At 44.9% G+C, this 72,089-nt stretch overlaps 1 protein-coding gene across 1 annotated transcript; it reads left to right on the top strand.

Moving 5' to 3' along the window:
• The first annotated feature begins 30,009 nt into the window (after positions 1-30,009).
• LOC125516858 (prolyl endopeptidase-like) lies at positions 30,010-69,916 on the top strand. Its single transcript, XM_048682148.1, has 5 exons — positions 30,010-30,289; positions 30,364-30,744; positions 30,840-30,915; positions 31,000-31,067; positions 69,890-69,916. The coding sequence occupies exons 1-5, from the start codon at positions 30,059-30,061 to the stop codon at positions 69,914-69,916; spliced, it is 783 nt and encodes a 260-aa protein (XP_048538105.1). The 5' UTR covers positions 30,010-30,058.
• Positions 69,917-72,089: the final 2,173 nt, after the last annotated feature.

Here is a 72,089-nt window from a genome sequence, read left to right as displayed (position 1 = left end):
GCTCAATATTGATCTCACTACTTTTGGTATATTATGTCCATGCTCTTAGTACTTGACTTAATATAATCTGGTTGGATTTTGGTATCTTATGACACTACTCATAATGGTGAACTTATGCCATGTTGCTTTTTTTGAGCCGGACATTACCCCTTTCCATTACTGCAACATAACGGAAATACAGCAGTCCAAAGATAGGAGAAAAGGGGAAGTGAGTCCAGAGCATCGCCGGGAAACCCACCGTGAGCACTCGTCGTCGAGATTACTCACCGTGGGGCAAAAACCCAACGACACCAAATCTCAGTAGCTAGAATCCAGGGCCTACAGCCCCAAAAGAACACAAGACATAAGGCTCGCAACAATTGAGCAACAAAAGTTCATGCCCGCACAGGGGGAAAGCACCTCAAACATCTAGCTAAACCATGGGGTAGCACCTTAAGCAAATCAACAGGCCGATTCTTCGTGATTCACTGCATAGATTCTCATCATCGTCGATGTGTTCTCCTTCAGCATCTTTGCCCCGTCCCTCATGGTAGCCGCGTCATCTTACATTAGTAGTCCTGCCCAGTAGCACGTTAGAGCACAGGCAGAAAAGATACATTCAAAAGGATTTGTAATAGGTTTGAACTCGAAGGTATCTCTATTGCGACAAGACGAGATCGCCCAACACACAGTAGCAATTCCCGTTGTATAAAACTTTTCCCCACCAGGAAAGAGCGTAAAGCACCACACATAGGCTTGCCAAATATTATCGGGGCACAGAGCAGTGCCAAACATGCATGCCACTGTCCTCCAGATCACCCTAGCGACATGGCAAGTGAAGAACAAGTGTTGTGCAGTCTCTCGCCCACCACAAAAGGAACATTTGGGATTTCCTTTCCAACCTCGATGTTTCATCACATCTCTAGTCAGGACAGCATCCTGAAATAATTGCCACAAGAAGATTTGAATTTTAAGAGGTATCCTGGCACTCCAGATCCATCTGTAGTCGCACCCAGCAATATTCCTTTCTAGGAAAGAGTATACAAATTTAGTGGTAAATGAGGATTTCCCTCCCAGACCCCATTTAATCACATCAGTGGCCTCTAAGACACATGCTTCCCTAGCCATGTTACCCACAGTTATCCACTGTTCATTGAGCTCATTATTCAGTCTCCTTCTAAAGAAAGAAGAAGGATCAGCATTTAAGCACTTATCAACTGTGCACTCAGGATAATAGCATATAGAAAATAAACGAGGGAATTGTTCAGCCATAGGGATATTGTCCCCAATGGGGTCAATCCATAGCCTAGCAATGTCTCCAGATTGTATAATCACTCTCCTTACTGCCATATAAAGATATTTCACCTTCATAATGGCCTTCCAACAGGGCGAGTCATTGCTCTTCATTTTAGTGCCAGCCACAGTGGCCCTACTAAAGTATTTAGCTTTCACAATATCCTGCCACAAGCCAGATTTAGTTTCTAATTTCCACCACCATTTAGTAAGCAAACTGAGGTTCTGCTTATGTAAATCTTTCACACCCAGCCCTCCTTTATTCTTAGATCTGCAAATTCTAGTCCACTTAACAAGATAATGGCGTTTCTTATTATGAGTCACATGCCAAAAGAATCTCCTTCTACACTTGTCAATCCTAGCAAGTATAGTTTTGGATAGAAGAAACATGGGCATATAATAAAAGGCAATGCTAGAAATATTAGCATTAAGCAACGTCAGGCGTCCTACGGAGGAGGCATTGCCCCCCAGCCCAGAATCACACTTTTTAATGTATCTGGACTCCAAAAAGTCCCAGACAGCTACTCGCAAGGAGGAAAAGGTTACTGGCACCCCTAGATACTTCATGGGAAAGTGCCCTATTTGGCAATCAAAAATATCAACATATGCTTTAAGGATATCATCATCCCCCCTACACACAGGATTTCACTTTTTTGAAAATTTAGTTTGAGCCCAGACATGAGCTCGAAGATGTACAATAACAGTTTCATGTTCACAGCCTTATCTAGATCATGGTCTATGCACAAGACTGTATCATCTGCATATTGCAGAATGGCCACTCCATTTTCAATAAGGTCCGGTGCAAGCCCAACAATTAAGTTACTTTTCTGAGCCTGTAGCACCATTTTACACAGACACTCGACTGCTATGTTAAAAAGGAACGGCGACACAAGATCCCCCTGTCTGACCCCTTTAAAGCTTTTGAAATACGAGCCCATGGTATTGTTCAACTTAACACTAACTGTGCCATCAACCAAGATACTTTTAACCCACTTACACCAAGTGGTACCAAACCCTCTCATCTCGAGACATTCCAACAGAAAATCCCAGTTCACCTTGTCATATGCTTTCTCGAAGTCGAGCTTAATAACAATACGCCCTTTTTTGATGGAAGTATGATGCAAAATCTCATGCAAAGGCAATACTCCATCCATGATATTTCTATGCTTAATAAATGCATTCTGGTGCCTACTAAACAATTTGTCAGCAAGGGGGGCCACTCAGTTATCAAGCACCTTAGTGATCAGTTTGTAGGGACATCTAAGCAAGCAAATTGGCCTAAATTGCTGGATCTTATTGGCCCCATTGATTTTAGGCAGTAAAGTTATAATGCCATAATTCAATCTACTAACATCAAGATCTCCTGCATGAAAAGCAGTAAACAATCTCATAATATCCTCTTTCACTATATCCTAGCAATGCTGGTAAAACTCAGCAGGAATATTATCCAGGCCCGGGGCCCTGTTGCTTTTCATGGAAATAAAGCTTTCTTCACTTCTTCCTCCGTGAAAGGTCTATTAAGGATTTCATTATCTAGCTCATCGAGCTTCTCTTCTTCCCCCAGACACCAGGGTCAAGATGAAACATGTTTCCCTGGGCTGGCCCAAAAAGGTTTTTATAAAAGTCAGTAGCATGCTCCAAGAGCTTCTCGGTCCCCTCAATCACCGTACTCCCAACATTAAGAGAGTGTATTGTATTCTTCCGCTTATTACCATTGGCTATTTTTTGGTAATAAGCGGTGTTTCGATCCCCCCAAGCAACCATCTCTCATTAGATTGTTGCAGCAGAAAAAGTTCCTCATTGACAAGTATTTCATTCATCTCCACAAGGAGATCAGTTTTTCTACAAAACAATTCATTGCCTATATTTCCTTCCTCTTCTAACTTTTCAATAAAAGCAAGCTCTTCTCTAATCTCTTGCTTTCTTTTCTTCTCATGACCAAATTTATTTGATCCCCAGCCTTTAAAAAACTTCTTAAATCTTTTTAGTTTGATATTTAGAATATCAATAGGATCGGTAGCATTCACATTTTGATTCCAAATCTTGCTAACTAGAGGAACAAAATCGTCAGATTTTAACCAGCTCAGCTCAAATCTAAACTCACTTTTTTGTGAAGCTCTAATAACATGATTATCATAGTACAATAGGAGAGCATTGTGGTCAGAGACCTCCCTAACGAGCTTTTTCATATTAACAAGAGGAAACATATCCTCCCAATCATTGCTCATAATCACACGGTCCAATTTCTCCAAGGTCGGATGAGCTTGGTTATTAGACCAAGTATAAGCCCCCCACTCATATGAATCTCATTCAAACACATAGTATTAATGATCGAATTAAACAGGTCAGAGTGTGCTGAGCGAGGCCATTTCTTATTTTTCTCCCCACTATGTCTGAGTATTTTGAAATCACCTCCGATCAATAATGGTGTTTGAATATGGCAGCAAAAATCAGCCAATTCACTAAGGAATTCAGTTTTATCACACTCATGGGCCGCTCCATAAATAGTACAAAGTGTCCAAATTTTCTTCATTTTGATATCATAGAGATACCTGAAGAATGAATCTGCCTTTCCTCCAAGCAATTACTTCAAATTTCTCCTTTCTAACCCCACATAAAATGCCTCTGGCCTTACCAATTTAGGGGATCCATTCCCACTCAAAAAAATTGTGTGGGTCAAGCTTCCTAAAGTAACTATCCAGAAAATTCTTTTTTAAAGTTTCTTGCAAACAGAGAAAGTCAAGGGAGTGGTCAAATTATATGGGATAGGCAGGTTTTCATCCCTTTTTTTCCTGCCCCCTACAATTCCAAAATAGACCTATCATTTATATCTTTTCCCTTTTCTCCCCCTTCTGGTGGCCCTGATATTATGGACAGGGTTGCCAGCTTGTTTTTTTCAACAAGATTTTTTTGACTTCTAGTAGTGGGTCTGGAGATAGCCACTTGCACTTTAGGGCTTTTTCTTTTCCTAGACCGAACCATGGTAAATTGTTCTTCCATATCCTCATCCCCATCTCCCCATTCAGTGCTAACAGGGGTTTGGTCTCCCTTTCCATTAGTGATATACATCACCTCTTCCTCAATCCTCACATTTTGTTCCCCCTCTTTTTTGAAATTCCCCCCTGACTATTTCAAGTTCTCTAATAATGTCCACATTAGAGAAGTTATTGTCAGGGAATGCTACCCCCATTTTTATAGCTCGAATCATAAGTTCAGGATTAGACAGGGCATCAAAGGAGTTATGATTTGCTGAGTTACCTTCTAGATTTCTCTTCCGGGAAATGACAATAGCTTTCTCTTGCATTCTTCCTTCCATATTCTACAAGTTCCTCAAGCTAAATCTCTGAACCTCTTCAGCCAAAAGGGGAGGGGTAGGAATCACCTCTCCCACATCCTCATAAGAAGAGGTAGGATATTGTACCAGATATTCTGATTTCCCCAACTTGGAAAGGTCCTCTCCCTCAATTTCCACCACCTGCTCATAATCCATAGCCACATTTAAATGAGCTATATTATCATGAGGTATAGCAGTAACAAATGAACACGCATCATCATTTTAATCTACCTGAATCTCATCAGCATTATGCTTGGTATCATCAATACCCAGCATTGCCCTAGAGCCCTATGTTTTTTCTTTGTTATAAGCCTCCACAACCATAGTTTCAATCAGCAATGTATTATGTTCTGACTCATCAGATTCCACACTTTCTTCCTCCTTTGCATCGACAGGGTCATCATCCCCATCACCCCCATTCTTGCTGCATCCCTCATTTTTTCCTTTGTATCCAGACTTAGGGTCATGTTTACCCCAGGTAGATGTTCTCACATAGGGGGATTTTTTAGCATCCGCCTCCATCTGCACGACCTTTTTTTCTCTCTCTAGATCACGCACCAGCACCTTCTCGATTTCATAGAAAAAATCAAAGAAGTGCGTGCCTAGCACTGCCTCAACAACCCCAGGGAGCTCGTCCACATTGCGACAGCACAGCCGAACCCTGACAAATTCAGGTTTGTGCAGGGTGGCCATGTCGATCTCGAGCGGGACGCCCACTAGGGAAGAGACATAAGCAACATTCCTCTCATTCCTTCTTTCCATGGGAATATTAGCAACTTTTACCCATGCCATCTCCATGGCTCCCTTAGCCCCAATGTTGGCCGACCAGGGAACAATCTTAACTACCACACCACAATATTTAAGGATCATTCTATCATTATAGCATGCTTTTTTCACATCTCTTTGATTGGGAAACCTCATGACATACGTATTTGGACCAATAGTCCGAGCAGTGCAGTGCCACTTGGTCCCAATATAATCAGAAAATGCCTCTTCTAATTCCTTAACACTAGCTTCCCCCTCTATGACAGTAATCACTACGCTGGTAGATCTTTCCTTAAGCTGCTTAGCAGTGCATGAATCAGGGATGTAAAAGAATCCCTGCCCCTTGGCCTGGAAGGCACACATGGGAGCAACGCACTCCCAAGGCAGGAAGGTAACACACACCGATGCCAGATGACCCATTTTACTGCATCTTTCACAAAAGGCTTGCAGACAACTAGCAGGAGAATGGCTAGTAGCTTTGCAAATAAGATATGGATCATAAGCCTTGGAAGGGGGCACCTGATTGGGGGGGGGGATCACACGAGATGTAGCATCAGACATCGGCTTCTTCTTGAACGTGAGCGCTGCTTTAGATCCAGAGATGTTAGGGTTCTTCTCCACCCAAACCCCCCAGATCTCGCCCGCTTGGCACGCTCCGCTGCCTCGTCCCAGTGCTCGGTGTCGTCGGAGGCCGACGCCGTCTTCTTGTTGGTGGAGATGTCGTCGCCGTCTGCTTCCCTGTACCAGGAGAAGCGCTCGCGTCCCCGGCCGCGATCGAAGCGACCGGCCCCGCGCCCCATCCGGCCAGATCCGAACCCCTCGCGCCTCCCTCCATGAAAACTCCGGTCGTCGAACCCCTCCATCACCTTGGGCTAGCTCGGAGAGGAGGACACCACCTCCGCAAACAATATAGGATCACCATCGATCTTCCCCTCCCACCACCGGAATGAGGACGAGATTTTCGATCTAGGCTTTTGCGGCGCCGCCCAGAAGTGGGAGAGGGCAGTGTCTAGGTCAAGAATGGGACGAGCCGCTCGGGCTTGAGATTTTGTACCCCTCGCGCGGCCAGCATCCACGCCATGGATCCCCCAATCTCCGTCCACGTGGCCAGCATCCGCGGCGGGCGGCGCCACCACGCCCGGGCGCGGGCCCAGGATGGCTGGGGCCCAAGAACTCCTACCCGCATCGTGCCGACCCGACGCATGCACTCCGCCCCCACCGGGATGTGCCGCGCTCCCGTGTACCACCGCGTTCATCGGGATCCGATCCCGAACCCTAGCGAATGGCACGGGAAGGACATGATCTGCCCGATGTCAACGCATTCCCCCTCGCGGAGATAACACGCGTCCACCGTGACTCCCCTATGGTCGATCAGCATGAGCCGGATAGCCCCTCGTCAGAGAAGGATCTCCCCGTCGGTGAAGGTGACGGTGCGTGCCGTGGTGAGGTCCGGTGCGAAGGAGATGTGACAACGAATGTCGCTATCCATCTCCCCCAAGTTACATATCATCGATTAAGAGATATGTAAGAGTAACTTGAGAGTACAAACAGAGGATTAGCTGGTGGTATGGAGATGCAACTTCAGCATGTTGCTTTTGAACAGACTAAATATTTTTACTTTATCATGAGAATATACATCAAGTTATTGTGCTGGATAAACATGCTAAGATTACCCCACAATTGTAGTATATCTGACACACACACTTAGTCGTAAACATTAGGACCCGGCAACGGGCGCCAAGGCGCGCTGCCGGTCTAGTTACTAGTTAGCCTGGGTGGAAATGAAGGCAGTCGTGGGACAGCTTGTGGACTTACGAGTTGCTGACCTTACCTTCATGCAAGGCAATTAAGCACATCGATCAGGGTGAGCGAGGATGGAAAGGAGACAGAAGGCAGGAATGGAGAGACCAGATGAAAATCGACCTTGCAACACTAAAAAGCTCCCTGAGGGCATCTCTAACGGCAACCTGCAAAAATCCTCCTGCATCCGTCCGTGGATGGGGGGGGGGCAGTCTGCGGAAACGGATGTGAGAGGCAATCATCCAACTGTAACCGCATACATTTTCACAACAACTCGAACCAACCAGACGAAATTCGTGCAAACACGTCCAAATTTCATATAAACATGACGGATTTCATATAAAAATACCGGATTTTCATATAAATACCATGGATTTCATTACATTTACATCAAATAAGCGGTGCTAGTCCGGCTCTGGAGGTATAATAATACCTAATCTAAATCACCGCCCGCGGATCTCTTTGTCTTCCTTATGTCCGGTAGCCCGATCACTGGACTGCTGGCAGCCCCGGAGGTATATGCTTCAGCGCGAAGGACAGCTCGATTCCCCACCACTCATCGGAGTGGAACCACTCGCTGATGCTTCAACGGGAGGGGAAGGCGGCGCCTCCGCTTTCATGGAGCCCATGTGGGATCGACGGAGGTCCTCGTAAGAGAAGATCTGGGCAAGACACCGGCTATGTACGCCGGCGTCGCCTAGGCGGTGGCCTTCATGGGACCCAAGCGGAGTGGACTCATGTGTTCTACTTCTCCTCGATGATGGCGGAGGACGCGGAGGCGTCGGCCACCGACTCGTCGTTCTCCGTGCACCCGGCTTCTGTCTCTTCCTGCATGGCACGGTCGCAGGCATGGGAGGCGCAGTCACAGACACGGGCGGCACGGTCCAGACACCTATGGTGGGGTATGACATGTCATTATCGACGACAACGATGACGCCCGTGCTGGCGTGGAGCAACTCACCACTCCTCATCGGGTGGGCTTGGAGCGGCGAGTTGCTGAACCATGCGCCGACTTGGGAAGGCAACTTGGTTTGTCGGGTTAGGCGCGGGAGGTGGAGCAGCGAGTTGCCTCACTCGTATAAGGTCGACTCGGCGGTCCACCCGGCCGGCTTGTATGCCGGAGAACTGCTCTTTCGAAAGCCATCGGAAGAGTGGTGAAGGAAGAGATGGGGGGAGCGGCGGAGGGGTGCGATTCCTGCCTGGCGTCTGGCCTCGTTTAAATAGATGGCGGACGGGAGGAGCTGAACCGGCGTTGCGTTTAATGCCAGCCCGCTCATGAACGAACGTGTGGCCAAAGTAGATTTCTCGGCTTGCACACGGGTTTAATGGAGGCATATGAATGCGGCGAGGAGGTGTATTTAGCCGGGCATGCAGCAGGCGGTGCCCTTGGCCGATGAGCCGCTTCAATGGCAGAGGCAGTGAGAGGTTGCCTCCGCCCTGAGCCGCCTTCTCTACAGCGGCATGAATGCGGGGAGCTGGCGCTGGGCGGGATGCGCGCACAGGAGGGAGGAGGGGTTTTGGGTGGGCCAGGACGGTCAGAAGCGAGCTTGGGATAGGTCCGGACTACCGCAAACCTCCCCCACTTTTGTCTCCAGTTTGCGGGAGAAATAGCGTCTGGACCGCCCAGTAGACCGATATAGGTCGACGTTTGATGGCTTCCGCCCTCCGGACAGGGTTGTGGGGACGGTTGCGGGAGTTTTGCAGATCGGCGTTGGAGATGCCCTTAGTATCCTTTCTCGCTACTTCTTGACGCACATGCACTTATCTTCACAGAAATTGATACAGGGCTAACCCAGTGTAGGCCGACCTTTCACGATTGGAGTGGATTCCCTCGAAGAACACGATGAATACAGGGAAGAACAGAGAGAAATCACAAGGGGAAACACTCAAGAACAAGTCCAATCACACATCCACTAGACAATCAAACGCACAAGATCCACAAGGTACATGAACAACAAAAGGAAAGATACAAGGTAAGTTCATCTCCATGAGGAGGTCTTGATGATATCCTAGACGGATCTTCCCATTAGGGGTCTTGAATCCAAGATGGATCTTCTCCGTAGAGGCCGCGGTCTCTCTCGGTGGAGTAGATCTAGATGGATGAGAAAAGCTCTATCTCACAAATGAGCTATCACATTTCTAACCCTAGAAAGGAGAAGGGGGAGGTATATTTATAGTCTAAGCCACCAAGGGGTAAGTGGGAGAGGGATACAAGGCCAAAGGCCCGCGACTGCACACAGGCAAGTACCAGACGTCCGGTTGGTGTCGGATGTCCGACGGCTCGTGGGGTACCGGTTGTCTGGCGCGCGTCGGAAGTCCGTTGTTTATTCTCTGGACAGGTGGCATCGGATGTCCAGTGTACGTCGGACGCACGGAGGCTGGGACTTGTCGGTCGTCCGGAGGTCGTCGGTCATCCGACCACTGTAGATCTCCTGGCTGCTCCAGACGTGGTCGTGCCGGACGTCCGGTGGACGTAGGTCGTCCGGGTGTTGTAGAGTGTCGGACGTCCGGTGGTACATCGGACGTTCGGCCGCTGTAGACTCTGCAGCTCCGACTTCTTTCGTCTTCGCTTCCATGCTTCCCTCGTGGATGGTGTAGGTGTTCCTTGGCGCTTGCACTCCTCCTTGTCATCCGTGAAGCTCCGGAAATACCTATGCATGCACACGAGAGGAATGTCAAGTAGTATACCATCCTCGAAGGGGTCAAGTGAGCATGTGTAAAGGAGATGATTCACCTTTATGTATGCGAAGTAGAGGTCGCACGTGTCACTTGCCAAACTGACTCTTGACATGGTGATGTCCGTAGGATGCTCCGCATCATCTCCCCCCCCTTGGGAAAGATCCGACCTCAGATCGGAAACCAAATCACCATGGGAAAGAGATGGCTTCGCCGTGTAGAAGTGGACGCTCACCAAGTACTCATCATCTAGTAGCTCGAAATGGGCACTCTCCAATGTCGCACCATCTAGTGATTCCTTCAAAATGAGCAAGGACAACAAACATTTGGAAAAACAAATGTGGTTAGCGTTAGTGCAAAACCAAGCATTCAAGTAGTGATTCACCCAACAAGTGTCGTCATCAGGCATAGCATAAGGTGTGACAAAGGATTGTGACATGGCATGTAAGCACTTAAATTGAGCATAGTGAAGTTCATCATGGGAACATGCATGTAAATGTGAGGTAGTGATACAAATATGTGTGACAAGATAAGAAGCATCTACCTCTAGGTCATAGCAATCATGCATCAAGCACTCAATGAAAGGTCTCCGGTAGGCATAGGAATCATTCACAACACCAAATAAAGGAAGTCTCTAAACACGTGGGTCAAGTGCAAGACAATCCAAGCATAACATGTGTAGCAATCAATGTGTGAGGCAATCAAGTCAAGCATGCGTAGCAATAGAAAGAGAAATTGTTCATCATGTGTGAGGAAATCAAGTCAAGCACGTGTAGCAATCAATGGGACATGACATATGTGTAGTGATGACATTGAAACCAAACATATGATAGAAGCAAGTAGTCCAAGAATGGGATGCAACACACAAGGCATAAATATCATGATGCATGGAAACGTGAAAATCATGAATGGAAGCGATATCACTAACATGTGCGCAATCAAGGGGTCCAAGATGACAAATAAATCTCATGGTGCAAGCAACACAAGTAGTATGATCCACAATATGCATGCTCATGGTTTTGGGATTCTCAAAAGAGAAGGATATCACCTCGAAAGCGTGTCCTTGTGCGTCCTTCACAATGCTGAAGTGGTAGGAAATGTGGTGTAGAAGTGAGTCGTGGTAGAATGTATGAGGCTCGCTCTCAAGAGCTCGAATGGTCAACTCACGTGAAGTGGAAGTCGGCACAAAGTCCAAGTATCCTACACATGCACACAACAAAACAAAGAACATATGTGTTGGGGAACATAGTATTTCAAAAAAATAGCCTACGATCACGCAAGATCTATCTAGGAGAAGCATAGTAACGAGCAGGGAGAGTGTGTCCACGTACCCTCGTAGACCGAAAGCGGAAGCGTTTAGTAACGCGGTTGATGTAGTCGAACGTCTTCGTGATCCAACCGATCAAGTACCGAAAGCACGGCACCTCCGCGATCTGCACACATACAGCTCGGTGACGTCCCTCGAACTCTTGATCCAGCTAAGGTCGAGGGAGATTTTCGTCAGAACGATGGCGTGGTGACGGTGATGATGAAGTTACCGGTGCAGGGCTTCGCCTAAGCACTACGACGATATGACCGAGGTGTGTTTCTGTGGAGGGGGGCGCCGCACATGGCTAAGAGAAACTTTGGTGTGCCTTTGGGGTGCCCCCTCCCACGTATATAAAGGGGGAAGGGAGGAGGAGGCCGGCCAGTGGAGGAGGTGCGCCATGGGGGTGCAATCCTACTCCAAGTAGGATTCGCCCCCCCCCCATTCATATTCCAACAAGGAGAAGGGGGAAGGAGAGGGAGGAGGGAAGGAAAGGGGGGCCGGCCCCCTAGTCCAATTCCGTTTGGGCTAGGGGGGCGCCACACCTTGGCCTGCCTCCTCTCTTCCACCAATAGGCCCATGAGGCCCAATAACCCCCCGGGGGTTCCGGGAACCCCCCCGGTACTCCGGAAAATACCCGATACACCTCGAAACTATTCCGGTGTCCGAATATAGTCTTCCAATATATCAACCTTCATGTCTCGACCATTTAGAGACTCCTCGTCATGTTCGTGATCTCATCCGAGACTCTGAACTACCTTCGATACATCAAAACACATAAACTCATAATACTGATCGTCATCGAACCTTAAGCGTGCGGACCCTACGGGTTCGAGAACTATGTAGACATGACCGAGACTCATCTCTGGTCAATAACCAATAGCGGAACCTAGATGCTCATATTGGCTCCCACATATTCTACGAAGATCTTTATCGGTCTAACCGCATAACAACATACATTGTTCCCTTTGTCATTGGTATGTTACTTGCCCGAGATTCGATCGTCGGTATCACTATACCTAATTCAATCTCGTTACCGGCAAGTCTGTTTACTCGTTCCGTAATGCATCATCTGCAACTAACTCATTAGTCACATTGCTTGCAAGGCTTATAGTGATGTGCATTACCAAGAGGGCCCAGAGATACCTCTCCGACAATTGGAGTGACAAATCCTAATCTCGATCTATGCCAACTCAACAAACACCATCGGAGACACCTGTAGAGCATCTTTATTATCACCCAGTTACATTGTGACGTCTGATAGCACACTAAGTGTTCCCCCGGTATTCGGGAGTTGCATAATCTCATAGTCATAGGAACATGTATACGTCATGAAGAAAGCAATAGCAATAAACTAAACGATCATAGTGCTAAGATAATGGACGGGTCATGTCAATCACATCATTCCCTAATGATGTGATCCTGTTCATCAAATGACAACTCATGTCTATGGCTAGGAAACTTAACCATCTTTGATTAACGAGCTAGTCAAGTAGAGGCATACTAGTGACACTCTGTTTGTCTATGTATTCACACATGTACCAAGTTTCCGATTAATATAATTCGAGCATGAATAATAAACATTTATCATGATATAAGGAAATATAAATAACAACTTTATTATTTCCTCTAGGGCATATTTCCTTCAGTATCCCACTTGCACTAGAGTCAATAATCAAGATTACATAGTAATGATTCTAACACCCATGGAGTCTTGGTGCTGATCATGTTTTGCTCGTGAGAGAGGCTTAGTCAACGGGTGTGCAACATTCAGATCCATATGTATTTTGCAAATCTCTATGTCTCCCTCCTTGACTTGATCGCATATGGAATTGGAGCGTCTCTTGATGTGTTGGGTTCTCTTGTGAAATCTGGATTCCTTCGCCAAGGCTATTGCTCCAGTATTGTCACAAAAGATTTTCATTGGACCCGATGCACTAGGTATGACACCTAGATTGGATATGAACTCCTTCATCCAGACTCCTTCATTTGCTGCTTCCGAAGCAGCTATGTACTCCGCTTCACACGTAGATCCCGCCATGGCGCTTTGCTTGGAACTGCACCAACTGATAGCTCCACCGTTCAATATAAATATGTATCCGGTTTGTGAATTAGAGTCATCCGGATGAGTATCAAAGCTTGCATCGACGTAACCATTTACGACGAGCTCTTTGTCACCTCCATAAATGAGAAACATATCCTTAGTCCTCTTCAGGCATTTTAGGATGTTCTTGACCACTGTCTAGTGATCCACTCCTAGATTACTTTGGTACCACCCTGCTAAACTAATAGCAAGGCACACATAAGGTCTGGTACACAGCATTGCATACATGATAGAACCTATGGCTGAAGCATAGGGAATGACTTTCATTTTCTCTCTATCTTCTGTAGTGGTCGGGCATTGAGTCTGACTCAACTTCACACCTTGTAATACTGGCAAGAACCCTTTCTTTGCTTGATCCATTTTGAACTTCTTCAAAACTTTATCAAGGTATGTGCTTTGTGAAAGTCCAATTAAGAGTCTTGATCTATCTCTATAGATCTTGATGCCCAATATATAAGCAGCTTCACCGAGGTCTTTCATTGAAAAATTCTTATTCAAGTACCCGTTTATGCTATCCAGAAATTCTATATCATTTCCAATCAACAATATGCCATCCACATATAATATCAGAAATGCTACAGAGCTCCCACTCACTTTCTTGTAAATACATGCTTCTCGAAAAGTCTGTATAAAATCATATGCTTTTATCACACTATCAAAACGTTTATTCCAACTCCGAGATGCTTGCACTAGTCCATAAATAGATCGCTGGAGCTTGCACACTTTGTTAGCATCATTTGGATTGATAAAACCTTCGGGTTGCATCATATACAACTCTTCTTAAGAAATCCATTGAGGAATGCAATTTTGACATCCATTTGCCAAATTTCATAATCATAAAATGCGGCAATTGCTAACATGATTCGGACGGACTTAAGCTTCACTACAGGTGAGAAGGTCTCATCATAGTCAACTCCTTGAACTTGTCAAAAACATTTTGCAACAAGTCGAGCTTGGTAGACAGTAACATTACCGTCAGCGTCAGTCTTCTTCTTGAAGATCCATTTATTCTCTATGGCTTGCCGATCATCGGGCAAGTAAACTAAAGTCCACACTTTGTTCTCATACATGGATCCCATCTCAGATTTCATGGCCTCAAGCCATTTCGCGGAATCTGGGCTCATCATTGCTTCCTCATAGTTCATAGGTTCGTCATGGTCAGGTAACATGACCTCCAGAACAGGATTACCATACCACTCTGGTGGGGATCTTACTCTGGTTGACCTACGAGGTTCAGTAGTAACTTGATTTGAAATTTCTTGATCATTATCATTAGCTTCCTCACTAATTGGTGTTGAATCACTGGAACTGATTTCTGTGATGAACTACTTTCCAATAAGGGAGCAGGTACAGTTACCTCATCAAGTTCTACTTTCCTCCCACTCACTTCTTTCGAGAGAAACTCCTTTTCTAGAAAGGATCCATTCTTAGCAATGAATATCTTGCCTTCGGATTTGTGATGAAGGTGTACCCAACAGTCTCCTTTGGGTATCCTATGAAGACACATTTCTCCAATTTGGGTTCAAGCTTATCAGGTTGAAGCTTTTCACATAAGCATCGTAGCCCCAAACTTTAAGAAACGTCAACTTGGATTTCTTACCAAACTACAGTTCATATGGTGTCGTATCAACGGATTTAGATGGTGCCCTATTTAACCTGAATGCAGCCGCCTCTAAAGCATAACCCCAAAACGATAGCGGTAAATCAGTAAGAGACATCATAGATCGCACCATATCTAATAAAGTGCGGTTGCGACGTTCGGACACACCGTTACGCTGTGGTGTTCCAGGTGGCGTCAGTTGCGAAACTATTCTGCATTGTTTCAAATGAATACCAAACTTGTAAGTCAAATATTCTCCTCCACGATCATATCGTAGAAACTTTATTTTCTTGTTACGATGATTTTCCACTTCACTCTGAAATTCTTTGAACTTCTCAAATGTTTCAGACTTATGTTTCATTAAGTAGATATACCCATATCTGCTCAAATCATCTGTGAAGGTCAGAAAATAACGATTCCCGCTGCGAGCCTCAACACTCATCGGACCGCATACATCAGTATGTATTATTTCCAACAAGTCTGTTGCTCGCTCTGTTGTTCCGGAGAATAGAGTCTTAGTCATCTTGCCCATGAGGCATGGTTCGCAAGCATCAAGTGATTCATAATCAAGTGATTCCAAAAGCCCATAAGCATGGAGTTTCTTCATGTGCTTTACACCAATATGACCTAAACGGCAGTGCCAAAAATAAGTTGCACTGTCATTATTAAACTTATATCTTTTGGCTTGAATACTATGAATATGTGTATCACTACTATTGATATTCAATAAAAATAGACCACTCATCAAGGGTGCATGACCATAAAAGATATTACTCATACAAATAGAACAACCATTATTCTTTGATTTAAATGAATAACCGTCTCGCATCAAACAAGATCCAGATATAATGTTCATGCTTAACGCTGGCACCAAATAACAATTATTCAGGTCTAAAACTAATCCCGAAGGTAGATGTAGAGGCAGCGTGCCGACGACGATCACATCGACTTTGGAACCATTTCCCACGCGCATCATCACCTCGTCCTTAGCCAATCTTTGCTTAATCCGTAGTCCCTGTTTCAAGTTGCAAATATGAGCAACAGAACCAGTATCAAATACCCAGGCACTACTGCGAGCATTAGTAAGGTACACATCAATAACATGTATATCAAATATACCTTTCACTTTGCCATCCTTCTTATCCGCCAAATACTTGGGGCATTACCGCTTCCAGTGGCCAGTCGCTTTGCAGTAGAAGCACTCAGTCTCAGGCTTAGGTCCAGACTTGGGCTTCTTCACTTGAGCAACAACTTGCTTGTCGTTCTTCTTGAAGTTCCCCTTATTCCCTTTACCCTTTTTCTTGAAACTAGTGGTCTTGTTGACCATCAACACTTGATGCTCCTTCTTGATTTCTACCTCCGCAGCCTTTAGCATCGCGAAGAGCTCAGTAATTGTCTTATCCATCCCTTGCATATTATAGTTCATCACAAAGCTTTTGTAGCTTGGTGGCAGTGATTGAAGAACTGTGTCAATGACACTATCAACCGGAAGATTAACTCCCAACTAAGTCAAGTGATTACGATACCCAGACATTTTGAGTATATGTTCACTGACAAAACTATTCTCCTCCATTTTGCAACTATAGAACTTATTGGAGACTTCATATCTCTCAATCTGGGCATTTGCTTGAAATATTAACTTCAACTCCTGGAACATCTCATATGCTCCATGACGTTCAAAACATCGTTGAAGTCCCGGCTCTAAGCCGTAAAGCATGGCACACTAAACTATCGAATAGTCATCAGCTTTGCTCTGCCAGACGTTCACAATGTCCGACGTTGCTCCTGCAACGGGTCTTGCACCTAGCAGTTCTTCCAGGACGCAATTCTTCTGTGCAGCAATGAGGATAATCTCAAGTTACAGACCTAGTCTGTGTAGTTTCTACCATCATCTTTCAACTTAGCTTTCTCTAGGAACGCATTAAAATTCAATGGAACAGTAGCACATGTCGTTGATCTACAACAACATAGACATGCAAAATACTATAGGTACTAAGTTCATGATATATTAAAGTTTAATTAATCATATTACTTAAGAACTCCGACTTAGATAGACATCCCTCTAGTCATCTAAGTGATCACGTGATCCAAATCAACTAAACCATGTCCGATCATCACGTGAGATGGAGTAGTTTTCAATGGTGAACATCACTATGTTGATCATATCTACTATATGATTCACGTTCGAACTTTCGGTCTCAGTGTTCCGAGGCCATATCTGCATATGCTAGGCTCGTCAAGTTTAACCCGAGTATTCCGCGTGTGCAAAAATGGCTTGCACCCGTTGTATGTGAACGTAGAGCCTATCGATCATCACGTGGTGTCTCGGCACGACGAACCGTTGCAACGGTGCATACTCAAGTAGAACACTTATACCTTGAAATTTAGTGAGAGATCATCTTATAACGCTACCGCCGTACTAAGCAAAATAAGATGCATAAAGGATAAACATCACATGCAATCAATATAAGTGATATGATATGGCCATCATCATCTTGTGCCTGTGATCTCCATCTCCAAAGCACCATCAAGATCACCATCGTCACCGGCTTGATACCTTGAGCTCCATCGAAGCATCGTTGTCATCTCGCCAATTATTGCTTCTACGACTATCACTAACGCTTAGTGATAAAGTAAAGCAATTACATGGCGATTGCATTTCATACAATAAAGCGACAACCATAAGGCTCCTGCCAGTTGCCGATAACTTTTACAAAACATGATCATCTCATACAACAATTTATATATCATCACGTCTTGACCATATCACATCGCAGCAAGCCCTGCAAAAACAAGTTAGACATCTTGTACTTGTTGTTGCAAGTTTTACGTGGCTGCTACGGGCTTAGCAAGAACCGTTCTTACCTACGCATCAAAAACCACAACAATTTTTCATCAAGTGTGCTGTTTTAACCTTCAATAAGGACTGGGCGTAGTCACACTCGATTCAACTAAAGTTGGAGAAACAGACACCCACCAGCCACCTGTATGCAAAGCGCGGCAGTAGAACTAGTCTCATGAATGCGGTCATGTAATATCGGTCTGGGCCGCTTCATCCAACAATACCGCCGAATCAAAGTATGACATGCTGGTAAGCAGTATGACTATTATCGCCCACAACTCTTTGTGTTCTACTCATGCATATAACATCTACGCATAGAGCTGGCTCTGATGCCACTGTTGGGGAACGTAGTATTTCAAAAAAATTGCCTACGATCACGCAAGATCTATCTAGGAGAAGCATAGCAATGAGCGGGGAGAGTGTATCCACGTACCCTCACAGACCGAAAGTGGAAGTGTTTAGTAATGCGGTTGATGTAGTCGAACGTCTTCGCGATCCAACCGATCAAGTACCGAACGCATGGCACCTCTGCGATCTGCACACGTACAACTCGGTGACGTCCCTCGAACTCTTTATCTAGCTGAGGCCGAGGGAGAGTTTCGTCAGCACGACGGCGTGGTGACGGTGATGATGAAGTTACCGGTGCAGGGCTTCGCCTAAGCACTACGACGATATGACCGAGGTGTGTTTCTGTGGACGGGGGCACCACATACGGCTAAGGGAAACTTTGGTGTGCCTTTGGGGCGCCCCCTCCCACATATATAAAGGGGGAAGGGAGGAGGAGGCCGGCCAGGGAGGAGGCGCGCCGTGGGGGGGCAATCCTACCCCAAGTAGGATTCGGCGCCCCCTTTCCTTTTCCAACAAGGAGAAGCGAGAAGGAGAGGGAGGAGAAAAGGAAAGGGGGGCTGCCCCCTAGTCCAATTCGGTTTGGGCTAGGGGGCGCGCGCCACACCTTGGCCTACCTTCTCTCTTCCACCACTATGCCCATGAGGCCCAATAACCCCCCGGTACTCCAGAAAATACTCGATACACCTCGGAACTATTCCGGTGTCCGAATATAGTCTTCCAATATATCAATCTTCATGTATCGACCATTTCGAGACTCCTCGTCATGTCCGTGATCTCATCAGGGACTCCGAACTTCCTTCGGTACATAAAAACACATAAACTCATAATACCGATCGTCATCGAATGTTAAGTGTGCGGACCCTACGGGTTCGAGAATGCTACCTTTGAGCATGCGTTGGTTTTCCCTTGAAGAGGAAAGTGTTGGGGAATGTAGCAGAATTTTAAAATTTTCTACGCATCACCAAGATCAATCTATGGAGTCATCTAGCAACGAGGGAGAGAGGAGTGCATCTACATACCCTTGTAGATCACGAGCGGAAGCGTTCAAGAGAACGGGGTTGATGGAGTCGTACTCGACGTGATTCAAATCACCGATGACCTAGTGCCGAACGGACGACACCTCTGCGTTCAACACACGTACGGTTGGAAGACATCTCCTCCAACTTGATCCAGCAAGGGGGAAGGAGAGGTTTATGAAAATCCAGCAGCACGACGGCGTGGTGGTGGAAGCAACGGTGATCTCGGCAGGGCTTCGCCAAGCGCTGGGAGATGGAGGAGTGTCACAGGAGGGAGAGGGAGAGGCCAGGGGCTTGGGTGCGCAGCCCTCCCCCCCCACTATATATAGGGTGCCTAGGGGGGCGGCCCTAGGAGATCCAATCTCCTAGGGGGGCGGCGGCCAAAGGGGGTGCCTTGCCCCCCAAGGCAAGGGTGGCGCCCCCCACCCCTAGGGTTTCCAACCCTAGGCGCAGGGGGAGGCCCAAGGGGGGCGCACCAGCCCACTAGGGGCTGGTTCCCCTCCCACTTCAGCCCATGGGGCCCTCCGGGATAGGTGGCCCCACCAGGTGGACCCCCGGGACCCTTCCGGTGGTCCCGGTACAATACCGGTGACCCCCGAAACCTTCCCGATGGCCGAAACTGGACTTCCTATATATGAATCTTTACCTCCGGACCATTCCGGAACTCCTCGTGACGTTCGGGATCTCATCCGGGACTCTGAACAACTTTTGGGTGTAGCGACCCGACCTCAGACGGTCAAGTCTCTGTGCTTAAGTGTCATCCCTGGATCGGTATGCTCACACACATAGTACTCGAGGATTTATAACAGAGGTAAATCACATGTAAAAAGTAACGTAAATACTATTACCTCAATCCAAAATAGCGGAAGTAACAAGGTTGTGGATTCCCATCAACACCAACGGCAAAGTTGAGTGTAGAAATCGTAACCCTAACGTATCACTTACTCGTCGTGAGAAAATCCTGCAACATGAGACGTTGCAGCCACAAAGGGTCAGTACATTGAATGTACTGGTAAATTCACACCGTAGAGAATGATGAACAATGGCTATCACTACATGCATATATGGCTGGTGGAAAAGCTCTATGGTATATGTTTTTGCGAAAAGCCAATTTTTCCCTACTGCAAAGGAATAAATTTTTATTTAACTATCATGGTGGTTGTTAAACATTGAGAATGGTTGACAGCATTCTCAATCCCAATTAAGTAACATCATTAAAACCCAACAATATTCATTTAAAGTAATGTGATGAGATCAACAGGATAATCCAAGAACTATATACTCAAGATGTCCATAACCGGGGACACGGCTAACCATGATTAGTTTATACACTCTACAGAGGTTTGCGCACTTTTCCCCACAAGACTCGATCTCCTCCGTTGGATTTCTCGCACTACAAGGTGTTTGAGAAAGAGATGACCGAGACATAGTCTTTCAGAAGCGTTTGCACCTTACGATGGGTAGACTGTACCACCTACAACCCCTACATCTGCTAGTCTACCACTGTAAGAGTTCACACGACTTAATCAACTATTCTAGAGCCCATAATAGCTTGTGGCTGCACACGGAAGTTTCTAGTATGAATAATCTCATGATCCCTTTGAGCCTGGGTGGCGGTCCATAAAAAAATAGGCAATCCTGGTCTACCCAGGTGCCTAGACAGGCAATCCTGGAATAACCAGGTACCTCAATCCACCCAGATGTGTGTTTAAGTTGCCACCTTAAGTAAACCATTAATTAACAATCTCACATCGGTCATGGATACTCTCAAAATCCAATCCACGTCTCCGAGCATAGCATGGCACTATAAGCATAACGTAATAGTAACTCCCAAGGGTTTGATAACAAACAGGTAATAGGTACTACGTCAACTACTTCCCATCCCACAATTTAATTAGATCCTAATCATGCAATGTTTGAGGATTGATCTAATGCAATAAAACTGGGTATGAAAGGGGGTATGATCAAAGTGTGAACTTGCCTGCAATGTTGATGAAGATGATTCACACTCAAAAATCTTGATAGCTCTACTCGTCACACTCCGGTCAATCTATCGGGAGCAAGCAATAGTAACCTCACATAAGCAATCACTCAGAAGACGAGAAAGAACGAAGAAGACGATTCGGAAAACTTGAAAACCAATAAAATAACTCTTGCAACATAAAACAATTTCTAACAGTACCAAAATTATGTGAATTAGGCCTTATTAGAATGTTTAGGTCAAGAGCTTCGATTTGCAAAAAGAATCAACTGAAACGGAGCTACGAAACTCAAGTTATGATCAAACGAAGTTTGAATTCAGATCTGATCTAATTCAAATTTTAAACTTTTCAAAAACATGTTTGAGTTGGATTACTGGATAGAGGAGATCATAAAGAAGACGTGGGCGTTGGTTTCGTTGGATTTGGATAAACGAGCAAAGAGTTGTGGTCGTTTGAAAACTAGGGGCCAATCTGTAAATAATTATATTCACGGATAGGTCCCTGATGTAAAATAAGCAGAAAAAGAAAAAAAACCTACTAAGCGAACGCTCACTTTCTAACTCTAACCAGCGAACGTTCTCTAAAATAATACAAAAACAAAACGAAACAAAAAACAGAAAGATCTGGATCGTTGGATCCAGATCCAACGGACGGGAGGCGGCGGTTACCGCGACGATCGCCGGAGTCGGGGAGGATGACGGCGGCGGCTTCGGTCTCGGCCGGAGCGGCGGCTCCGGGCGTTGCGGGAGGCAGCGAAGAGCATGGGGAGGGGCGGCGTGGAGCGGCGGTTGCAGTGGTGGCGTCGGCGGCGGTCGATGGCGATGAGGGCGGCGGCTACGGCTTCCGGCGGTGGTGAGATCCGGCGGCGGCGGCGCGGCTTCTGGCGGCTCGGGCTCCGAGGGAAACGGGACCGGGCGTGCCTTTTAAGAGGGGACGCGAGGCGATTCCTTGCACGAGGGGCCGGGGCGGAGCTGCGGATTCCCGCCCGGTCACGGCGGCGCTGGCGAGGCGTGCGGGCGGCGAACTCCCGCACGGGAGGGAGATGGGAGCGGTCGGGCGAGCTGGGCTGGGCCTCGGCTGGGAGCTGGGCTGGCCCAGTTACGGCGGGAAGAATTAAAAAAAACATTTCCAAACAAATAAAATAATAAAACGAGATAATTAAAAATATTATATAGGCATATTATATATCAAAATTTTCAGAAAAAGATTTTCTACGACATGAACATTTTTATAACTTGAAATAAAATCCACACAAATTCAGATAAAACAAAGAGTGCTACTGGTCTATTAAAATCCAACTAAAATCATTTTAAAAATACCAAAATGATATCAAATTAATTTTTCTCTAATTTTCTAACGTAGGGAATCATGTTACCCTATTTTACATATATTTTATTTCTGGAGAAAAATAATTTGAATAAAACTCAAATAAATCTAAATTGAAAATTAATTCCAAAAGGACTTGAAATTGATCCTTTGAAACTCCCAACTCATATTTCATAATTTGAAGAAGTCATTTTATCTTCTCTCGTGAAAATAATTGAGTTGTATAAAGTTTCTGAATTGGAAAATATTTCCCAATGCAATTCAAATATTTTTCAAACACCCTTTTCATTTTAAATGGAAGAAGTCATGTCATCTTCTCTCTAGGGTTTTGTGTTGAAAAGAATTTGAATTCATGGAGAGCAGAAAGCAAATATGAAAGTTTGGGAAAGTCCTTTTATTCCCTCTCATTTAACTTTCAAAAGTTTTGAATTCACTCACTTTCAGACAATCAATCAAACAATCAATCAAATCTATCTATTTATTATAACATTCCAAAATTTAGAATTTTGGGATGTTACATCGGGTTACCGTGTGCTAATATCTCTACAACCCTAGCGTCACCGAACCTTAAGTGTGTAGACCCTACGGGTTCGGGAGACATGCAGACATGACCGAGAAGCCTCTCCGGTCAATAACCAACAGCGGGATCTGGATACCCATGTTGGCTCCCACATGCTCCATGATGATCTCATCGGATGAACCACGATGTCGAGGATTCAATCAATCCGTATACAATTCCCTTTGTCAATCGGTACGTTACTTGTCCGAGACTCGATTGTCGTTATCCCAATACTTTGTCCAGTCTCGTTACCGGCAAGTCACTTTACTCGTACCATAATGCATGATCCCGTGATCAACCACTTGATCACATTGAGCTCATTATGATGATGCATTACCGAGTGGGCCGAGAGATACCTCTCCGTCATACGGAGTGACAAATCCCAGTCTCAATTCGTGCCAACCCAACAGACACTTTCGGAAATACCTGTAATGTACCTTTATAGTCACCCAGTTACGTTGTGACGTTTGGCACACCCAAGGTACTCCTACGGTGTCCGGGAGTTGCACAATCTCATGGTCTAAGGAAATGATACTTGACATTCAGAAAAGCTACAGCAAACGAACTACACGATCTTTGAGCTAAGCTTAGGATTGGGTCTTGTCCATCACATCATTCTCCTAATGATGTGATCCCGTTATCAATGACATCTAATGTCCATAGTCAGGAAACCATGACTATCCTTTGATCAACGGGCTAGTCAACTAGAGGCTCACTAGGGACGTGTTGTGGTCTATGTATTCACACATGTATTACGATTTCCGGATAACACAATTATAGCATGAACAATAGACAATTATCATGAACAAAGAAATATAATAATAACCATTTTATTATTGCCTCTAGGGCATATTTCCAGCAGTCTCCCACTTGCACTAGAGTCAATATTCTAGTTACATTGTGATGAATCGAACACCCACGCAGTTCTGGTGTTGATCATGTTTTGCTCTAGGGAGAGGTTTAGTCAACGGATCTGCTACATTCAGGTCCGTATGTACTTTACAAATCTCTATGTCTCCATTTTGAACACTTTCACGAATGGAGTTGAAGCGACGCTTGATATGCCTGGTCTTCCTGTGAAACCTAGGCTCCTTGGCAAGGGCAATAGCTCCAGTGTTGTCACAGAAGAGATTCATCGGGCCCGACGCATTGGGTATGACTCCTAGGTCGGTAATGAACTCCTTCACCCAGACTGCTTCTTGTGCTGCCTCCGAGGCTGCCATGTACTCCGCTTCACATGTAGAACCCGCCACAATGCTTTTCTTGCAACTGCACCAGCTTACTGCCCCACCATTCAAAATATACACGTATCCGGTTTGTGACTTAGAGTCATCCAGATCTGTGTCAAAGCTAGCATCGACGTAACCCTTTACGACGAGCTCTTCATCTCCTCCATAAATGAGAAACATTTCCTTAGTCCTTTTCAGGTACTTCAGGATATTCTTGACCGTTGTCCAGTGTTCCATGCCGGGATTACTTTGGTACCTTCCTACCAGACTTACGGCAAGGTTTACCTCAGGTCTGGTACACAACATAGCATACATGATATACCTTATGGCCGAGGCATAGGGGACGACACTCATCTTTTCTCTATCTTCTGCCGTGGTCGGGCATTGAGCCGTGCTCAATCTCGTACCTTGCAATACAGGCAAGAACCCCTTCTTTGACTGATCCATTTTGAACTTCTTCAATATCTTGTCAAGGTGCATACTCTATGAAAGACCAATGAGGCGTCTCGATCTATCTCTATAGATCTTGATGCCTAATATATAAGCAGCTTCTCCAAGGTCCCTCATTGAAAAACACTTGTTCAAGTAGGCCTATATGCTTTCCAAGAATTCTATATCATTTCCCATCAACAGTATGTCATCCACATACAGTATGAGAAATGCTACAGAGCTCCCACTCACTTTCTTGTAAATGCAGGCCTCTCCATAAGTCTGCATAAACCCAAACGCTTTGATCATCTCATCAAAGCGAATGTTCCAACTCCGAGATGCTTGCACCAGCCCATAAATCGAGCGTTGGAGCTTGCACACCTTGTCAGCATTCTTAGGATCGACAAAACCTTCCGGCTGCATCATATACAATTCTTCCTTAAGGAAACCATTAAGGAATGCCGTTTTGACGTCCATTTGCCATATCTCATAATCATAGAATGCGGCAATTGCTAACATGATTCGGACGGACTTCAGCTTCGCTACGGGTGAGAAAGTCTCATCGTAGTCAACCCCTTGAACTTGTCGATAACCCTTAGCGACAAGCCGAGCTTTATAGATGGTCACATTACCATCCGCGTCTGTCTTCTTCTTAAAGATCCATTTATTTTCTATGGCTCGCCGATCAACGGGCAAGTCAGTCAAATTCCATACTTCGTTTTCATACATGGATCCTATCTCGGATTTCATGGCTTCCAGCCATTTGTCAGAATCCGGGCCCGCCATCGCTTCTTCATAGTTCGAAGGTTCGACCCGTAGAAGGCCCATTGTTTCTACGACCCATAGAAGGCCCATTGTTTCTATGGCCCGTAGAAGGCCTACTGTTTCTACGGCCTGTAGAAGGCCCACTGTTTCTACGGCCCGTAGGAGGCCCAGTGTCACTACAGTAAATATTAGCCCATGGTTATTGTGGCCTTGTTTTAAAAATAGGTTACTGCAGCCACTAGCAAACCGCGGAAAAAGAACTACACTGACTACAAGCAAACAAATAAACAAGACAACAAGGAAATAAATAAGCAAGCAACTTATGCTAGGCTATCACGGCTATTAGACATATTACATCCACTGGGCATCAAAGTTCGCCACCAGTGCAAATATAGGGAACAAAGCAGCATATAAACGCCGCATCAAAACAAGTCCAGAACTGAAACCACTTCAGAAGAGTTCAAGAAACAATATCCTGGGTACCCATAATGATGGCAAGATGCTTAGCAAGCTTATTAACTTTCTCTTGTTTGGCACTTAAATCCTCCAGCACTTGCTGTTGCACAAGAAAGTACGCATCTGAATTCTGCAGGGACTTCCTCAGTCCTTCGGCTTCTTGCCGCAGCACAGCTGACTGATGCCTTTCAGCTTGTAGCTGAGACTAAAGAAGCCTAAGTGATTCAGGCAGCGAGTTCGAAGAGCTTGTGCTAGCGGTACTGGCCAGTAACTCGAACACTACATCAACGTAGGACTGTGGGGTTTTCTCACTGTCTACAAGATTGTTTTTATCACCTTTCTTGGAGACCAACAGGGTTGTCTCACTATATTGAACCTTATCTGCATTACTTTCTCTACCATTGCATAGTGGGGTGCTCTTCTCCAATATTCTGTTTGCATACTACAAGAGAAACAAGCAGACACATCACAGGTTTAGCTTGTAGTATACGAAACTCATTTTGGTAAACCGGTTCAGTAGTAAGGTGGACAGGATAACAACATGAAACAAACATATATCTATGTACTATGGTCACTGTATTGTCCATATCATTCTAGTTTATGTTCCCTAATCAAGATAGAGACATAGTTCAACTCATATATTTTTAAGACACAGCAGCATAGACAGAATATAAGTGTGAGAAACTACACAGCATTGGCAGCACTTGTAATGTGCATCACATGAGAACATAACTGTTTATACAACTTAAACTAAAATCAACATAGAGCAAGAAGTTAGAACAACAATCCAGTTAAAGAAATAGGTTTAAAACATACCTGTTGCGCCATTGGAGTTTCAACTAGATCCTTCAAATTCGAAAGTAGTTGGTATGAGTAAATACAGTGATGCAACAGCAAAGGAGTATGGACCATAGCTACGGAATCTGACCTAAGAACAGTTGCTCTTCTGCTTTAAACGTGGAGTTTGGGTTAGCTGTGGTCGTCTTTGTGCTTTGGGCACAACAGTAGCTTTACAAACTGCTCGTGTGGGGGTACTGTAACACCCTCGATGCGATTATAGCTCCCACGTGTCGAGGCACGACTTAGAGACATAATCGCATTGAAGGCAATGTCGCAAGTCAGGCAATCTTCACAACATCCCATGTAATATAGATAATAAAAGGGGAGATAACATAGTTGGCTTACACTCGCCACGTCAATCAAGTACATAAATAGCATTACAACATTCAACACTCATGGCCCGACTACGGCGCCAAAATAAAAGACAACCCAACACGGGACATGGTCCCGATCACCCCAACTGGGCACCACTACAGATCATCAGGAAAAGAAACATAGTATCGCTGAGAGTCCTCGTCGAACTCCCACTTGAGCTCGAGCGCGTCACCTGGAGCGGAATCATCAGGCCCTGCATCTAGTGTAATAGTAATCTGTGAGCCATAGGGACTCAGCAATCTCGCACCCTCGCGATCAAGACTATTTAAGCTTAAAAGGGTAAGCTAAGGTGAATATATGTGGAGCTGCGGCAAGAGACTAGCATATATGGTGGCTAACCTATTCGCAAAAGAGGGCGAGAAGAGGAGGCAAAGCGCGAGCGAGAAACTAGAGAACAACCTGCGCAAGCATTACTCCAACACCGTGTTCACTTCCCGGACTCCGCCGAGAAGAGACCATCACGGTAACTCACACTGTTGATTCATTTTAATTAAGTTAAGGCTCAAGTTATCTACAACCGGACATTAACAAATTCCCATCTGCCCATAACCGCGGGCACGGCTTTCGAAAGTTCAAATCCCTGCAGGGGAGTCCCAACTTAGCCCATGACAAGCTCTCACGGTCAACGAAAGAATAGACCTCCTCCCGAGACGTTCCGATCAGACTCGGTATCTCGGTTGTTCAAGACACTTCGACAGGTTAAAACAAGACCAGCAACACCGCCCGAATGTGCCAACAAATCCCGATAGGAGCTGCACATATCTCGTTCTCAGGGCACACTCAGATGAACTCTCCATACAACTAAAACCAAACCTCGAGTTTCCCCGAGGGGGCGCTGCACAGGACTCTAGTTTGGACCAACACTCAGAGGAGCACTGGCCCAGGGGGGGCTTAAAATAAGATGACCCTCGGGCTCCGGAAACCCAAGGGAAAAATAGGCTAGGTGGCAAATGGTAAAACCAAGGTTGGGCATTTCTGGAAAATCTTTAATCAAGGCGAACTATCAAGGGGTTCCCATTATAACCCAACCGCGTAAGGAACGCAAAATCCGGGAACATAACACCGATATGACGGAAACTAGGGCGGCAAGAGTGGAACAAAACACTAGGCGAGAGGCCGAGCCTTCCACCCTTTACCAAGTATATAGATGCATTAAGATAACATGGCAATATAATGATATCCCAACAAGTAAATAATGTTCCAACAAGGAACGGTCTCCATTCTTCACCTGCAACTAACAACGCTATAAGAGGGGCCGAGCAAAGCGGTAACATAGACAATCAACACTTTGCTAGGAGATGGTGGGTTAGAGGGTTGACATGGCAATTTGGGAGGCTTGAAAGCAAGTGGTAGGCATCGTAGCATTGGCATAGCAAAAGAGCGAGCATCTAGCAAAGCAAAGATAGTAGTGATTTCGAGGGTATGATCATCTTTCCTGCAAAGTTGTCAGAGTTGACTGGATCCTCAAAAGCAAACTCAACGGGCTCCTCATTAGCGAACTCGTCTCCCGGCTCTATCCAAACAAGACAAACAAGCAACAAGGACACGATCAACCACGTGCAAAGCTCAAACAATATGATGCAATGATGGTATGCTATGCGGGATGCGATGCGGGATGCATATGCAAGATTTGACAAGGGATGCATGAACCTGGCCCCAACTTGGAATACCAAGTGTGCCACTGGAAAGATGAGGTGAAATCGCTTTAAAACGATATAAAGATCACCGGAATCGGAGTTACGGTTTGGAAATGGCAAGCGATTCAAATATGACACCGGTCTGCGATTTACAGCAAGTAGCCATCTAAATGCAATGAGATGAACATGCTACAACACTCAAACATGACAAAAAAATACATGTCAGGGATGCATTCAAGATGCTTAACAAAAGTCTAGCACTGAGATACGGCCAATTCATCCATTAACAGGTTCAAACAAGCATGGCAAAAATGCATATGGCAAACAGATTTCAGACTTAGTGAAATTAACACTTGTCTGAAATCCCAGATCAGGTAGCACTCTTTGGAGCAACAAAACTACATGCTACAGGACCTGAACATGACAAAGCAAAACATGGCATGGAGCTACTCAAAAAGCTTAACAAAATTCCCTTAGTGACCCTGAGCCAAAAGGGATCAGAAAACATATTAGCAAGCATGTGAACATAGCAAAAGCATAATCAGTTTTCAGACTTAAGCGAAAACTGGCACATGCTGAAAACAGATTTCAAGTAGGCATGTTTACGAGCTCGATGCACTCACTACGGAGCAAGTCATGAAAAGCTAAGCATACATCCATCAAGAATACACAAAATGCAAGCTAGACATGGCAAGAACAATAACATAGCATGCACGGATCAACTACAACATCCCCGGCAAAATTGCTAACAAGTAGACAATCTGCCCGGATTCACGAAGTGAAAAAAGTAGAGCTCGATTGACTCAAGCTAGGGTGCTCCATAATTGCAAACAACAACATGGATGGATAGAGCACTACAATATTAATAAAACATCCTTAATGATCATCCTCAAAAGAGGCACGAATCACTAGAAAACGACATGAACATATGGCCATATGAGATAAACAGGTCAAGGACTTAGTGGAAATGCTAAGTCCCTGAAAACAGAATTACCAAGTGCCTCACTTTGCAAGCTTGTGCTAGTCACCACACACATCACAAAAATACATGGGTTGCACCTCTGGAAAGATGGCAAAACCCTTAACAAAACATATGTAGAGCTCATGGGCATATCATGCACACAATAATCATGGCAAAAATGACAAATATCTAAATGGAGTAGCAGATCTGACAATTATCTGAAGTAGCACTCTTCTAACAGCATTTCGGGCATCAAGATTAACTCAAATGAAAATGATGCAATGGAACGAAATGATGTACTCTCTGAGACAAACATTTTGATATGCTATATGCCCAAAACGGAGCTACGGATGAGGAGATACGACATGATGAACAAGGGCACCACGGTGACAAGCTTCTGGTGAACTATTTGTCGGATGTCAAGTACGTGCTGCAGATGAGGAGCCTGGCCACCGGAGAGCTGCTCCACGGCATACCCATCGACATAGGCAGCGTCAACGGGATCACCGGTAGGCGTGGCGACTCCGAGGTGTTCGTCGAGTTCTCGAGCTTCCTCACTCCGGGGATCGTCTACAGGTGTGATCTCAGCTCCGGGGCTCCTGAGATGAGCATATACAGAGAGATCACCGTCCCGGGCTTCGATCGCACGGATTTCAAATCAAAGCAGGTACATTTGCTTTTCTCAAGAACCATGTGTGGTGTATTTGCAGTTCAGTTGATCTTGCTTGCTTGTTTTTTCAGGTGTTTTACCCGAGCAAGGACGGGACCAAGATCCCGATGTTCGTGGTGTCGAGGAAGAAGATCGTCCTGGACGGGTCGCACCCGGCGCTCCTCTTCGGCTACGGCGGGTTCGGCATGAGCACGACGCCGCAGTTCAGCACGGCCCGCGTCGTCCTCATGAGGAACCTGGGGTTCATGACATGCGTCGCCAACATCCGGGGCGGCGGCGAGTACGGGGAGGACTGGCACAAGGCCGGCTCGCTCGCGAACAAGCAGAACTGCTTCGACGACTTCATCGCCGCCGGCAAGTTCCTCGTGTCCGCCGGGTACACGAGCCCGAGCCGGCTGTGCATCGAAGGCGGGAGCAACGGCGGCCTCCTGGTCGCCGCCTGCATCAACCAGGTAAAGCTGGCTAGTCTTTATAATTTTGTTGCAGATTGTTGCAGCTCATTTGTTCCAGTAGTGAGCAGAGATTGTTTCATTGTTTGTGACTGCAGCGGCCCGGTCTCTTCGGCTGTGCTCTGGCTCACGTCGGTGTCATGGACATGCTTCGGTTCCACAAGTTCACCATAGGTTTTGCCTGTCGCCTCTCCTCTGAAAACCGCATCCTGTTTGTGTCCACAGTGGTCACCTTGTGAGTGTCTGCCATGCTTCCAGGTCGTGCATGGGCTTGCGATTTCGGCTGCTCGGAGAAGGAGGAGGAATTCCACTGGCTGCCAGTCCGGGTTAGTTCCATTCAAATCATGCAAGTTAGAGTCCAAAACAAGGTCAAAAGTGCTTGGAAAAGTCGATACGATGGAGACGTATCAGTGGGCAAAGCACCGACACAAGTAAAGAAATCTTGAATAACTCCTTTTCCAATAATATTACCACTACCAATCCGAAACTTTTTATTGTGTAAAATAGTAGGTTCTTCATGAGGATAATCAAAAGCATCAACGTTTCCCCCATCGTTACTACTATCCTTTCCAATGATAACCTCCCCATTTTTAGGAAAGCTACAGCAAACGAACTACACGATCTTTGAGCTAAGCTTAGGATTGGGTCTTGTCCATCACATCATTCTCCTAATGATGTGATCCCGTTATCAATGACATCTAATGTCCATAGTCAGGAAACCATGACTATCCTTCGATCAACGAGCTAGTCAACTAGAGGCTCACTAGGGACGTGTTGTGGTCTATGTATTCACACATGTATTACGATTTCCGAATAACACAATTATAGCATGAACAATAGACAATTATCATGAACAAAGAAATATAATAATAACCATTTTATTATTGCCTCTAGGGCATATTTCCAACAGAAAGGGTGATGCAGCAAAGTAGCATAAGTATTTCCCTCAGTTTTTGAGATCCAAGGTATCAATCCAGTAGGAGACTACACGCAAATCGCCTAGTACCTGCACAAAAATCAAGAACCTTGCAACGAACGCGATAAAAGGGGTTGTCGGTGTCAAAACCGGCGGATCTCGGGTAGGGGGTCCCGAACTATGCATCTAGGTCGGATGGTAACAGGAGGCAGGGGACACGATGTTTTACCAAGGTTTGGGCCCCCTTGATGGAGGTAAAACCCTATGTCCTGCTTGATTAATATTGATAATATGGGTAGTACAAGAGTAGATCTACCACGAGATCAGAGAGGCTAAACCCTAGAAGCTAGCCTATGGTATGATTGTTGTTGACGCTCAAAATTGGCACAGTCCTAAAATTAGCATAGGTTATATCAAGACCAATTCAAACTTATGATTGGAAGTCACCTTGGAATGTCTCTCTTCGAGAAGATCAAGATGGATATGAAGATGGTCCAAAACGGAGCTCGGACTCAAAAGTTATGACAAGTTCAGAGATGCTTATGTTGACACCAGAGTAAAGAAATGCATAAAACTCAATCAATATGGCCTCTGATGGAAACTGTTTCAACATGAAAGTTGTGCGTCTCGTCGAAACGATTGATTTTGATATAAAGAACGTCTAAATGGGAGGTCGTATGCAACCTGTGGAGACAAAATAAGGTCAGAAACAGAAGCTGCAGAGTCATTTCGGACCGACCGAGTTGATTGACTCAGTGAGACCGAGTTGATCCGAAAAATTACAGAAAGTTACAGAAAGTTTGCAACGTCCACTCGGTGGGACCGAAGCAAACTAATCAGTGAGACCGAGTTGGTCCAGGAAATTACCAAAGATTCCTGTCCGAGTTAGGTTAGGGTTTTTGGTGTTTTGGACGGAATTTTTAGTCCTTTTCTTGTACGGGAAGTCCAGCTGCCTCATAAATATATGAGAGGTGACGGCCGATTGAACAACACACAATCGAACAAATATATCTACATCTTTTACCTTTACTTTTCCTTCTCCCTTATTCTTCTTCTTTCTCGTTCTTCGTTCGTTCTTCTTCATTGTAGGGCGGCGAACCTAGAGGCCCTAGGGGCGATCAGGTCGACCTAGGGCAGCCCATAGCCGCTACGCGCCCTGACGGGGTCCCTCCCGGGCGTGTGGGGTCTCGGGTCCTCAAAAACGCCCGCCGGATTGTCTTGCGTACCGCGCTTCCGGCAGGTCTCCTTCGATGTGAGCTGCGGTGCATCACCCCCGGCGTCGAGGGTACACGGTGGCGTGTTCGTGTGCGAACAATTGTATGTTATGGTTGTAGTCCTAAGGACTAAAACCCTTCGGTTTATATAGACACCGGAGAGGGTTAGGGTTACACAAGGTCGGTTACAAAGGAGGAGATATCCATATCCGTATTGCCTAGCTTGCCTTCCACGCCAAGTAGAGTCCCATCCGGACACGAGACGAAGTCTTCAATCTTGTATCTTCATAGTCTAACAGTCCGGCCAATGGAGATAGTCCGGCTGTCCGGAGACCCCCTAATCCAGGACTCCCTCAGTAGCCCCTGAACCAGGCTTCGATGACGACGAGTACGGCGCGCAGTATTGTCTTCGACATTGCAAGGCGGGTTCCTTCTCCAAATACATCACAGAAAAATTTGAATATGAGGATAGTGTCCGACCCTGCAAAATAAGTTCCACATTCCACCCTAGAGAGAATAATATTTTCGCAGATCCAATTTTCTTGTTTTGGCAGCATGACGTTATGTCATGGCCCAGTGATTATTTGAACCGTTTCTTTTAACCAGCCCCGCACATAACGCGAGGCAGTTTTTCGACACGTCTTGTCAAAGCAGAGATCGTGTCCCCTTATTACGAGACTCTCATCAATACGGGCGTGGGTAACCCAACCACGCCATCAATTGCGGCGCTTGGGGGATAAGCGAGTTTTATCAGGCAAGTGGGGACGCTTAACTTCGTCCGCCCATATAAAGGGATAAGGATTCACCTTTCTATCCACGCCTTATTCCTCCTTTGCTCATCCATCTTCGCACACTCGAGCTCTAGCGCCCAAGTCCGCACTTCCCACCTCGACCTTCTCCAATCATGTCCGGAGCGGAGGCAAGTGGATGGTCTCCTCTGTCACAGAGGGAGACATCAAGAAACTGAGGAGAGCCGGATACTTGCCCGACGACATCGCGCACCGGCTCCCAAATGAGGGGCAGCTCATCCCCACCCCCAGGCCCCATGAGAGGGTAGTATTCCTCACCCATATCCTCCGCGGGCTGGGATTCCCTATCCATCCCTTCGTCCGGGGGCTCATGTTTTATTATGGCCTGGATTTCCACGATCTGGCCCCGAACTTCATCCTCAACATCTCGGTGTTTATCGTCGTGTGCGAGGCCTTCCTTCGCATCAGGCCCCACTTCGGCTTATGGCTGAAGACCTTCAACGTCAAGCCGAAGGTTGTGGGCGGCCGCCAGGCGGAGTGCGGAGGCGCCATGGTGGGCAAGATGCCCAACTTAACATGGCTCGAGGGCTCCTTTGTGGAAACCATAAAGGGGTGGCAATCGGGGTGGTTCTATATCACCGAGCCGCGCGACCCTGCATGGGCAGCGGCCCCCGAGTTCCGATCTGGCATCCCCATGCGGCTCACCTCCTGGAAAGAGAAGGGCCTGCCCTGGGGTAATTCGAAGGAGCTGAACAGACTCCAAACATGTATTCAAAACATGCTGGACAAGAAGCTCAAGCTTGTCAACATAGTCCAAGTTATGCTCATCCGCCGGATACTCCCGTGCCAACAACGGGAGTTCAACTTGTGGGAGTTCAATTCGGCGCAGCACCGAACTCTGAACAGGCTCTTCGACACGACTCATGAAGACGCCTGGAGGGTGCTGTTCAAAAGCGTCGAGGTCCCCCCTATCACCGAGGATCGCGGATTCAGCGCGAAGCGCCAAGCCAGTGCGGTAAGCTGCTTTACCTTTCACAGGATACTTATTTTATATAGATTGACTCTGTGCGGGATCTAAACTCATGTACCTTTGATAGGACTGGCAGAAAATGGCCGGACAGATCGACTGTCCGGCTCCCTTGCTCGAAGGCCCCGCAACCGATCTTCTGACGAAGATGTTGACTCCGGCCCCTTACACGGTGCCGGAGAAGACCAAGAAGGCCAAGGGGACTCGAAAGAGTTCCCGATGCCAGGTGTCGTCGGACATACCATCCAACGACTCTGCGGTGCACTCTTCCCCTGAAGACGAGGAAGAGGAAGAAGAAGACGCTCCCCCATCGACTGGGGGAGACAAGAAAAGGAAGGCCGCCCAACTGGGGAGGCCAGAGGGTCCAAGAAGGGAAGGATTCTCCTTCCGGACGGTTCCCCCGCCGCCGACGAAGGCGAAGACGAGTGGTTCCCCAGGGTCAAGCCCCCGGGGAGATCATATGTGTTCGGATACCAGAGTAACTCATAGGATTCTTTTGCCGCACTGCTTTCTCTAACATCGAACGCAATTATGCAGGCCGCCACGAGCCAGCCTCGATGTATCATCGGACGACTCCTTGGGCTTGTCGGACATGGATAGCGATCCAGTCCCGACCGCCACCTCCCCTCATCCTGCCGACGACGCCGAGGTGTTGTCTCAAGAGGCACTGGATCGAGGGGAGACAGCCCCGGAGGCGCCTCAAGGCGACCTTCCGGACTCCGGGAGCCGAGGGGACGGGGCCCCTGAGGGCTCCGAGTTTGGCCCTCAGCCGAACACCGTGCCGGACCCTCCAGCGGTTCCGGGCTCGGGCAGGCGGCCTTCTTCTAAGAGGGGCAAGACGCCTGTGCCGGTGACCTCTGTCCATCCAGAGGCGCCGGACAATCTGCGCAGCGCTTCCATCGACGAGGAGCACCGCACTATTATGAGTGCGGTAATCCAGAAGGTTCAGTCCGCCAAGAGCGGATTGACTGAAGCTTGTGCCAGCCTTCTAACAGGCTTCGAGGTAAGTGCTTTAAAATGTAGTAGAAATATTACCGCATAGATAGTAGCCCCTGATGCTCTGTTCGGTGTTCACAAAGAAAAGCCGAACAGAGGATCAAATAATATCGCATGAGTCTAATACAAGTACGTCAATATGCATATGCAGGCTTCGCTGCTGGCGTCCGCCGCACTGATTGCGGAGGTCGCCGTACTGAAGCAGGCCCTCGAGGGGTCCCGGAAGGAGCTCGGCCTTGTCAAGAGGCAGCTCGAGGAGAACAAGGGTAAGTAATACCCCGTCTATAGATGTGTATATATATAAAAAGTACGCGATTGCAAAATGACAGGATCATCGTATGTTTTTTTTGACCATAGGATCATCGTATGTTTGCTAGGGGCCACGACCGAGGTGGCGACCCTGAAGCAAGAGCTAGCCCAGGCCGAAGAAAAAGCGGCCCAGGAGCGCACCGAGCGAGAGAAACACGAGGCTCGGGTGGGCGAGGTGCAGCAAGAGCTCCAGGCTCTCGTGACGAAGCACGAGGCGTTGGAGCTTGACTCGAAGACGCGAGAGTCCGAGCTTGCCACGGCCCTTGAGAGCGCAAAGAGTGCCAAGGCAGAGGCCCAGAAGGCCCTCCAAGAGATTGACGCGATGAAGAAGATAGCGGCGCGTAAGGCTTTCTATATGCAAAGCAAGCATGTAAAAGTAAATTACCGATTACTTACCCGGATCCGGAGCTCTTCAGGAGCATTCGCAGATTTGCCCCACAGTGTGTCCGATGCCGCACAATTTTACCAGGCCGAGGATGGAAGCTCGACGGAGAAGCTGTTTTGGTCTCAGTATGCTGAGGCCGAACATCCGGTGCCGATGAGCGACCAGCTGAAGCAGATGCTCGAGCTACATAAGGCGGTCGATCAGGCCATGAAGGGCTTTATAGTCTGGCTGTGGCCTGGCGACGCCCTTCCGAACAGCTTCTTCGGCCTGGTGAGGTGGCTTGTGGATGCCTGCCTGCGGCTGGAGGTCGTCAAGCGATCCGTCTGCATTGAAGGTGCACGCCGGGCTTTTGCCCGTGTGAAATTGCAGTGGGTCAAGCTGGACGGCGTGAAGCTGATCGAGGATGGGCCGCCAGAGGGCAAGGAGCACCGCCACCCCGAGATGTACTACGAGGGTGTTCTGCCGGGCGCCCGTCTCATTGCGGACGAGTGTTCGAAAGATGTAATATTTGAGTAAACTTGCTCATTTTATCCTGTATTTATGAAAACTTGTTTCATAGGCGCTATGCAACGCTTGTTTGAATTTAAAATATTACCTTCTGTTTGGCTGTTTATCCAATACGAGAGATGGCTAGTCCTCGGCTTCTGCCCCCATGCCACGAGTGCTGGGGTGTTCGGGATAAACCTGAGCACTCTTGTTCCCATATTTGGGTCCTTCGAGGGAGGTGCTCAGCACAACGAACAAGGCAACCAGACTAATAATGCCTTATCACTCTCACTTACCCATAGAATTCTATAATTTTAAATTTCGGCGAAGCCCCTGGTGTTCGGAAGGCCAAATTCGGGGCGCGATACATGCCTATAAGCCGGACAGGGCCGGCCCCTCGCCCTAAGCGGCATAAGTCTTTAGGGACTCGAAAAACCTCGCTGAACAGCGACCAGTCTCTCGCCTTATCATGACAGTCAGTTTTAGCTTTCTCTTCTGAGGTGCTCAGCCCGGCAGAACCGGGGCACAATCACAGTAGTTCTCCTAGCGCTACCTTAGCCGATAGAGCGGAATGTAAGGTACCAAAACATAGGAGCCGGGCAAACCCAACATTTGACCAAAGACATGATTTGGAGCTGATGCATATAATGCTATAAGTTCGGGGTGCCGCACTTGTGAAAGTGTTCGGACTTTTCACACCACATTGTGGGGTACGTAAGCCCCTGGTGTATTGGCCGTACCATGGTGTATGGTTGCAAGGCGTCATTAATGAACACATAGATATGTATATAACAAGAATGCAATAATAGTCGTAATGTCATGCATTATTTATTAGAAAATTGCATTAAAGCGGCATGATACAGATAGTGCGACAAGAAAAGAGTAGGACTATGTCCCTTCCAAGGGCAAGCTGAGGAATGATATTAAATTGAATATTTCACACGTTACTGTAATCAACCCGGGAATTCCGTGATATAACGTTGTTGTCTGCCTCCATGGCTGCTGCATCATGTGTTCAGCAATAGTGCTGCTGGACAGTGTTTCCAGAGATTAAGGTCCTGAAAGAAAAAGGAAAAATAACCTAACGGGAAGCCCCTAGTGCGGTTTAGGCCGTGTCTTGGGGCGTGCCGTAGTTGTGCCCCCCTCCCACCTGTGCCCATGGTATTTTTAATGCGTAATTATGTACGCGCGGCACGAGCTTCGCCGCTGGGCTAGGATTGGGGTGGCTGCCGTATTGCTACGCGAGCTCAGATCGCGCTAGGCGGTCTTTTTGCCGATTGCCCCGAGCGTGCTTGGAGGTGTCCGGGCTGTGAAGCACCGAACTGGTTGATTGCCTTGAGAGGCTGCTTTGCACTTCTGCTGCAAGGGCCGCGGTGTGCTCCTCTGTTCGGAGAGAGCGCTCTGTGTTTCCATTGACTGTAATAACTCCACGAGGTCCTGACATCTTGAGCTTGAGGTATGCACAATGCGGTACGGCATTGAATCTAGCAAATGCGGTTCGCCCGAGCAGCGCGTGATAGCCACTGCGGAACGGGACTATGTCGAAGATTAACTCTTCGCTTCAGAAGTTATCCGGGGATCCGAAGACCATTTCCAGTGTAATTGAGCCTGTGCAATGGGCCTCTACACCTGGAATGATGCCCTTAAAGGTCATTTTTGTGGGTTTGATCCTTGAGGGGTCTATACACATTTTGCACACTGTGTCCTGATAAAGCAGGTTCAGGCTGCTGCCGCCGTCCATAAGGACTCGAGTGAGGTGAAATCCGTCGATGATTGGGTCTAGGACCAGTGCGGCGAATCTGCCATGACGGATACTAGTGGGGTTGTCCCTGCGATCAAAGGTGATCGGACAGGAGGACCAAGGGTTGAACTTTGGGGCAAGTGGCTCCAACGCATATACGTCCCTGAGCGCACGCTTCCGCTCCCTCTTGGGGATGTGGTTTGCGTATATCATGTTCACCGTCCGCACTTGCGGGGGAAACCTCTTCTGTCATCCAGTGTGCAGCTGCCGGGGCTCCTCCTCGTCATCGCTATGCGGCCCCTTGTCCTTGTTTTCAGCAATTAACTTCCTGGCCTGCTTGAACACCCAACAATCCCTGTTGGTGTGATTGGCTGGCTTGTCTGGGGTGCCGTGTATTTGACACGAGCGATCGAGTATACGGTCCAAGCTGGACGAACCCGGCGTACTTTGTTTGAATGGCTTTTTCCGCTGACCGGGTTTAGAGCCTTTGAATCCGGCATTGACTGCCGTATCCTCAGTATTTTCACTGTTAATGCGGCGCTTATGCTTGTTGTGACGTGACCTGCTATTGCCGTCCTAGGTATCTGAGGTACCATGGTTCTTTGATATGTTATTACTGCGAGCCAGCCAGCTGTCTTCTCCTGCACAAAAGCGGGTCATGAGCGTCGTGAGAGCTGCCATAGATTTCGGCTTTTCCTGACCAAGGTGCCGGGCTAGCCACTCGTCTCGGATATTATGCTTGGAAGCCGCTAAGGCCTCCGCATCCGAACAGTCGACGATTTGATTTTTCTTTGTAAGGAACCGAGTCCAGAATTGCCTGGCTGATTCTTCTGGCTACTGAATTATGTGGCTCAAGTCATCGACGTCTGGCGGTCGCACGTAAGTGCCCTGAAAGTTGTCGAGGAATGCGGCTTCCAGATCTTCCCAACAGCTAATGGAGTCTGCTAGCAAGCTGTTAAGCCAATGTCGCGCTGGTCCTTTGAGCTTTAGTGGGAGGTATTTGATGGCGTGTAAGTCATCACCGCGGGCCATGTGGATGTGGAGGAGGAAATCCTCAATCCATACTGCGGGATCTGTTGTGCTGTCGTATGATTCAATATTTAGAGGTTTGAAGCCTTCTAGGAATTGATGTTCCATTACTTCAACTGTGAAGCATAAGGGGTGTGCGGCGCCTCTGTATTGGGATATGTCTCGACGCAGCTCGAATGGGCCTTGCCCGCTGTGTTCGGCCCGGCCGGATTTGCTTTTACTGTATCCGGCGTGACGTTTGTCATCTCGCCGAGTGGTGCGCCCTCATGATCCATTGATCGATCTTGAATGCTTTGCCTTGTTCTCCAATATGTCTCACAGGTCTGGCGTATCTCCCCATGCATTTTTATTTGAATGGCGTTGGGGTGGAGGCTGAGCTTTTGGCTGGAATGCCTCTCTATCGCGGCCACGAGGTGGCCGATCAGCCGTATCATACGCTTCTTCCTCCAGTCAGGGTAGTAACCTGCACCTTGGGTAACTCTTGGAGGGGCGCTCGAGTTTATATTCCTCAGCCGCGAGGACTTCAGTCCATTTGTCAGCTAGTAGATCTTGATCAGCTTGAAGCTGCTGCTGCTTTTTCTTCAGGCTATTTGCCGTGGCCATGAGCCGGCGCTTGAAGCGCTCTTGTTCGACGAGATCCTTTGGGATGGCGAATTCGTCGTCACCGAGGCTTGCCTCGTCTTCGGAGGGGGGGATGTAATTCTCATCCTCCTCCTCTCCGTCTGCCGCTCTCTCAGGAGAGCTGGCTCCTCCATCCTCCTGCTCTAAATCTTGCTGGAGGGGTTTGTTGTTTTCTTCGGCACCATCCGAAGTGTTATTATCTCCTGTGTCGGTATCACCACTTTTGCTTTGGCGGGACTTAGAGCGGCGCCGCTGATGTCGGTGTTTGGATTGCTTCTTGGAGGGGTCATCCTCCGTTATCCCGTCGCCATTGCCTTCTTTGGGTGTATCCACCATGTATATGTCATATGACGAGGTGGCTTTCCAGTGCCCTATGGGTGCTGGTTCACGTTCGTCTCCTACATCGCCGTCCATACCGTCGATGTCTTCGGAGTCGAAGTCGAGCATGTCGGTTAAATCATCGACAGTGTCTATGAAGTGGGTGGTGGGTGGGCGTCGAATTTCTTCATCGTCCGCATCCCAATCCTGTTGACCACAATCCGGCCAGGGCTCCCCTGACAAAGAGAGAGACCTTAGTGAATTCAGAATGTCGCCAAGGGGCGAGTGCTGAAAGATATCCGCGGCGGTGAATTCCATGATCGGCGCCCAATCGGATTCGATTGGTAGGGGCGCGGATGGTTCGGAGTCCGGAAAAGAGTCCGGCACCTTGGAGTCACGGGCTACGCAGAGGTTTAGGATGGTGTTCGGCTCGATCGCCGTTGAGACTGCAGCCCCTGAGGCGGTGTCTAACCACCCATCCTCAACTGGCGTAGTTGGCTCCGAGCTGAGGGTCGGAGCTGATGCGGGCGCAGCCTCTGGTGTACTGTTCGGCGGCAGAGCTAGGTCATACCCATCGCGACAGTGCGGCGCGCCCGGCTGTGGCTCGAACCCATCAAAGATCAAGTCTCCGCGAATGTCGGCTGTGTAATTCAAACTTCCAAATCTGACCTGATGGCCAGGGGCTTAGCTTTCAATCTGCTCCAGATGGCCAAGCGAATTAGCCCGCAGTGTAAAGCCGTCGAATACGAAGATCTGTCTGGGGAGGAAAGTCTCACCCTGGACCGCATCGCTATCGATGATAGTAGGAGCCATCAAGCCTAACGGCAACGACACAGAGGAACTCTCAATGAAAGCACCAATGTCGGTGTCAAAACCGGCGGATCTCGGGTAGGGGGGCCTGAACCTGGGTAAAACATCGTGTTCCCTGCCTCCTGTTACCATCCTTTCCCAGTGACAGTAGGGGCAGCAAGGCACGTATTGTATTGTTGCCATCTCGGGTGGATGAACAAATTACTGTCGAGAAATTGATAGAAAAGCGAATAATTATGAGAACATCTAAGCATGATCATGTATATAGGCATCACGTCCGTGACAAGTAGACCGAAACGATTCTGCATCTACTACTATTACTCCACACATCGAACGCTATCCAGGATGCATCTAGAGTATTAAGTTCATAAGAACAGAGTAACGCCTTAAGCAAGATGACATTATGTAGAGGGATAAACTCATGCAATATGATGTAAACCCCATCTTGTTATCCTCGATGGCAACAATACAATACAATACGTGTCATTTCCCTTTCTGTCACTGGGATCGAGCACCGCAAGATTGAACCCAAAGCTAAGCACTTCTCCCATTGCAAGAAAGATCAATCTAGTAGGCCAAACTAAACCGATAATTCGAAGAGACTTGCAAAGATATCAAATCATGCATATAAGAATTCAAGAAGAACCAAATATTATTCATAGATAAACTTGATCATAAATCCACAATTCATTGGATCTCGGTAAACACACCGCAAAAAGTATTACAATGAATAGATCTCCAAGAACATCGAGGAGAACTTTGTATTGAGAATCAAAGAGACAGTAGAAGTCATCTAGCTAATAACTATGGACCCGAAGGTCTGTGGTAAACTACTCACACATCATCGGAGAGGCTATGGTGTTGATGTAGAAGCCCTCCGTGATCGATTCCCCCTCCGGCGGAGTGCCGGAAAAGGCCCCAAGATGGGATTTCACGGTACAGAAGGTTGCGGCAGTGGAAAAGTGGTTTCATGGCTCCCTTGGATGTTTTCAGGGTATAAGAGTATATATAGGCAAAAGAAGTAGGTCGGTGGAGCTACGAGGGGCCCATGAGGGTGGGGGCGCGCCTACCACCCTAGGCGCGCCCTCCTGCCTCGTGGCCACCGCGTTGCATCTCTGACTTCAACTCCAAGTCTCCTGGATTGCGTTTGTTCCAAGAAAGATCCTCGCGAAGGTTTTGTTGCATTTGGATTCCGTTTGATATTCCTTTTCTGCGAAACACTAAAATAGGCAAAAAAACAGCAATTTGCACTGGGCCTCCGGTTAGTAGGTTAGTCGCAAAAATAATATAAAAGAGCATAATAAAGCCCATTGAACATCCAAAATAGATAATATAATAGCATGGAACAATCAAAAATTATAGATACGTTGGAGACGTATCAAGCATCCCCACGCTTAATTCCTGCTCGTCCTCGAGTAGGTAAATGATAAAAACAGAATTTTTGATGTGGGATGCTACCTAGCATAATTATCAATGTAATTTTATTTATTGCGGCATGAATGTTCAGATCCGAAAGATTCAATACAAAAGTTTAATATTGACATGGCCAAAGAAAGTTCATCCCTACAAAGTCATATAGTTTGGCTATGCTCCATCTTCGTCACACAAAATACCCAAATCATGCACATCCCCGGTTTCAGCCAAGCAATTGTTTCATACTTTAGTATTTTCAAACTTTTCCAACTTTCACGCAATACATGAGCGTGAGCCATGGACATAGCACTATAGGTGGAATAGAATGGTGGTTGTGGAGAAGACAAAAAAGAGGAAGATGGTCTCACATCAACTAGGCATATTAATGGGCTATGGAGATTCCCATCAATAGATATCAATGTGAGTGAGTAGGGATTGCCATGCAATGGATGCACTAGAGATATAAATGTATGAAAGCTCAACAAAAGAAACTAAGTGGGTGTGCATCCAACTTGCTTGCTCACGAAGACCTAGGGAATTTGAGGAAGCCCATTGTTGGAATATACAAGCCAAGTTCTATAATGAAAATTCCCACTAGTATATGAAATTGACAAAATAAGAGATTCTCTATAATGAAGATCATGGTGCTACTTTGAAGCACAAGTGTGGAAAAGGGATAGTAGCATTGTCCCTTCTCTCTTTTTCTCTCATTTTTATGGCCTTTCTATTTTTATGGCCTTTTTTATTACCTTACACAGGACAATGCTCTAATAATTAAAATCACCACACTTCTATTTATTTACAACTCAAGAATTACAACTCAATACCTAGAACAAAATATGACTCTATGTGAATGCCTCCGGCGGTGTATCGGGTTGTGCAATGAATCAAGAGTGACATGTATGAAAAATTATGAATGGTGGCTTTGCCACAAATACGATGTCAACTACATGATCATGCAAAGCAATATGACAATTATGAAAATGTGTCATAATAAACGAAACGGTGGAAAGTTGCACGGCAATATATCTCGGAATGGCTATGGAAATGCCATAATAGGTAGGTATGGTGGCTGTTTTGAGGAAGATATAAGGAGGCTTATGTGTGATAGAGCGTATCGTATCACGGGGTTTGGATGCACCGGTGAAGTTTGCACCAACTTCTCGAGGTGAGAAAGGGCAATGCATGGTACCGAAGAGGCTAGCAATGATGGAAGGATGAGAGTGCGTATAATCCATGGACTCAACATTAGTCATAAAGAACTCACATACTTATTGCAAAAATCTACAAGTCATCAAAACAAAGTACTACACGCATTCCCCTAGGGGAACGGTTGGTAGGAGTTAACCATTGCGCAATCCCGACCTCCACACAAAGGAAGACAATCAAAGAAATACCTCATGCTTCAAATTTGTCACACAACGGTTACCATATGTGCATGCTACGGGACTTGCAAACCTGAACACAAGTATTTCTCAAATTCACAACTACTCTACTAGCATGACTCTAATATCACCATCCTCATATCTCAAAACAATCATCAAGCATCAAACTTCTCATAGTATTCAATGCACTTTATATGAAAGTTTTTATTATACCCATCTTGGATGCCCATCATACTAGGACTAGTTTTATAGCCAAAGCAAATTACCATGCTGTTCTAAAAGACTCTCAAAATTATATAAGTGAAGCATGAGAGATCAATAATTTCTATAAAATAAAACCACCACCGTGCTCTACAAAGATATAAGTGAAGTACTGGAGCAAAGTTATCTAGCTCAAAAGATATAAGTGAAGCACATAGAGTATTCTAATAAATTCCGATTCATGTGTGTCTCTCCCAAAAGATGTGTACAGCAAGGATGATTGTGTTAAACTAAAAACAAAGACTCAAATCATACAAGACGCTCCAAGCAAAACACATATCATTTGGTGAATAAAAATATAGCCTCAAGTAAAATTATCGATAGACGAAGACGAAAGAGGGGATGCCTTTCGGGGCATCCCCAAGCTTAGGCTTTTGGTTGTCCTTGAATTTTACCTTGGGGTGCCTTGGGCATTCCCAAGCTTAGGCTCTTGCCACTCCATATTCCAAAATCCATCAAATCTTTACCCAAAAACTTGAAAACTTCACAACACAAAACTTAACAGAAAATTTCGTGAGCTCCGTTAGTATAAGAAAACAAACCACCACTTTAAGGTACTGTAATGAACTCATTCTTTACTTATATTGGTGTTAAACCTACTGTATTACAACTTCTCTATATTCATACCCCCCGATACTACTCATAGGTTCATCAAAATAAGCAAACAACACACGAAAACAGAATCTGTCAAAAACAGAACAGTCTCTAGCAATCTGTAACTTTCGAATACTTCCGTCACTCCAAAATCCTGAGAAATTAGGAAGTCCTAAGCTATTTGTTTATTAATCTTCTGCAAAAAGAATCAACTGAAAAGCACGTTTCTATGATTAATGAAAACTATTTTCTTGCGCACAAAAGTTTTTGTTTTTCAGCGAGATCAAATTAACTATCACTGTAGGTTATCCCAAAGGTTCTACTTGGCACAAACATTAATTAAAACAAAAAACCACATATAACTGGAGGCTAGATGAATTGTTTATTACTAAACAGGAACAAAAGGCAAACACCAAAAATAAAATTGGGTTGCCTCCCAACAAGCGCTATCGTTTAACGCCCCTAGCTAGGCATAAAAACAAGAATAGATCTAGGTATTATCATCTTTGGCATGCAATCCATAAGTGGGTCTCATAATAGATTCATAAGGTAATTTGATTTTCTTTCTTGGTAAGTGTTCCATGCCTTTCCTTAACGGAAATTGGAATATAATATTTCCTTCTTTCATGTCAATAATTGCACCAATCGTTCTAAGGAAAGGTCTATCAAGAATAATAGGACATGTAGGATTGCAATCTATATCAAGAACGATGAAATCTATGGGCACATAATTCCTATTTGCAACAATAAGAACATCATTAATCCTTCCCATAGGTTTCTTAATGGTGGAATCCGCAAGGTGCAAGTTTAAAAAACAATCATCAAATTCATGGAAACCTAACACATCACACAAAGTTTTTGGAATCGTGGAAACACTAGCACCCAAATCACACAAAGCATAGCATTCATGATCTTTAATCTTAATTTTAACAGTAGGTTCCCACTCATCATAAAGTTTCCTAGGAATGGAAACTTCTAATTCAAGTCTCTCTTCATAGGATTGTATTAAAGCATCAATGATATGTTTAGTAAAAGCTTTATTTTGACTATAAGCATGAGGAGAATTTAGCATGGATTGCAACAAGGAAATACAATCTATCAAAGAGAAATTATCATAATTAAATTCCTTGAAATCCAAAATAGTGGGTTCATTACTATGTAAAGTTTTGACCTCTTCAATCCCACTTTTGTAAATTTTTGCATCAAGATCTAAAAACTCCGAATCATTGGGACACCTTTTAACTAAAGTTGACTCATCTCCAGTCCCATATTTATCAAGATTCATATTGGAAAACAAAGATTTAATATGAGATACATCAATCACTTTTAGATCTTCATCTTTATTATCGTCAAAACTAGAAGAACACGCTTTTACAAAGCAATCCTTTTTTGCACGCATCCTAGCGGTTCTTTCTTTGCACTCATCAATGGAAATTCTCATGTCTTTTAGAGACTCATTGATATCAAGCTTAGTGGAATAGATATAATTTTCAAAGAATCAACATCAAGAGAAATTGTATCCACGTTCCTAGCCAACTCATCAATATTAAGTAGTTTTTCTTCAACCAAAACATTGAAACTCCTTTGTGAACTCATAAATTCTTTAACACTAATCTCAAAATCAGAGGGCATCTTATTAAAATTTCCATAAGAATTGTTGTAGGAATTACCTTAATTATTAGAGGAATTGCTAGGAACGGCCTAGGATTAAAGTTTCCTCTATACACGTTGTTACCAAAATTGTTCCTACCAACAAAATTCACATCCATAGATTCATTATTATTCTCAATCAAAGTGGACAAAGGCATATCATTAGGATCAGAAGAGATACTTTTATTAGCAAACAATTTCATAAGTTCATCCATCTTTCCACTCAAAACATTAATCTTTTCAATTGTATGAACCTTTTTACTAGTGGATCTTTCGGTGTGCCATTGAGAGTAATTAACCATAATATTATATAGGAGTTTAGTAGCTTCTCCTAAAGTGATTTCCATAAAAGTGCCTCCCGCGGCCGAATCTTAAAGATTTCTAGAAGCAAAATTCAATCTGGCCTAAATTTTCCGTATAATCATCCATAAATTCAAACCATGTATAGGGCAATTACGTATCATTAATTTCATTCTCTCCCAAGCTTGTGCAACATGCTCATGATCAAGTTGCTTAAAATTCATAATATTGTTTCTAAGAGAGATGATCTTAGAGGGAGGAAAATACCTAGAGATAAAAGCATGTTTGCACTTATTCCATGAATCAATACTATTTTTTGGCAAAGAAAAGAACCAAGTTTTAGCATGACCTCTAAGCGAAAACGGAAACAACTTCAATTTAACAATATCATTATCCACATCTTTTTTCTTTTGCATGTCACAAAAATCAACGAAGTTGTTTAGATGGGTAGCGGCATCTTCACTAGGAAGGCCAGAAAATTGATCTTTCATGACAAGATTCAACAAAGCAGCGTTAATTTCACAAGATTCAACATCGCTAGTAGGAGCAATCGGAGTGCTAAGAAAATCATTGTTGTTGGTATTGAAAAAATCACATAATTTAGTATTATCTTGAGCCATCGTGACAAGCAATCGATCCAACAACCAAGCACACAAGAAGCAAGCGAAAAAGAGACAAACGGCAAAGCGACGAAGAAAAGGCAAAGGCAAAGGTTTTCGAAAATCATTTTAGAACTGGGGGAGAGGAAAACAAGAGGCGAATGGCAAATAATGTAATGCGAGGGAGAAGAGTTTGTGATGGGTACTTGGTATGTCTTGACTTGAGCGTAGATCTCCCCGGCAACGGCGCCAGAAATGACTTGTTGACGAGAGATCAAATCTTGACTTGACTTGGCGCAAATCTCCCCGGCAACGGTGCCATAAATCCTTCTTGCTACCTGTTGAGCATGCGTTGGTTTTCCCTTGAAGAGGAAAGGGTGATGCAGCAAAGTAGAGTAAGTATTTCCTTCAGTTTTTGAGAACCAAGGTGTAGGATCGAAAGTATGTCTAGAGGGGGGGGGTGATTAGACTACTTGACCAAATAAAAACTTAACCTTTTCCCAATTTTAGTTCTTGGCAGATTTTAGCTATTTTAGGACAAGTCAAGTAATCATCACACAATTCAAGAAAGCATGCAAAGAGTATATTAGCAGCGGAAAGTAAAGCATGCAACTTGCAAGAATATAAAGGGAAGGGTTTGGAGAAATCAAACGCTATTGGAGACACGGATGTTTTTCCCATGGTTCGGATAGGTGGTGCTATCCTACATCCACGTTGATGGAGACTTCAACCCACGAAGGGTAATGGTTGCGCGAGTCCACACAGGGCTCCACCCAAGGGCAACGGTTGCGCGAGTCCGCGAAGGGCTCCACCCACGAAGGGTCCACGAAGAAGCAACCACCCACAAAGGGTCCACGAAGAAGCAACCTTGTCTATCCCACCATGGCCATCGCCCACGAAGGACTTGCCTCACTAGCGGTAGATCTTCACGAAGTAGGCGATCTCCTTGCCCTTACAAACTCCTTGGTTCAACTCCACAATCTTGACGGAGGCTCCCAAGTGACACCTAGCCAATCTAGGAGACACCACTCTCCAAGAAGTAACAAATGGTGTGTAGGTAATGAACTCCTTGCTCTTGTGCTTCAAATGATAGTCTCCCCAACACTCAACTCTCTCTCATAGGATTTGGATTTGGTGGAAAGAAGATTTGAGTGGAAAGCAACTTGGGAAGGCTAGAGATCAAGATTCATATGGTAGGAATGGAATGTCTTGGTCTCAACACATGAGTAGGTGGTTCTCTCTCAGAACATATGAGTTGGAATGATGTGTGTGTTCTGATGGCTCTCTCACTGAATGAGAAAGAGGTGGAGGGGTATATATAGCCTCCACACAAAATCCAACCGTTACACAGTTTTCCAATCTCGGTGGGACCGAATAAATAAACTCGGTCTGACCGAAGTAGTAAACCTAGTGACCGTTAGGAATTTCGGTGGGACTGACATGCAACTCGGTAGGACCGATTCGGTTAGGGTTTGGGCATAACGTAATCTCGGTGAGACCGATTACACAAACTCGGTGAGACCGAATTTGGTAATTAGCTAACCAGAGAGTTGGTCAGGCAAACTCGGTGGGACCGATTTGCTCTTTCGGTGAGACCGAGTGGAACTCGGTGAGACCGAAAAGTTACAAAGGGGAAACACTGAGTTTACATTGCAATCTCGGTGGGACCGATTCGCTCTTTCGGTGGGACCGAAAAGTTACAAAAGGGAAACAGAGAGTTTGCAACCCCATCTCGGTGGGACCGAGATCCTTATCGGTAGAACCGAATTGCTAGGGTTTTGGCAGTGGCTAATGACAAGTGAAACTCGGTGGTGCCGGATAGGAAGAATCGGTAGGACCGAGTTTGGCTTAGAGTTTTGGTTATATGTGGATATGGGAAAGTAGTTGAGGGTTTTTGGAGCATATCACTAAGCACATGAAGCAAGAGGCTCATTAAGCAACACCTCATCCCTCCTTAATAGTATTGGCTTTTCCTATGGACTCAATGTGATCTTGGATCACTAAAATATAAAATGAAGAGTCTTGAGCTTTTGAGCTTGAGCCAATCCATTGTCCTTAGCATTTTGAGGGCTCCACTTTCACATCCATGCCATGCCAATCATTGAGCTTTCCTGAAATAATTATCTTGGAATAGTGTTAGCTCAATGAGCTATATGTTGTTATGAATTACCAAAACCACCTAGGGATAGTTGCACTTTCAATCTCCCCCTTTTTGGTAATTGATGACAACATATAGATCAAAGCTTCGACAATAGATAATAAGCATGAAATATATCGTCGCTTTGAGAAGTATGTGATAAGTAAGAGCTCCCCCTAAATTTGTGCATATTTAAAATTTGCTTTGGACTGCAAATGCACAAAGAGTTAGAGTCATGGGTTACTCTTCCATGTCACATACATCTTGGTGGAGCGCTCAAAAATGATAAGATTGAAATGCATGCACTCATCACCAAGAATAGTGAATGATCACATAAGATAGATAAGAATGATAATATTTAAGCAAGCATTAAGCAAACATTAAGTGTAGCTTATGATCAAACACATGATCATCGATGTCTCACAAGCATAAGGACGTAGTATCTCACACACAAGCAAACAAAGTTCGAAAAACCACCAAATAAAGCAAGAGAGAAAAGCAACACTCTCTCTCTCTCTCGAAGCCTATGATCTATACATCTTCTCCCCCTTTGGCAACAAGTTACCAAAAAGTTCCTAGAAAATGCATAGCACTCGATCGACGCTCAGGCTTGATCTTCAGGTGGTGGTGGAGTCCGGATCACTCCAAGGACGAAGGCTTCTGTAGATGTTGAAGTAGTCGCTGGAGTTGGAGCTGAAGTAGATGCTGGAGTTGAGGCTGTAGCTGGTGCTGAGGTGGTGGCTCTGGTGTCAGCAACTGGCACGGCAGACGACCGCGGGCCTCGTGGCACTCTAGAAAAAGCATGAGTCGTGGTCCTGCCTCTCCTCTCATTCATGTCCTCCTGGAGCTGCTCCACTGCAGACTGAACTTCTGTTACCTTGATGTCCAAGTCATAGAACCTCTGTTCCATGATCCTCTCTAAACTCGCCTGGTTCTGAGTCAGGGTGGCTATACTCTGCTCAATCCGCAGGGTGGACACAATCAAGTAACTGAGCTGCTCTTGTTTGGTCTTCAAGAAATAGTCAGATGCCTCCGCTTGAGTAGGCATCCTGGCAGCTTTCTCCTTCTTCGCCTTCTCCTTCTGAGCTTGTGCATGGGCAGATGATGGTTCATTCTCTGTCATCACAACTTCATTGTTCTCAAAATCTGGACAGATGGGCAGGTGTTCCTTATCCAACAAATATACGCCCGTGCCCATCTTGGAGTTGATGAGCTCCTGAATCTGAGGGGCATATCCACAGCTCCTCTTTTGATCTGCCGCAGTCCTTTTGATCGTTTCCACTATGAGGCTCATAACTTTGAATTTTTGAGGCACGTCAAAAACATGAAGCAAATTGATCGCGTGACCTCTGATCATCTTGTGATCTCCAGACTTGGGCAGAAGGGTGTGCCTAAGGATCCAGTTGATCGTAGGCAATCCTGAGAGCAGATAATGCACTGAGCCAAACTTGAACGTGTCAAGTGCTTCATTCGGAATCTCCTTGTACATGTTGGACATGGAGTTATGGTCCATCTTTTTCTTGCCATAAATGTCCAGGTCATCTGCTTGTTCCTCTGGGGCATTAATCAACTTCGCCCATTCCTCAACAGTAGAGTGGTACCTCGTACCTTCTGACATCCATGTAATCCTCCCATCTGGATAAAAGTGAGCTGTGGAGTAGAACTGCATGATGAGTTCCTCGTTCCACTTTGTGAGCTTCTGCCCAACAAAGTCCTCTACTCCACACGCCTTAAAGCTGTCCTGAACTCCTGGGTAGTACTCTTCATTATCCTTGATATAGGTCCAGTCGACCCATCTCATGTCACATACAATTGGCTTCTTGTCAAGTAGCACTGTCTCATAGAAATCTTGCTGCTCCTTTGTATGAAATCTGTAGTCCACTTCAGTCCTTCTCCTAGAAGCATATGGATCTGCTTCTCTCCATTTCCCGAGCCCTGAGTCTCTCCTTAGCTTCATATCCTCAGCCACAGGATGAGCATCGTTGTGGTCTGGGATCTTGGGCTTGAGCTTCCGAAGGACACTCTCTTCTTCTTCTTCTGCAACAGTCTCACGCACTGGGGCCTTGTTCTTCTCAGTGGCTGGGATGCTTCTTGTGTTTCTCTTTGGTGCACTCTTAGGCTTAGATGCAGCCTTGGGTGCTTCCTTGGGCTTGGATGCAGCTGTTCCTGACCTTATGGCATCTCCCATAAGTTTGGCTGCCTTGGGCGCTGGTGCAGCTGCCTCTTCTTCCTCCTCCTCTTCTACCATGATGGAGGCCTTCCCAAGCACTCTAGCAACAGTCTTCTTCACTCTCTCTTTCCTTTTCTTGCCCTCAGCTGCAACGGGCTCAATGGGAGCAGGCTTCTCAGTTGAGGCTCTAGCCTTTGACATGGGTTGCCTGCCTGCTGGCCTCTTGATTTTTAGGCCTGGCTTTGAGCCTTGAGCTGGCTCAACTCTCTTGGAAGTGGCCTCTTCCTCTGCCACATAGTCCTCATCTTCAGAATCAGACGTTCTCTTCTTCCTTTGACGTGTGGCAGCCTTAGGCAGATTGCAGGGGGTGCTCCTGCTGCCATCATCTGAAGAACTTGAGGGGCTAGTGCCCTCACTCATCACCACTTGCTGCTCTGAGAGGTTCTGGCTGTCACTTTGATCAGACATGTTGCAAACTGACTGCTGACCCTGTGAATAGATTATGGATGAGATAGAGTGGATGAGCATCACAAAAAGCAGAGATTTTTGCAAAAGAATAATCCAAAAACTTAGTTTTAGTTTCCCACTGAAATCATCTCGGATCTACCGATTTTCAAACTCGGTGATACCGAAGCAGTTTTGGAACCTAAACTAGTGAACTCGGTCAGACTGAGTCACAGTTCGGTGGCACCGAGACTGCTAGGGTTTCACTGAGTTCAAAAATCGGTCACATCGATAGTAATTCTCGGTTAGACCGAGTTTTACTTGTGCACTGGCATAAGCCAAATCGGTGGGACCGAGTTTTTCAACTCGGTGGGTCCGAGATGGTTTCGGCGGAAACCTAAACCTAGAAATTTCGAATCAAACCTAATCTATGAGCGTTTTGACTGGATAGAAGTTTATCAAACGTGGCCAGAAACAATATGATCACAATGTGCTAGGAATCAGATTGAGGAATAGCACAAAGATCAAGTCCATACCCTAGTTCGGCGGGGACTTGCTACGGCGGCAACGGCGGGGCAGAAATCCCTTTGACGGCGACGGAGACCAGCGACTGGAGGCTGCTGGCGGCGAGAAGACGATCCGAAGACCTCGGGGGCAGAGCAGGCTATCGCGCGGGCGAAGGGGTTCGGAGAAATTTCCAAATTTTGCCCGTGACTATATATAGCCCGACCCTGTCGGTGTGACCGAGTTGAACAACTCGGTGGCACCGAGATTCATAACTGCGTGCAGTTACTGAAACTTGGTGAGACCGAAAGGTTCAAATCGGTTGCACCGAGATCGAAAACCTAGATCAACTAAATGATCTCGGTAGGACCGAAAGTGGAGTATCGGTCAGACCGAGAATCATAAAGAGGTTTTGGAAGTTTAAGTCTATGACGAATCGGGGACTCCGAGCGCTCCTCACACAGAGTGGTTCGAATCTGACTTGATCAAATTTTGTGATGCAACATGAATAGAGTTTGAGACGAGAAAAGCATAGATAGCTAGAGGAGGTTCTTAGGCATTCTTGTCCATCCACTTGGCAAAAGAAGATAAAGCCAACAATCAAAACAACAAGTGGATGTCCTCGAATGAGTAAAATATGCAATCAGCATGCTCACACAATAAGATAGCAAATGAAATATGTGGCAAGGCATGCACAACCAATTCTAGCATCTATCAAGCAATTTGCGATGATTAGTTCATCTATATATGAGTATATTGACTTAGGAGTCAAGTGAGAACACTTGATCGTAGGTCATACTCATCGTTTAAGCTCAAGTGGGGTTACCACTTTTACATAAAGCATTGTTTTGTTCACATCTTTAGAGTTGCTTTAGCTCAAGTCTTAGAGTAAAGCTCCCCCTAGATGTGATATCCCCCCTAAGAGGGATGAACTAACCTTGGGTTTTGTCGATGATGACTTCATGTAGATATTGAAGATGTGGATGCTCAATGTTGATGTAGATCTCTTGGAGCTATCCATTTGAGTGAATTGCACTTTCAATACCTACATGGGTTAGTCCCACAAGGAACAAACAAGGATATCCATAGACATAGAGTGATGCACACAAAAGATGATGTCCATGAAAACTTTTAGGTTACCTTGTCCCTTGTCTTACCAACAAGAGGGTTTGTGACTCCTTGAACTAGTGCAAGATGTGGAAGTTGATTGCACTTGTTCTTGCCAAAATGATAAGAGTGAAGTATGTTGGCGGAGTCACCCTCAAGAACTCTCTAGTTCTTCTTCTTTTGGATCCACATCATCTTGATGGGAATCCTTGGAGTTGTAGTCGTACTTGATGAAGTGGAGCTTGAAGAAGTCTTGGGAATCCACTTGACTAAGGTCTTAGGAGCTTCTTCAAATGCATCAATTTCCTCTTGAAGCTTGTCCTTGCCTTTTTGCTCGTAGTCTTGTGGTGGAAGATCATCTTGAGCTTGTGTCCCCTTGAAAGAAGTATACTTATCTTGTTGAGGGACAAACTTTGTCTTGGGGTATTGATCTTCTTCCCATTCAACTCCATTGGCATTGAACTTTCATTCAAAACCAACACCTTGATTCTTCCAGTTCATTCCTTGCTTGCGCACAATTTCCTCGAATTGCTTACTCCCGGCAAGGCTTTTGTACACTCCTTTCTCTATAATTCCCTTCAATAAGCTATTTTCTTGCTCAAGTGTAACTTGGCTAAGAGAATCATTAGTGGAATCAAGAGAACTACTAGAAGCAACAATATTGGATTTAGCATGATCATTGTTACTACTAGCGGAAGAATCTTTCTTGTTAGATTTGACTTGAGGCATGTAAGTGGATAAGAGTAAACGCTTGGCAATGTAAGAAGAACTTTTCTTGCGGAGATCATCATTGATTGCTTTTAAGAACTCATGCTCTTGCTCAAGATTGAGCTTTTCAAAGCGTAGTTTCTCATGAGCTCTTAAAAGTTCTCGATGATCTTCGAAGATAGTGTCATGAGCCAACTTAAGAGTTTTTAGTTCTTTAGTTAGAGCCTCAATCTTCTCCTTATCATTGTCACTCGTTTTATCTTGATTAGCATGATTAATTGGTCTTTCATCATAGTATTCATCACTAGAGTTGTCATCAAGCAAATCATCTCCCAACAAGTCATCTTCATCACTATTAAAATCAACATACTCGGGATGTGTTACCTTAGGACCTTTGGCCATGAAGCATCTTCCAATTCCTTCATTTGGTGAGTCAAATATGTCGTAGGAGTTGGTTGACACAAGTGCTAGACCGGCAACACCTTCATCTTGAGTATCTTCAGAGTCGGAGTGATAACTTCTCTTGGAGTGGTTGTCGGAGTCGGAGCCGGATACCCATTCACCAACATGAGCTTGATGTCTTCGTATTGTGTAGCTCCTTGATGATTTTTCCTTCCTTTCCGAATCCTTGCTTCTCCGTGAGTATCATCGTTCATAACGATCATCTCTACTCCTTCTCTCTCTTGGTGGTGATCCTTTGCTTCTTCTTTTTGGAGAATCTTCTCTTCTCTTGTAGGGAGCTGTACACTCGTTGGAATAGTGTCCGGGTCTTCCACAATTGTAACAGTTTCGCTCTCGACTAGAAGATCTTTTGTCATTGTAGGACCTTGACTTGGAGCTTCTATCTTTGCTTCTACTCTTGTAGAACTTGTTGAAGTTCTTCACCATTAAGCTCAATTCTTCATTGAAGTCTTGTTTCTCACTTGATGATGTAGGGGCTTCACATGAGGCTTTATAGGCACCACTTGACTTGTTGTGAAGTTCCTCTTTATCCTTAAGTGACATCTCATGAGCAACAATTCTTCCAATCACTTCCGTTGGCTTGAGATCTTTGTAATTGGGCATCATTTGGATCAATGTGCACACGGTATCATATTTTCCATCCAAGGCTCTTAGGATCTTCTTGATGATGAATCTATCGGTCATCTCTTCACTTCCTAAGCCGGCAATCTCATTTGTGATGAGAGCAAGCCTAGAGTACATTTCAGCGACACCTTCACCATCCTTCATCTTGAACTTGTCAAGTTGGCTTTGAAGCACATCCAACTTGGATTCCTTGACGGAGTCGGTACCTTCATGCATATCAATCAAAGTGTCCCAAATTTCCTTTGCATTCTCAAGGCGGCTGATTTTGTTGAATTCTTCGGGGCATAATCCGTTGAAGAGAATATCACAAGCTTGAGCATTGTATTGCAACATCTTCAACTCATCCGCGGTAGCTTCACGGTTTGGTTCTCTCCCATCAAAGAAGTCACCTTGCAAACCAACACACACAATAGCCCAAACAGTGGGGTTATGTCCAAGAATATGCATTTTCATTTTATGCTTCCAGCTAGCAAAATTAGTACCATCAAAGTAAGGACCTCTACGGTGATAATTTCCCTCGCTAGACGCCATACTCTCCTAGGTTGTGAAACCAAGGCTATGACCACCAAAAGCTATGGAGATCAAGCAAATGGAGACCAAAGCTCTGATACCACTTGTAGGATCGAAAGTATGTCTAGAGGGGGGGTGATTAGACTACTTGACCAAATAAAAACTTAACCTTTTCCCAATTTTAGTTCTTGGCAGATTTTAGCTATTTTAGGACAAGTCAAGTAATCATCACACAATTCAAGCAAGCATGCAAAGAGTATATTGGCAGCAGAAAGTAAAGCATGCAACTTGCAAGAATATAAAGGGAAGGGTTTGGAGAAATCAAACGCTATTGGAGACACGGATGTTTTTCCCATGGTTCGGATAGGTGGTGCTATCCTACATCCACGTTGATGGAGACTTCAACCCACGAAGGGTAACGGTTGCGCGAGTCCACACAGGGCTCCACCCAAGGGCAACGGTTGCGCGAGTCCACGAAGGGCTCCACCCACGAAGGGTCCACGAAGAAGCAACCACCCACAAAGGGTCCACGAAGAAGCAACCTTGTCTATCCCACCATGGCCATCGCCCACGAAGTACTTGCCTCACTAGCGGTAGATCTTCACGAAGTAGGCGATCTCCTTGCCCTTACAAACTCCTTGGTTCAACTCCACAATCTTGACGGAGGCTCCCAAGTGACACCTAGCCAATCTAGGAGACACCACTCTCCAAGAAGTAACAAATGGTGTGTAGGTAATGAACTCCTTGCTCTTGTGCTTCAAATGATAGTCTCCCCAACACTCAACTCTCTCTCATAGGATTTGGATTTGGTGGAAAGAAGATTTGAGTGGAAAGCAACTTGGGAAGGCTAGAGATCAAGATTCATATGGTAGGAATGGAATGTCTTGGTCTCAACACATGAGTAGGTGGTTCTCTCTCAGAACATATGAGTTGGAATGATGTGTGTGTTCTGATGGCTCTCTCACTGAATGATAAAGAGGTGGAGGGGTATATATAGCCTCCACACAAAATCCAACCGTTACACAGTTTTCCAATCTCGGTGGGACCGAATAAATAAACTCGGTCTGACCGAAGTAGTAAACCTAGTGACCGTTAGGAATTTCGGTGGGACTGACATGCAACTCGGTAGGACCGATTCGGTTAGGGTTTGGGCATAACGTAATCTCGGTGAGACCGATTACACAAACTCGGTGAGACCAAATTTGGTAATTAGCTAACCAGAGAGTTGGTCAGGCAAACTCGGTGGGACCGATTTTGCTCTTTCGGTGAGACCGAGTGGAACTCGGTGAGACCGAAAAGTTACAAAGGGGAAACACTGAGTTTACATTGCAATATCGGTGGGACCGATTCGCTCTTTCGGTGGGACCGAAAAGTTACGAAAGGGAAACAGAGAGTTTGCAATCCCATCTCGGTGGGACCGAGATCCTTATCGGTAGAACCGAATTGCTAGGGTTTTGGCAGTGGCTAATGACAAGTGAAACTCGGTGGCGCCGGATAGGAAGAATCGGTAGGACCGAGTTTGGCTTAGAGTTTTGGTCATATGTGGATATGGGAAAGTAGTTGAGGGTTTTTGGAGCATATCACTAAGCACATGAAGCAAGAGGCTCATTAAGCAACACCTCATCCCTCCTTAATAGTATTGGCTTTTCCTATGGACTCAATGTGATCTTGGATCACTAAAATATAAAATGAAGAGTCTTGAGCTTTTGAGCTTGAGCCAATCCATTGTCCTTAGCATTTTGAGGGCTCCACTTTCACATCCATGCCATGCCAATCATTGAGCTTTCCTGAAATAATTATCTTGGAATAGTGTTAGCTCAATGAGCTATATGTTGTTATGAATTACCAAAACCACCTAGGGATAGTTGCACTTTCACAAGGTATCAATCCAGTAGGAGACTACACGCAAATCGCCTAGTACCTGCACAAACAATCAAGAACCTTGCAACCAACGCGATAAAGGGGTTGTCAATCCCTTCACGGCCACTTGCAAAAGTGAGATCTGATAAAGATAATAAAGTAAATATTTTTGGTATTTTTGTTGTATAGATTGGAAAGTAAAGATTGAAAAATAGTAAATGAGATGCGACATAAGTAAAAGTGATTCAAGATAATAGGAAAGAGACCCGGGGGCCATAGGTTTCACTAGTGGCTTCTCTCAAGAAAGCATAAATTACGGTGGGTGAACAAATTACTGCCGAGAAATTGATAGAAAAGCGCATAGTTATGGGAATATCTAGGCAATGGTCATGAACATAGGCATCACGTCTGTGTCAAGTAGACCGAAACGATTCTGCATCTACTACTATTCACTACAAAAAAATACACTTCCGTGATGATACGTGTTTGTCACAGTAGGTCGCATTTTTTGTCATGCATGTACATCCATGACGATTTTATGATAGAATCAAGATAGTCATACTTGTGCTGTCGTAGAAGTATTCCATGACATTACCAAAATTATCATCACGGAAGTGTCCACTTCCATGACGATAAATCCTGCGTCACAGAAGTGCTTTCATCAAGGGTGACCGACACGTGGCATCCACCGTAACGGAACGCCATTAAGCTATCGAGTCAGGTTTTGGATCCGATAACCCGTTAACAGCCCCGACCAATGGGGATTTTCCACGTGTAAAATCATCATTGGCTAGAGGAAACACGTGTTGGCTCATCGTTGGGACAGATGTCATCCACTCATTGGACAGAAGGCGCCTATGATACGTTGACACGTGGCACAGCCCAACAGAGGCCCATTCCTGTGAAAAGACCGGCCCGTTTGACTTGGTCAAAAGGTGTCGGGCCGGCCCATGTAAAGCCTGTTAACGACCTGTTCACATATAGCCCATTTACAACCCGCTAACCCAAGGCCCGTTACACCCTATCCGAATTAGGCCCAGTAGCGTCATCTGGGCCACCCAATATGATTCCAGCCCGTTTTCACTTCTGGCCCATGTATGGCCCATGACGTCTTTCGGCCCATATGAGGCCCTATGTAACTCTTGGCCTAGTAACGGCCCGTGGTGAAATTGGCCCGTAATGAACAGTGTATCACTTTACACCCATTAACAGCCCGTGGTGAAACTGGCCTGTAATGAACAGTGTATCACTTTATACCCATTAACGGCCCGTTATTCCGTTGGGCCGTTTCCAGCCCATGTTATCTTTCGGCCTTCTCAGAGCCCATTTATTCTTGGGCTCATTTCCAGCATTCGTTTACTTACGGCCCATTACTGTCATTTTCTGCTTGTGGGCCAAATTCAGCCCGTGGTTACAGTCGGCCCGTTTGTGGTCCGTTAATACGTTGGGCCATTTTCATAGCGTCATCAAATACGACCTATTAATGATGGCCCGTTATGGTCGGCCCATGAACGGACGATTCCAACTCTAGCCCGTTTACTGCCATAATGCGGCCTGTTATTGGCCCATGTTTGGCCAATCGATCATAATGCCCGTATAAGGCCCATTGATGATACGGCCCGTAGAAGGCCCATTGTTTCTATGGCCCGTAGAAGGCCCACTGTTTCTACGGCCCGTAGAAGGCCCACTGTTTCTACGGCCCGTAGGAGGCCCAGTGTCACTATAGTAAATATTAGCCCATGGTTTTTGTGGCATAGTTTTAAAAAATAGTTTATTGCAGCCACTAGCAAACCGCGAAAAAAGAACTGCAATGACTACAAGCAAACAAATAAACAAGACAACAAGGAAATAAATAAGCAAGCAACTTACGCTAGGCTATCACGGCTATCACACATATTACATCCACTAGGCATCAAAGTTTGCCACCAGTACAAATAAATGCGCCGACAAAATAATATACAAAACTGAGAGCACTTCAGAAGGCACTAGGCCTGGCTAGGTTGGGCCCCCCAAACAACTGAAGAAGCTGAGTAAACCTCAGTTGTGTCAACGATAGATGCATCAACACTAGATTTAATGAATGATGGTGCGCACGGCAGTCCTCTAACGTCTTCAGTGCATCTTTGACTTCAAGTTGGAGCTGAGCTGAAGCAAGCCTTTCCGCTTTAAGTTGAGACTGAAGAAGTCGAACTGATTGAGGCAGCGACTGCACAGAGGTTTTCTCACACCTACTGGTGAGTAGCTTCAACTCACTGTCTTCATCAAGACAGGACCTTGGGGTCATCTCGCTGTCCTCAAGATGGTTTGGCTCACTATCTTCCCTAAAGTTCTGCCTGGCGTAAGAGATACGAGTCTGAAAGAGAAACAAGGAGACACGTAACAGGTTTCACAATTATATAAGCAAATAAATGGATCTGTTCTGCATAAGGAACATGTTTTTACAACTACAATTTGAAACTGGTAGTTGTTGCAAACATCCAATCAGATGTAAACAGCAAAGCAAACAGCAGTGGAGGAAATGATGCCTATCCAAATCTATACTAGAACAAAGTTTGAAGGCTTGAGAAGGATGAACTTACATTACATGTTAACACGGGCTAGACAAAGCCCTTCTCCATGTTGATGGAAGGATAATTCAATAAATTCCCCGAAGAAAATTCTTTATAAGCGTTGCCATTATTCTACATTTTGCAAAGAGTAATACAGATCAAATAATATTAGAAGAAACAGAGGATAATGAAGCTCAGGTGCAGACTGATGATACATAATCAAATAGCAATTAATTAAGTACAGCGTTACAAGGCAAAAGGGAGAGAGGTACTGACAAGAGCAATGCAGAGCCCATTATTGTTTTGAGATTGTATGATCCTTTGAGCAAGGAGATTCATCTGAAATTAGTTTTCATACAAGAGAGAAGGTAAGGCACAAGCAGAAATTTAGGAGTTCAAATTTTGAATTGATATCATAGACAGTACCTGACACTGGGCTCCCAGCAGTTCTAATAGGGGTTTGGCCACTGGAGTAGGGGTAAAGTGTGGTATAGTTGGGCCTGTGTTTTCTGTGGCTACTGATCTATCTGATTTAACAGGTATCACTACCTTTTACAAATACCTAGTTTGTACTCCTTGAGGACCTGCACTCACCCTCTTCCTTTTGGACATCTATTACGAAAGAACAACATTTGACTGGAAAAACATAGTGTCACGACACATGTAATAGGTACAGAAAATGGATAGGTATGGCATATACTCATATATGATGCTTAAACTAAGCAGATGGTGTAACAAAGTAGAAGTAATGCAAGAGGTCAGATGCAAAATATGTGTGACCAATACAACTTTGCAAAGTTAGAGCAAGCACCTTGATGGGTGAATAAGATAGGCCATCCTCCACCATGCCAAGTTTGTTAGCCAGTGGATCGTTCCGCAATATTCCTCTCGTGCGCCCATTCTCATATTCATTTTGAGAATGTTCAATATCTGACATGCATGAAAACATAAAACCAAGTCAGATTTTCTTTGTAATGCAGAAGTGATTCTAATCCAATACTGCCTCCCTGTAACCCCTTTGTGCTATCTCTGCAATTCTTTTAAAACATGTCATGCATGCTATAATTTGTTGTGTGCATTAATATAATGTGGCATACTACTCAAAATATGAGAGCTCCAGAAGTGATGACACTTCGTAGATGATAGCTTCAACATATAGTAAAGAAGAACAAGTCGACCTGACCTGACAGATTCAAAATATACTATGGGAGAACAACTCGACCTGACCAGTCGACCGCAAGAGAAGAGTATCATCTTAAAGAAGAGAAGAAGAGCACGCAGATTGAAGATATTACAAGTCTTTCAATACAATGTCGGTTGGCCACCCATGATGAACCAGAGCGCACAGAGAAATACTATTCTTTCCGGTCTCTCCATATGTGGCTCACATGCATTTCGAAACTAAAGCAGGAACATCTAGCTAACCAATTAAACATCTCTCAGTTTTACTAATATCAGCAGTAATATCAGATATGAATTTGTACAATGATGACCCACAAGTATAGGGGATCTATCGTAGTCCTTTCGATAAGTAAGAGTGTCGAACCCAACGAGTAGCAGAAGGAAATGATAAGCGGTTTTCAGCAAGGTATTCTCTGCAAGTACTGAAATAAGTTGTAACAGATAGTTTTGTGATAGGATAAATTGTAACGAGCAACAAGTAACAAAAGTAAATAAAGTGCAGCAAGGTGGCCCAATCCTTTTGTAGCAAAGGACAAGCCGGAACAAACTCTTATAATAGGAAAAGCGCTCCCGAGGATACATGGGAATATTGTCGAGCTAGTTTTCATCACGTTCATATGATTCGCGTTCGATACTTTGATAATTTGATATGTGGGTGGACCGGTGCTTGGGTGTTGTTCTTACTTGAACAAGCATCCCACTTATGATTAACCTCTATTGCAAGCATCCGCAACTACAACAAAAGTATTGAGGTAAACCTAACCATAGCATGAAACATGTGGATCCAAATCAACCCCTTACGAAGCAACGCATAAACTAGGGTTTAAGCTTTTGTCACTCTAGCAACCCATCATCTACTTATTACTTCCCAATGCCTTCCTCTAGGCCCAAATAATGGTGAAGTGTTATGTAGTCGACGTTCACATAACACCACTAGAGGCTAGACAACATACATCTTATCAAAATATCAAACGAATACCAAATTCACATGACTACTCATAGCAAGACTTCTCCCTTGTCCTCAGGAACGAACGTAATTACTCACAAAGCATATTCATGTTCAAAATCAGAGGGGTAATAATATGCATATAGGATCTGAACATATGATCTTCCACCAATTAAACCAACTAGCATCAACTACAAGGAGTAATCAACACTACTAGCAACCTACTAGCACCAATCCCGGACTTTGAGACAAGAATTGGATACAAGAGATGAACTAGGGTTTGGATATGAGATGGTGCTGGTGAAGATGTTGATGGAGATTGCCCTCTCCCGATGAGAGGAGCGTTGGTGATGACGATGGTGATGATTTCCCCCTCCGGGAGGGAAGTTTCCCCGACAGAACAGCTCTGCCGGAGCTCTAGATTGGAATCGCCAAGGTTCTGCCTCGTGGCGGCGAAGTCTCGTCCTAAAAAGTTCCCTCCTATTTTTTCTCATCGAAAGACCTCATATAGGAGAAGATGGGCATCGGAGAGCCACCAGGGGGCCCACGAGGTAGGGGGTGCGCCCTAGGGGGGCGCCCCCCACCCTCGTGAGCAGGGTGTGGGCCCCCTGGCCTTCATCTTTGGCGTGGATTTTTCTTTATTTCTTTTAAGACGTTCCATGGAGTTTCAGGACTTTTGGAGTTGCGCAGAATAGCTCTCTAATATTTGCTCCTTATCCAGACCAGAATTCCAGCTGTCGGCATTCTCCCTCTTTATGTAAACCTTGTAAAATAAGAGAGAATAGCCATAAGTGTTGTGACATAAAGTGAAATAACAGTCCATAATGCAATAAATATCGATATAAAAGCATGATGCAAAATGGACGTATCAACTCCCCCAAGCTTAGACCTCACTTGTCCTCAAGCGAAAAGCCGATAACAATAAATATGTCCTCATGTTTAGAGGTAGAGGCGTCGATAAAAATAAAATACGGACATGAAGGCATCATGATTATTCTTATAATAGCAACATATATAGATTTTGTCATATGATTACTTATGTTCAAGTGATGATCTATTCACAATGCAAAAGTATAAATCATAAACCTTATTGGGTTCCAACAAACTATAATCTCAGTCATTGAAGCAATTGCAATTTATCATAACATCGGAAAGAGTCTATGTCAGAGCTAAAAAGCAAGTCCACACACTCAACTATCATTTAGTCCTCCATAATTGCTAACACTCACGCGATACTTGTGGTTACAGAGTTTTAATCGGACACAGAGAAAGATAGGGGCTTATAGTTTTGCCCCACAACCTTTTACCTCAAGGGTAATGTCAACAATAATGGTTCATGCTCCCCTACATCCAATTAGATATATATATATATCATGTTCTTTCCAACATGCTAAGCTTACCAAAGGATAAAATGAAAAAGGAAAGGTGAAGATCATCGTGACTCTTGCATAAGGTAAAAGATAATAATAAAGGATAGGCCCTTCGCAGAGGGAAGCAGAGGTTGCAATGCGCTTTTATGGTTGGATATATAAAATCTCAATGCGAAAGAACGTCACTTTATATTGCCCCTTGTGATATGAACCTTTATTATGCAGTCCGTCGCTTTTATTACTTCCACATCACAAGATCGTATAAAGCTTATTTATCCCACACCAATCAATCATATATATTTAGAGCAATTTTTATTGCTTTGCACCGATGACAACTTACTTGAAGGATCTTACTCAATCCATAGGTAGATATGGTGGACTCTCATGGCAAGACTGGTTTAGGGATTTTGGAATCACAAGTAGTATTTCTACTTAGTGCTGAGAATTTGGCTAGCATGAGGGGGAAAGGCAAGCTCAACAAGTTAGAGGAACCATGACAACATACTTTATCTCAGATATAAGAAAGACATAACTCATTACGTTGTCTTCCTTGTCCAACATCAACTCTTTAGCATGTCATATTTTAATGAGTGCTCCCAGTCATAAAAGATGTCAATGATAATATATCTATGTGTGAAAACCTCTCTTTCCTTATTACTTCCTATTAATTGCAACAATGACCAAAGCTATGTCTGCCAATTCCCAACAACTTTTAATCATCATACTCTTTCTATGTGAAGTCATTACTCTCAATAAGATCAATATGAACTTTTTGTTTCTTTTTATTATTTTCCTCTTTTCTTTTATTCACCCAAGATCATGGCAAAATAATCAAGCCCTTGACTCAACACTAATCTTTATTATATATAACTCACGGACTCGATTACATAGAGAGATCATAAAGCAAAACTCAAAACTAGATCATGCCATAAACTTTATTCTACTAGATCAAGATACTACTAATAGGATCGAACTAAGAAAAACGGTAATGGTAGGAGTTGTGATGGTGATACGATACCGGGGCACCTCCCACAAGCTTGGCAGTTGCCAAGGGGAGTGCCCATACCCAGATACTCAATTCTTCTTTGTTGGAGGAGACGGTGGAGGTGTTGTTGATTTAGTGGATGGCTTAGGCTTCTCCCTTAATTTGCGCTTGAGGACGGCATTTTGATCCCTCAGATACTCAATTTCCCACTCCAGGGTTAATATCTTTTTGCATAGGTCCTGCTTATTTTCCTGCAAGAGACGAAAAGGGATAAACTCGAACTTGGGTTTCTTTACTCTATCAGGGAGACTTGACTTTTTGAACTCCACGTGCATGTCCCCAGGTTGAGGTAATGGTGCTTCATCTTCATCTGAGCTCGTCTCCTCCTTCCCCTTGGGTTCATAGTCCTCTTCTTCCTCCGTGGTCCATCCATCGTACTCCACATCCCCATAGACCTTGGGATTTCCTAAGTAATCACCCACATAGCTTTCTCCTTCCGAATCCTGGGAAGACATGTTGATTTAATTTGCAACGGGACAGCTCTAAATGAAAACAGAGGATAACTGCGTGATACGGGAGTCAAAACCTTCGAGAAAATATATAATGAATTTTTACCGACCAAAATATGTAACGTGCAAGAAAACGGAGTCCGGAGGGCACACGAGGCGCTCACGAGGTAGGGGCGCGCCCAGGGGGGTAGGGCGCACCCACCACCCTCGTGGGGCCCTTGTGTCCTTCCCGGACTGCTACTTATTTTTCTATTTTTCTAAATATTCCAAAATGGAGAAATATTGCCTTAAAAATTGTTTTGGAGTCGGTTTACTTACCGTACCACATACCTATTCCTTTTCGGAGTCTGAAACATTCCGGAAAGTGTCCCTTATGTATTCCTCTGGGTTACGGTTTCAATAATATTGGTTTCAACATTTATGGGATTACCTGAGATATAATGTTTGATTCTTTGACCATTTACCACCTTCGGATTTGTGCCCTCGAAGTTGTTGATTTTATGGCACCGGAACGGTAGACCTCCTCGATGACGTCGGGGCCTTCCCATTTAGAGATAAGTTTTCCTACAAAAAATCTTAAACGAGAGTTGTATAGCAATACATAATCACCTATATTAAACTCACGCTTTTGTATCCTTTTGTCATGCCATCTTTTAACTTTTTCTTTAAACAACTTGGCATTTTCATAAGCTTGGGTTCTCCATTCATCAAGTGAGCTAATATCAAATAACCTCTTCTCACCGGCAAGTTTAAAATCATAGTTGAGTTCTTTACTAGCCCAGTATGCCTTATGTTCTAGTTCGAGAGGTAAGTGACATGCTTTTCCATAAACCATTTTATATGGAGACATACCCATAGGATTTTTGTGTGCAGTTCTATAAGCCCATAATGCATCATCAAGTTTCTTAGACCAATTCTTTCTAGACCTATTAATAGTCTTTTGCAAAATTAATTTGAGCTCTCTATTGCTCAACTCTACTTGACCACTAGACTGTGGGTGATAAGGGGATGCAATTCTATGATTAACATCATATTTAGCAAGCATTTTACGGAAAGCACCATGAATAAAGTGTGAACCACCATCAGTAATTAAATATCTAGGGACTCCAAACCTCGGGAAAATAACTTCTTTAAGCATTTTAATAGAAGTGTTATGATCAGCACTACTAGTTGGAATAGCTTCTACCCACTTAGTAACGTAATCAACAGCAACTAAAATATGTGTGTATCCATTAGAGGCAGGAAAGGGTCCCATATAATCAAAGCCCCAAACATCAAATGGTTCAATAACAAGTGAATAATTCATAGGCATTTCTTGATGTCTACTAATATTACCAATTCTTTGACATTCATCACAAGACAAGACAAACTTACGGGCGTCCTTGAAGAGAGTAGGCCAATAAAAACCAGATTGCAATACCTTATGTGCAGTTCTATCTCCAGCATGGTGTCCTCCATAAGACTCGGAATGACACTTGCGTAGGATCTGTTCCTGTTCATGCTCAGGTACACAACATCTAATAACACCATCTACTCCTTCCTTATAAAGATGTGGGTCATCCCAAAAGTAATGTCTCAAGTCATAGAAAAACTTTTTCTTTTGCTGGTATGTGAAACTAGGTGGTATAAACTCAGCAACAATATAATTAGCATAATCAGCATACCATGGAGTGCTACGACAAGTACTTATAACATTTAATTGTTCATTAGGGAAGTCATCATTAATAGGTAGTGGGTCATCAAGAATATTTTCTAACCTAGATAAGTTGTCTGCAACGAGGTTCTCAGCTCCCTTTCTATCAACAATATTCAAATCAAATTCTTGTAGCAAAAGAACCCATCTAATAAGTCTAGGTTTAGCATCTTTCTTTTCCATAAGATATTTAATAGCAGCATGATCAGTGAATAGTTACTTTAGAATCAACAATATAAGATCTGAACTTATCACAAGCAAATACAACTGCTAAAAGCTCCTTTTCAGTAGTAGAATAATTTCTTTGAGCATTGTCTAGAGTCTTACTAGCATAATGAATAACAGTTAGTTTCTTGTCAACTCTTTGACCTAGAACAGCACCTACAGCATAATCACTAGCATCACACATAATTTCAAAGGGTAAATTCCAATCAGGTGGCTGAACAATAGGTGCGGAGACTAATGTTTTCTTAAGTATTTCAAATGCTTCCACACAATCATCATCAAAGACAAATGGTATATCTTTTTGCAATAAATTAGTCAGAGGCTGAGAAATTTTTGAGAAGTCCTTAATGAACCTCCTATAAAACCGGCATGACCAAGGAAACTTCTTATACCTTTGATGTCCTTGGGACATGGCATCTTTTCAATAGCATCAACCTTGGCTTTATCAACCTCAATACCTCTTTCAGAAACTTTGTGCCCTAAGACAATACCTTCATTAACCATAAAGTGGCACTTTTCCCAATTCAAGACAAGATTAGTTTCTTCACATCTCTGCAAAACTCGATCAAGATTGCTCAAGCAATCATCAAAAGAGGGTGGAGGAGTTACCTTCTATGTTATGGAGCTTCATACCATGCCCAACAGATCTACGGGTTCCCCACCTTTTTTCATGGTTTACGAAGCAGAGACGGTTCTCCCTAGTGACATCCATCTTGACTCACCCCGTGTGGCGGCTTATGTTGAAGCTGGCAACGAGAAAGCACACCAGGAAGCACTTGACCTGTTAGATGAGGAGCGTGATATTGCAGCGGCTCATTCGGTGATTTATCAGCAAGATCTGCGTCGTTATCACAGCCGTCGGGTTAAAAGCGGAACTTTTCAAGAAGGCGATCGGGTGCTCCGGCTCATCCAGGATCAGACTGATATGCACAAATTATCCCACCTTGGGAAGGACCCTTTGTGGTCAGCAAGAATCTGCACAACGGGTCATACCACCTTATCGATGTTCGAGAGCATAAAGACTCACGTAAATTGGAGGAGGAGACCCACCGGCCGTGGAATATCGTTCATCTTCGGCCTTACTACACCGGAGCCACAGGCTCTTCTTATGTACAAATTTTAGACAATGTATATATTATAATGATCAATATAATAAACTGGCATTCCTGCTAAAGCGGGGCCTCTATCGTTCTTCCTTAAAAAGTTTTTTGGTTCCATGGGGGCTTCTATTTATAAAGCGGAGTTCTGATTACCCATTGATCTGGCTCATAAGCCACACATAACAAAAACTTGGGGGCTTGCTACCCAAGGTCAAAAGGAGCCAAAGAGAGTCTGTTGCAAAGCACAACTCAAACATAGGCACCCATTGAGCACATCTCAAAATATTACTAGGGGGCTCTTTGCTTCTACAAGAACAAAGAGTCTATAGCCTTGTAATAGGCTATAAAAGCCAGGCTTGGAAGCCAGGTGTATTCACCTAAATCCTGGGTTATCCTACCTTTTTAAGTAAGCCACTCCACCCAGGTAATCCTGGTAAGACCCGTTGAACGTTTGACAAGTCAATCTTATAAATACCCAGAACTTGTCATAGTTAAAATGACGATTGGTTAATGTGAGGTCCATCTTATAAGGCTTTGTAAAGTGGTTTAACTCAGTGGCCTGGCAGCCCATGAAAAGCCTCGCCTTTTTTACATGTTTTCTTCTGAAATCTTTCTTTTTGATATTTCTTTTTGATGCATTTTACACTAATCTGGTATTTATTGACCCGGCCTGGCTGTTGACTATAAGTCGGCCGAACAAACTGAAAATATTGCTGGTATCTATTGACCTGGCTTCGCTGTCGATTATAAGTCATCAGTCTACAATCAGATATAATCCGGTGTTGATTGACTCGGCCTGGCTTCGACTACAAGTCGCCAGTATGATATACGAATAATCCAGTGTTTATTACAACCTGGCACGGCTTTACTATAAACCGACAAAACAGGGAGGAGTTATCAGTACTCAAGATTTGGGTTATCACCCTTACTACAGAAAGTTGGTAAATCAACGATGTGATTCAATGTCACAGGTATGATATATTTCATATTGGATTATTCTTAAATACAGCCTGGTTATAAACCCGGGTTATATGTTGAGCATTATGACCTGTTCGGCGATAAACCGCCAGGACATTTTAAACTTGTTATATGCAGAAACAGGTTGAATAAAACTACTAAGGATCATAAGCAGACATAGCATAATCATCAGCGGATTAAATATATCATGCAAAGTGAATATGCACGATGACATAGCAGACCAAGTGTTTCAACTAGCCTATTATAAGGTGTTTTGATGCCCAAATGGATAATTGTTTTCAGCAAGTGTTACAGTATGCAGAAGGCTAAACTGGCCTCCGGATCATGACTCTTCGCCGGGCTGACTTGACGGCTGTGGATCATCCTGCGCCCGTTCATCCTCCTCCTCTCCACCCAGCGGCTGGAAGTCAATGGTTGCCCAGTCGATTCCAGTTAGGGCCTTGAATACAGCTTCGTCGCTTATAAGGGTGGAGGGGTCAACATCAGGGGCGTAGGTATGCTTACGGATTGGCGGGATAAATTTTCCACATCATGAGTTGGCGCATTCGCCCGTTTGTTGTCGGCATCATAAACCGCCTGGTAATGAGAAAGATCTGTCTCTTCAGCCAATTTGCTCGCTAATGGGCGCATTTCCTTCGTCAAAGCTCGGAGATCATCATTGTCAAAATCTTACCCGTCCTCCTTTATGCTCGGATAGCCGCTTCCTACATCAGCAGAGTCAAGATCTGGTATCCAGGCTTTAGCCCGGATTAGCGCAGTCAGAGCACCTGCCCTTGCAGCTGATCTTTTTAACTCCTCAAACCGGGCAGGCAGCATTGACAGCTTCTCTAATGTTTCCTTGATCAAAGTTGGAGGCGGTATGTTATGAGAGGCAGTACAAATGATCCATTGTGCGCCGGTATATAACTGCTCTATAAGAGTATAGGCAACCTTCGATTTCTTCTACATATCAGAGCCCAGATGGGTAATGCGAGATCCTGCATCATTACGCATATTGATAAACCAGCAGTTTATGGGATAATACATGGTTAAAGCTTATCATAAGGGTACTTACCAAACACAGAAGTGGTCATGGCATTGATTTGCTGCTTCAAGCCAGTTAGTTTTCTGATACCGGCTTAAGAGCTGTTTCAGCGTCCTCCGCCCGCTTTAGTAGAGTTGCTTTTTCAGCGTCTCATCCTGCCCGTTCGCTTTTATAGCTTTCCTTCAGTTGTTCCATGGCTGTTAAAGCGCCAGTCAGCTCCTCTTTAGCCTTGGAAGCTTCTGCTTGCTGGGATTTGATATTTTCTTGAGGGTCGGTGATTTGAGATTCCGTTTTGCTCAGATCAGCCTACAAGAGACATTTAATGAGTTAGTAGTGCATATCTGAAGTCCCGAGAACATAACAAGTTATACACTTGGCACTTGGGGGCTAATGCATATTGCTTTTTATCAGCTCACGTTTTAGGTCCCAAGCACATAACAAGTTATACACTTGGCACTTGGGGGCTAATGCATATTTGCTCAAGTCAAGGTTATGGATTTTTTTTCCTCCTCAATCAAATTACAAAGATAATTGTCAAGAATTTTGGAAGCTTCATGAAAGAAAGGTATCGATTCATCCTAAAGGTATAAACCGGTCTCTGGGGGCTACACAAGCGAAAATTTCAAGATTCATACTCTAAAGTCCCGGTTCATCCTGGAAAGATAAACCGACCCTTGGGGGCTACGCAGGCAAAGTTTAAGTATTACGAAGTCCCAGTTTACGTTGATATCATAAACCGACCTTTGGGGGCTACCGGAGTTGATATTAGAAATTGGACATAAGAGAAACAATTATGCAGAGTTAACAATATTTACCTCATATCGCTCTTTCATTAGGTTCACTAAACCGGCTTCATAGTCGCGGCTTGTGTACAGGCGGTTTAAAAACCCAGAGTGGATATCTTGGGCGCTGAGGTGGGCATAGTCTTCCAAATCTATTTTCCACTTGCCCTTATCCATATTAGCAAATTTTTCCTTGGCACTATGTTTTGATAAAGGAGTGGGGTTGCCAGGAGTTGTGTAGCCTAAACCGGTAACAATGACATCGTCCGGTTGGTCATCAGCCGCTTTGACTGGGCTTGGCGGTTCATCTGCAGCTTTGGCCGGACTTGACGAGTAAGTAGCATGTCTAGTGGGATCATCTTCCATTTGTTCAGCAAAGGTTTCATGATGTTCTGGTGGCGGATCATCATGTATAGTGTCAGCATTTGGCTCAAACTGTTCTGGGATCTATTCCATTTCAGTGGCCGGGTTATCATCAGCCAGTTTATTCAATTTGGTCTTTTTGTTGGGTATGGCCTTGGCTCTCAAAGGGACAGACATAAAGGTTAGTATAATAAACAAGTATAAGGCATAAAGGGCTAAATTTAAAGTGCTCACCCAGGAACAGTCTTCAGAGGAGGGAGTTGTGTGGTCGTTGACTCGCCGGATGATGAATGAGGTGTTCCCTGATAGTTTG

Source organism: Triticum urartu, chromosome 6 (assembly GCF_003073215.2).
Source record: "Triticum urartu cultivar G1812 chromosome 6, Tu2.1, whole genome shotgun sequence".
NCBI classification, from domain to species: domain Eukaryota; kingdom Viridiplantae; phylum Streptophyta; class Magnoliopsida; order Poales; family Poaceae; genus Triticum; species Triticum urartu.
Note: the sequence above shows the minus strand (reverse complement) of the source record. Positions and strands in the feature narration are given on the sequence as shown.

Coding starts and splice junctions, on each gene's coding strand:
- LOC125516858 (XM_048682148.1), top strand. CDS start 30,059: ATGAGGAGCCTGGCCACCGGAGAGCTGCTCCACGGCATACCCATCGAC. Junction 30,916..30,999: donor GTTCCACAAGTTCACCATAG/GTTTTGCCTGTC, acceptor CCATGCTTCCAG/GTCGTGCATGGGCTTGCGAT. Junction 31,068..69,889: donor TCCACTGGCTGCCAGTCCGG/GTTAGTTCCATT, acceptor AATTGTTTTCAG/CAAGTGTTACAGTATGCAGA.